Source organism: Anomaloglossus baeobatrachus, chromosome 1, assembly GCF_048569485.1.
Source record: "Anomaloglossus baeobatrachus isolate aAnoBae1 chromosome 1, aAnoBae1.hap1, whole genome shotgun sequence".
Lineage (NCBI taxonomy): Eukaryota > Metazoa > Chordata > Amphibia > Anura > Aromobatidae > Anomaloglossus > Anomaloglossus baeobatrachus.
The window spans coordinates 300,723,732-300,795,820 of NC_134353.1; positions in this window are offsets into that span (position 1 = coordinate 300,723,732).

Below are 72,089 nucleotides of genomic sequence, written 5' to 3' on the forward strand. Positions count from 1 at the left end.
GCGGACAAATCACCGCACGGCACAGACGCGCACAGCAGCCAGAGGGCGGGACACACAAATGGCTGAGGAATACAAACATGAACTAAAACCAGAATATGAGCATATAAACGTTTTGGCAGTCAATGAACATATATCACATCATAAAACATATTAAGCATAATAAAAATTGTTTCTTTTTGATGTGATCTTCTTAAAGTGGCAGTGCATCCATGTAACGGAAGATAGAGGAATTTTCTCATTCAGTTGTTCATAGCAGATCCAATATAAATTGCATCACACAATTTAAATAAGATAAAGGTCCTAAAACGGCAAAACCTTGTAACTTTAGAAACTGGGAACTGGGGAAAGAGAAAACGTATATTAAAATCAAACAATAAAAAGATAGAAATGGTGCATTTATTATAAAAGAACTAGAGAAAAGGAGCGAAATTCAATGCCTCATTAAGGCCCTTTGGTGTCACTGTATCTAATATCGTGATCCATTTCATCTCACGTTGGGCCAAATGTTTCTTAACGTTGCCCCCTCGTATGCCACAATGGATAACGTTGATCCCCTTTACCTTAAATGATTTAGGGTTACACCCATGAACCAACTTAAAGTGGCGGGGGATAGTTTTTAATTCCGCCACATTGGTCGCTGTTACTGCTGCCCCAATATTTCTCACATGCAACCTTACCCGTACCCTAAGTTCTCTTGTTGTCATGCCAATGTAAATTCTATTGCAACCACATGTAGCATGATAGATGACATTCATGGTGGTGCAAGAGATATGTTCTTTAATTGAAAAGGTTCTAATCCCATCACTGGCATGAAAAGTGGAGCAGCGAGAGACATTGGGGCAGGAGACGCAGCGACCACATGGGAAGCAACCCTTAAGGGGTCCGGAAGAGCCAAAAAGGCCAGGAGCCATAGGTAGAGCATAATGGCTCCTAACTAAGAAATCCTTGAGATGTCTGCATCGTCTTGCAGTCATAAGTGGCACGGGGGGTAAACGTGACTTTAGTGCGGGATCGGATTAGAGTATCGGCCAAAACTTGGTCTCAGAACAGTGTAAAATGTCTCAAAGGGCACTAAAGACATAGGAAAAAAAGATATAGACTATGTGCCAGGACTGAAATCATGACAACTAAATAAACTTAAAATGCTTACAATAAATATATGATACACATAGTGATGGGATGCTCACCACTGGTTTATATCATTCATTATGTGTTTCTTATGTTTTTTGTAATGGATCTCCTCTGTCTGACTACACCGTCCTCCATACATTTGGGTAGTCTCAAAATGAGCCTTACAATTTCTGTCTGTTAGTAAAGACTTTTTTTTTCTAACCACTCTTCCACATAGGCCAACTGCATGGAGCTAATTGTGGTAGTATGGACAGATACTCCAGTCTCTGCTTAGGAACTCTGCAGCTCCTTTAGGCCATGTGTGCACGTTGCGTTTTTTTCTGCGTTTTGGATGCGTTTACAACTGCACTGTGTCATTGACAAAATTCATGCGTTCTGGTTCCCCAGCAACGTCTATGAGAATCATGTAAAATCTGTGCGCACGATGCTTTTTGAAACGCAGCATTTTGATTGTCAAAAATTTGTCAAAATCTCTGCGTTTGAAGAAGCAACATGTCAATTGTTTTTGCCATTTTGGCAGCGTTCTACACCCATTGAAATCAATGAGTTGTAGAAAAACACTGCCAAAATGTTAAGCAGTGCGTTTGCATTGCATTATTGTTGCGATCCGCATGTTTTTTTTTAACATAACAAAGGCAGGTATTTCGTCTTTCTCTCTCTGTCGGTCGGTCTGTCGGTTGGTCTCTCTCTCTCTCTATGTCTCTATCTCTCTGTCCATGTCGGTCTCTCCCTCCCACCCCCTCTCTCATACTCACCGATCCACGATCACCGAAGCGACTTCTCCTCTTTTGAAAATGACGGCCGCTCATTAATCCATCACGTATTCCCTGCTTCCCCCGCCCACCGGCACCTATGATTGGTTGCAGTCAGACACGCCCCCACGCTGAGTGACAGCTGTCTCACTGCAACCAATCACAGCCACCGGTGGGCGTGTCTATATCAATCAGTAAAAAAAAAAAATAAATAATTGAAAAAAAAACGATGTGCGGTCCCCCCAATTTGGATACCAGCCAGGGTAAAGCCACACAGCTGAAGGCTGGTATTCTCAGGATTGGGAGCTGCACATTATGGGGAGCCCCCCAGCCTAACAATATCAGCCAGCAGCCGCCCGGAATTGCCGCATCCATTAGATGCGACAGTCCCGGGAATTTACCCGGCTCATCCTGAATTGCCCTGGTGCGGTGGCTAACGGGGAAATAAGGAGTTAATGGCAGCAGCCCATAGCTGCCACTAAGTCCTAGGTTAATCATGGCAGGCGTCTCCCCGAGATACCTTCCATGATTAACCTGTAAGTTAAAGAAAATAAACACACACATCCAAAAAATCCTTTATTTGGAATGAAAGACAAAATAACACCCTCTTTCACCACTTTATTAACCCCTCAAAAACAACTCCAGGTCCGACGTAATCCACGCAAGGTCCCACGACGCTTTCAGCTCTGCTACATCGGAAGCTGACAGGAGCGGCAGTAGAACACCGCCGCTCCTGTGAGCTCCATGCAGCAACTGAAGTAAGTCGCGCGATCAGCTATGCTGTCACTGAGATTACTTGCGGCCACCGCTTTCAGGCTGCAGCTGTGGCCGCGAGTAACCTGAGTGAAAGCACAGCTGATCGCGTGCAGTCACTCAGGGGATTTGCGATCACAGGCGAGTCCTTCTCGTGTGACCGCAAATCAAGCCGTGGCACATGCACAGAGCTGCGCGATCACAATGAAGTCAGGTGAAGTTCATCCGAGTTCATTCTGATTGCGCGGCTCTGTCTCGCAGCCAGCCATGCTCTTTTTGACAGTACGGTCCCACTCTGCTCTGCTGCAAGTCTATGGAGATGCTGCAGAGCCGAGTGGGACCGCACTGTGAAAAATGTGCGTTCTGGATGTTTTTCCCACTCTGTCTATGGCAGAGAAAGCATGCAGAATGCATGCATTCTCCAGGAATGTGCGCATGTTGCGCTCTGACGAATGCGTCCCAGAACGCAGCTTTTTCGGCTGCGTTCTGAGACGCACATGCAGTGACTTACACGCTGCGGAATCGTGCACATGGCTATGGGTTACCTTTGGTCTCTGTGCTGCTTTTCTTATTAATGCCCTCATAGCAAAAGTGGTAAATACATATACACATGGCAATTTTTATCTAATAAATTTAATTTTTGCCTAGATTTATCTCACTTCACTTCCCCAAACTTAGACTATTTAATGCTGATGCATCACACAAATCTGGTTACAAAATTATTTATGCACAGGTTGTAATGAAGCAAAATAGGTTAAAAGCCAAGGAAGTGAATACTTTCAAGCAAAACAACTGTAGATACTCCCCACCATCGGGGTCTTTTTATATTATTGGGGTTCCAACAGTGCTCACCCACCATTATGTCATTGTGTCTGTATGTTGGTATTTTATTTCACTGTATTTTTAACAATTTGTACTTGTTTCTACTTTATTGAATTAAGTTTATTTATCTGTCATGATTTCAGTCCTGGCACATATATATATATATATATATATACAGTATATATTTTATTTATTTATTTTAATTGAAATGACCTCACCATTCTTTAGGTGCCTCCCTTATTGCTCTTGGAGACTGCTCACTACTTTATAAAAAAAAATAATAAAAAAAACACCAGCAAAAATGATGCCAAAATCATGCACAAAAAAATGAACACCTGAAATAGATGCTTCAGCACAAAAGACACCGGATGATGTCCTATAGAAACTTCCTCTTGCAAAACTTGGCAGGGATGCCAGTATCTAAAATAAGTTGTGTGCATATACCCCAAATTCACTGTCAAAGACTTATAGGACTCAATGTGTCCACGGATACTGAATAAGCAAGAATAAAGAAGTTCCAGTTATTTGAATTAAGACTGTCAAGTGGTTATTGCTATCTCCTCCCCGTCTACGATGAGGAGTCCTGCAAAGACACATGGGGTCACTCTCAAAGGTAACGACGCATCTGCACTCATCCTCATATACAGAAGTCAGGGGAAACAAAGCCGAACATCACACGGCTCCCCTTTTCACATACTGTATACCCCAAGACAGAACTACGTGAGGCCAAAAGCAAAGTGCTAGATAGCCAGCCTGGCAGAGGGAGAGGGGACCTTGGAGCCAAGAGGCCATTGTGAAGCATCAGTGAGACAGTGACAGCCTGATATGAGAACTGTCAGAGAGCGCTGACCAGAAGAAAGACAGACAGAGCTACAAATGCTGTGGGGAAGTTTGAAAGTATAGAACTGCAGCAGTGATAGACCAAGGGAGACTTAATGCCTAAATGTTTTTCCATTTTGTCCCTTTATGAAGGCATGTTTCCACCAGTTGGAATTGAGTAGACTATTATAGATTATAATTTTAAACAGAATAGCAGACTATATTGCCCAAGGCTGGATACAATCTGCAGGAATCATCAAGAATTGATTATGTTTTGCAGAATAATAGTTGTTTGGGCTCAAGCACATGACCGATTTTCTCGTTCGAGTGATAGCCGTGGTTTTCATTGATAGTACTTGGACCTATACTTAATGGGACTGTGCACATCCAAGTGCAGTCCCATTTTAATGGACTAACATAGTAGATAATGTGTAGAAACCTTTTTTTCTCCACCTCCGAGAAGAACTAATCCCACTCTGATCAAATTCCGATCAGACTCTAATTAGCATAATAGGAATGTTTTTCTTGGATGGAGAGAAAGTGGTCGTGTGCACCTTACCCTTAAGGTACTGTCACACATAACGAGATCGCTAGCGAGATCGCAGCTGAGTCACCGTTTGGTGACGCAGTAGCGATCCCATTAGCGATCTCGTTATGTGTGACACCTACCAGCGATCAGGCCCCTGCTGTGAGATCTCTAGTCGTTGCTGAATGGTCCAGGTCATTTTCTTCAAAGGCGACGTCCTGCTGGGCAGGACACATTGCTGTGTTTGACACTGTGTGACAGGGTTACAGTGACTGCTGAGATTGTTATACAGGTCGCTACTGCGACCTGTATTGTTCCTGCATCCCTGGTAAGATCTCACTGTGTGACATCTCACCTGCGACCTCCCAGCGACTTACCTGCGATCCCTATCAGGTCGCATCATTTTCGGGATCGCTGGTAAGTCGTTGTGTGTGACTGGGCCTTTAAGCCGAGTCCATGGAAAAACAAATATCTTGGGTATCTCCCTTTTTCTTTACTTATTCCCATACCTGCATGAAATAAAACAGATGTAAGTTGGAGTTGTTCTTTTAGAGTAACTAATAAAATGGAAATCTATAACCACAAAATAAATAAGGTTCTTATCAATCACAGTAACAAATTGGTAAATTGGGAACATAAATAATAAAAAGAGATTTCTAGAGACTAAACATGTAAAAATAATAATGGCTGTAATGATTTAAATATGTCATCTAAAAATTATTTCCACGATGCAGACCAAGCATATGTTTTTTATTCTGTTACATTTTCGGAAGGAAAATCATACCATATTAACTCAATATAACAGCGCATTCCAAGTGTAAGCATTTTTACACCAATGGGCAGAGCATTGGTAAAACTATTCTACCACTTCCTCAGTTTTAGAACACCGTGCATTTTACAGATGTGGAAAAATAAGACAACACATCTAAAAAAGTATTTTCTTTATTAAACAGTGCAATAATTTATAAAAGGGTTATTATTTTAAGAATGGGTCCAAGTAGTCTTAATATAAGAAAAAAAATACTCAGCTACCAGACTCGTGTTCCTCCAGCGATCTCCTTGTTTCCTCTTTAGGCATGGGATAATATGGAACCACTGCAGCCAGACACCATATGTCATCTGAGCCACCTCTTCTTACTCAAATGGTGCATGTGTAGAGTGGCGTGGGGTTGTTATCATGGGTGAGGGATTGGCTCCAGATGCCCTGGCACGCTACATGAAGGAACTAGTCTTGGCTGGGTGTGTGGACTTGTGCTGTACATGTTGGAACACCATGCAGACCACCTACTGCCACTGACGTCAGCTAGCCAGGACCAGATAACGACTCACACAAGGAGACGATCAGTTCACTATAAATAAATCTTTACTGTATGGTTCCTTCTCTCTCACAAATTCAACTTCCAGATAGCTGGCACATATCTTCCAGCATGTTACAGTTTTGCACAGCACTATCAGATACAGTTCAAGTTTCGACTGGGTTGCTTCACAGCTAACTGGTCCTGTGAGTCCTAGTGCAACGCAGTTTATTGGTACAGTACAATCTCTGTTGGTCACCTTCCCTTCCAGCAGTCCCATGTCCAGTCTCCTTGAGGGTCCCACCAATGATTGAGGTAAAGCTTTGCACTCCCGGACGTTTAGAGGGAATCCAATAGGGTAGTTGACTATGGTCACACGCTAGTTAAGGTTCACCTGTTACCTTGACGGTTAAGGGGCCTGGCCACTAGGGTCCTGTCCTCTGGCTCTTATTGTCTGGAGCAACTCCGAGGATCAAGGTACCGTCACACATAACAAGATCGCGAGCAAGATCGCTGCTGAGTCACGGTTTCTGTTATGTGTGACACCTACCAACGATCAGGCCCCTGCTGTGAGATCACTAGTCGTTGCTGAATGGTCCAGGCTATTTTCTTCAAAGGCGGTGTCCTGCTGGGCAGGACACATCCCTGTGTTTGACACTGTGTGCCAGGGTCACAGTGACTGCTGAGATCGTTATACAGGTCGCTACTGTGACCTGTATTGTTCCTGCATCGTTGGTAAGATCTGACTGTGTGACATCTCACCAGCGACCTCCCAGTGACTTACCAGCGATCCTTATCAGGTCATATCGTTGTCGGGATCGCTGGTAAGTCGTTGTGTGTGACTGGGTTTTCAGTCTCTCTTTTCAATGCTGTTCAATCTCTGTCAACACTCAAGGTTCACGCTAGCTTATCTTCTGTCTCCTCTCCTCCTTTGTTGCCACAAACCACCCATTATATGTGACCTTCACAACCCACTGACTATACATCCATCACTTCCACTCACCAGGTCTTCACTGACTCCTCCAGAATGAACTGTCACTCTCCCTTACAATTAACCCTTCTCATGCTGGGCTAGCCCCAACAATTACTTGTTAATGACCCTACAGTCCGGCAACTTGCTAAACAAGTACTATGCAACCCATTACCACATACAGGTGCATCTCAATAGATTAGAATATCATCAAAAAGTTAATTTATTTCAGTAATTCAGTACAAAAAGGGAAATGTATATATTATATAGTCATTACAAATAGAGTGATCTATTTCAAGTGTTTATTTCTGTTAATATTGATAATTATGGCTTACAGCCAATGAAAACCCCAAAATCATTATGTCAGAAAATTAGAATATTATATAAGACCAACTGAAAAAAAATATTTTTAACTCAGGAATGTTGTCGCCTACTGAAAAATATGTACAGTAAATGCACTAAATACTTGGTCCGGGCTCTGTTTGCATGAATTACTGCATCAATGTGGTGTGGCATGGAGGCGAACAGCCTGTGGCACTGCTGAGATGTTATGAAAGCCCAGGTTGCTTTGATAGCAGCCTTCAGCTCATCTGTATTGCTGGTTCTGGTGTCTCTTATCTTCCTCTTGACAATAGCCCATAGATTCTCTATGGGCTTTAAGTCAGGCAAGTTTGCTGACTAATAAAGCACAGTGATACTGTGGTTATTAAACCAAGTATTGGTACTTTTGGCAGTGTGGACATGTGCCAAGTCATGGTGGAAAATGAAATTTCCATCTCCAAAAAGCTTGTCGGCAGAGGGAAGCATGAAGTGCTCTAAAATCTCCTGGTAGATGGCTGTGCTGATTTTCGTCTTGATAAAACACAGTGGATCTACACCAGCAGATAACATGGTTCCCCAAACCATTACGGATTGTGGAAACTTCACACTAGACCTCAAGCAGCTTGGATTGTGGCCTCTCCACTCTTCCTCCAGACTCTGGGACCTTGATTTCCAAATGAAACACAAAATTTACTTTCATCTGAAAACAACACCTTGGACAGCTGAGCAACAGTCGAGTTCTTTTTCTCCTTGGCCCCAATAAGATGCTTCTGGCATTGTCTATTAGTCATGAGTGGCTGGACGCAAGGAATGTGTAAGTTGTAGCCAATGTCCTCAATACATCTGTGTGTGGTGGCTCTTGAAGCACTGACTCCAGCAGCAATCCACTCCTTGTGAATCTCCCACAAATTTTTGAATGGCATTTTCTAAACAATCCTGTCAAGGCTGCAGTTATCCTGGTTCCTTGTGCACCTTTTTCTACCACACTTTTTCTTTCCACTCAACGTTCCATTAATATGCTTGCATACAGCACTCTGTGAACAGCCAGCTTCTTTAGCAATGACCCTTTGAGGCTTACCCTCCTTGTGGAGTGTGTCAATGACTGCCTTCTGCACATCTGTCAAGACAGCAGTCTTCCCCATAATTGTGTAGCCCACTGAACCAGAAGGAAGGGACCATTTTAAACACTTAGGAAGCCTTTGCAGGTGTTTTGTGGTAATTATTCTAATTTTCTGAGATAATGACTTTTGGATTTATTGGCTGCAAACCATAATGATCAACATTAACAGAAATAAACACTTGAAATGGATCACTCTGTGTGTAATGACTCTATATAATATGTGTTTCCCTTTTTGTATTGAATTACTGAAATAAACTAACTTTTTATGAAATTCTAATTTATTGAGATGCACCTGTACAATACTTACTATACACTATACCTTACATCACATTATATGGGAACACATTACAAAAAGTACATTACAATCCACATAACATAATATTTACAAAACATGCAAGATATCATTCTCACTTTTAATACATGACAATACAGTAACGCGATAGGTGTCTTCAGGGGGTGGAACGCGCCAGCAACTGTCCACCACTCTTACACATGATTGGCTGCAGTGGTCACCTATTAACTCCAGCTGAAAAAGATAGGAAGGACATCGGTGCAAGATACAAGCAGCAGTACTGAGGGCACAGCTAGGTGAATATACATGTATTTTATTTTAAGACCACATGGGCCAATGTTTTAAAAAAAGAAAAAAAAGTAGTGGACAACCTTTTTAACAAAAAAATAGATAGATATGACATTTAGGTCTGTGGAAAAAGTAACAAATCCCAAAGTTTGTATACATTACCAAGTATTAGCATTGTGCTATCATTTTGTAAGGTCCTGGTCACACAACCATATCTATATGATGTTGATACAGTGCCTACAAGTAGTATTCAACCCCCTGCAGATTTAGCAGGTTTACACATTCAGAATTAACTTGGCATTGTGACATTTGGACTGTAGATCAGCCTGGAAGTGTGAAATGCACTGCAGCAAAAAAGAATGTTATTTCTTTTTTTATTTTTTTTTAAATTGTGAAAAGTTTATTCAGAGGGTCATTTATTATTCAACCCCTCAAACCACCAGAATTCTGTTTGGTTCCCCTAAAGTATTAAGAAGTATTTCAGGCACAAAGAACAATGAGCTTCACATGTTTGGATTAATTATCTCTTTTTCCAGCCTTTTCTGAGTAATTAAGACCCTCCCCAAACTTGTGAACAGCACTCATACTTGGTCAACATGGGAAAGACAAAGGAGCATTCCAAGGCCATCAGAGACAAGATCGTGGAGGGTCACAAGGCTGGCAAGGGGTACAAAACCCTTTCCAAGGAGTTGGGCCTACCTGTCTCCACTGTTGGGAGCATCATCCGGAAGTGGAAAGCTTATGGAACTACTGTTAGCCTTCCACGGCCTGGACAGCCTTTGAAGGTTTCCACCCGTGCCGAGGCCAGGTTTGTCCGAAGAGTCAAGGCTAACCCAAGGACAACAAGGAAGGAGCTCCGGGAAGATCTCATGGCAGTGGGGACATTGGTTTCAGTCAATACCATAAGTAACGTACTCCACTGCAATGGTCTCCGTTCCAGACGAGCCCGTAAGGTACCTTTACTTTCAAAGCGTCATGTCAAGGCTCGTCTACAGTTTGCTCATGATCACTTGGAGGACTCTGAGACAGACTAGTTCAAGGTTCTCTGGTCTGATGAGACCAAGATCGAGATCTTTGGTGCCAACCACACACGTGACGTTTGGAGACTGGATGGCACTGCATACGACCCCAAGAATACCATCCCTACAGTCAAGCATGGTGGTGGCAGCATAATGCTGTGGGGCTGTTTCTCAGCCAAGGGGCCTGGCCATCTGGTCCGCATCCATGGGAAGATGGATAGCATGGCCTACCTGGAGATTTTGGCCAAGAACCTCCGCTCCTCCATCAAGGATCTTAAGATGGGTCGTCATTTCATTTTCCAACAAGACAACGACCCAAAGCACACAGCCAAGAAAACCAAGGCCTGGTTCAAGAGGGAAAAAATCAAGGTGTTGCAGTGGCCTAGTCAATCTCCTGACCTTAACCCAATTGAAAACTTGTGGAAGGAGCTCAAGATTAAAGTCCACATGAGACACCCAAAGAACCTAGATAACTTGGAGAAGATCTGCATGGAGGAATGGGCCAAGATAACTCCAAAGACCTGTGCCGGCCTGATCAGGTCTTATAAAAGACGATTATTAGCTGTAATTGCAAACAAGGGTTATTCCACAAAATATTAAACCTAGGGGTTGAATAATAATTGACCCACACTTTTATGTTGAAAATTTATTAAAATTTAACTGAGCAACATAACTTGTTGGTTTGTAAGATTTATGCATCTGTTAATAAATCCTGCTCTTGTTTGAAGTTTGCAGGCTCTAACTTATTTGCATGTTATCAAACCTGCTAAATCTGCAGGGGGTTGAAGACTACTTGTAGGCACTGTATATGTAATATAGCAGGGCGTGAGGAATGCTACTGTGGCAATTCCTAGATCTGCAATTTGTATTTCAATCAGCATGCACAGCACATGGTGAACTGAGTCACATAATGTTGGTGTAAAATACCATAAGCTAAGACCAGGCTCAGGCCTTCTAGTAAAGTCTAAAGTAAACTCTGGTATTCACAATAACATCTGCAGAGCAGTCACTGACTGGTGAAGCATTCTATTCCTCAGGGAAACAAAGTCCAAAAAATCATAGTCACGGATTGCTAGGTCATATTCCTGGATGTCAAAATTAGGCAAAATAAATGGACAAACAGTAGTCACGTAGTCCAAGGTCAAAACCAAATTCAGAAGAATGATGTAGGAGAAAGCTGGGTCAGAACGCTGCAATCATGACACAATGCACCAAGATAGTGTGATGCCCCTGACCCTATCAGGGTGTTACAGGGAACTGCACTTCTTTCTCTTATGGTGCAGAACTCATCCTCCATGGTTCTGGGATCCTAACTTTGGTATTGCGCCCATCAGCACTCAAATCCTAACCACACCTCAAACCACACCCTGTCAGGCACACCAGTGGGTGGTCTAGCTGGAAAAGGGCCACCCGCCTACGGGTCAGGCAGACTGGTGGGAGGGACATAGTCAGTTGAGCAGTAGCCCTCAGAGAGTGAGGAGCTGAGGAAGTTGTAGCTTCCTGGGAGACTTTGGTTAGGTCGCAGGCGGTGGTCTGGGACCGGAGGAGTCGGAGACCCGGCCTCAGGGTAGTGGAGAAGGGTGCCCAGACTAAGGGGTACTTTGCACGTTGCGACATCGCTACTGCGATATCGTTGGGGTCCAATCGAAAGTGACGCACATCCGGCGCCGGTAACAACGTCGCAACGTGTAAAGCCTAGAAGCACCAATAAACGATCGCAAAAGCGTCAAAAATCGGTGATCTGTGTAGTGTCGGTTATTTCCATAATTTTACTGCAGCGACAGGTACAATGTTGTTCCTCGTTCCTGCAGCAGCACACATCGCTGTGTATGAAGCTGCAGGAGCGAGGAATGTCTCCTTACCTGTGTCCCGCCTGCAATGAGGAAGGAAGGAGGTGGGCGGGATGTTTACGTCCCGCTCATCTCCGCCCCCCCTCTTCTATTGGCCCCCTACCGTGTGACATCGCTGTGACGCCGCACAACCCACCCCCTTAGGAAGGAGGCGGGTCACCGGCCAGAGCGACGTCGCAGGGCAGGTATGTGTGTGTGAAGCTGACGTAGCGATAATGTTCAATACGGCAGCTATCACAAGATATCGCATCTGCGATGGGGGCGGGGACTATCGCGCTTGGCATCGCTACAATCAGCTAGCGATGTCGCAGCATGCAAAGTACCCCTTAGTTTTGGAGAACAGTCAGCACCGGAAAGTCCAGTAACCGGACCGGTATCGAGTACAGTGGGGTACAGGACCCTAGATCAGGGAGTAGCTTCACGCAACCTGGTAATTCACCTGTGGAGGATAGTCTCTTTATGAACTTCCCCAAGAGCTCAGAGATTGAAGGCACCAACACAACGAGGGGGATAGGGCTTTCCAGCTTATGCAACCCACTGAAATCCCAAGTGTCAGCCATCAAGAGCACAGCTTCTCTATTTAAATATAGGGAGCAGGACCCTGACCGCTTCAGGCCGATTGCTCACTCAGAAACATATATCTACATGTGCATGGAGACAGGCTCAGGACCACTAAGCAATACCAGCGGGGACGGATTCCCGGAAGAGCTCCCCAGAGTGGCAGCGGCACCCAGAGACTTTATTTACTTCTGTGTCAGAGTCTGCTTAATGGTTGCACGAACATCCACACAGTCTGCATGAGTACACTGCTCTCCTTCTGCCTACCCACACAGCCTGCACCACGTTATCCTCCACCTATTCTCTAGAGTCCCGGAGTCTCCCCTACCTGTGGAGGGAACATCATCTGGCTGTCCCGCTCCATCTCCCCCGGGTACTCCTTTCGGCAGCGACTGTAGTCCCCTTACCGTGAACCACGGGTGGCGTCACAAACTCTCCCTTGTAAATATTCCCCCTTTACATTTCGAAGTGGCCGCAAGCCCCCGGGTCTGGAGACCCTCGAGCCACAGCGACCCCGGATCCGAGCAGTTCGACTGCTGCATGGGCAGCACAATAGCAAGGTTGCCAATTGTCTAGACATTCCAGTATAGTCCATAAAAATAGGGCACTGTAAAGAAATTGTTGAGTTCTCTGTGATTTTGTTCTATATCTGAAGAAACTTATACTGATTGTTATCACTGTAATTAATTATCATCATTTTACAGTGACTGCAGCTGATTACTGATGCTCAAGTTCTCGGTAGTTGAATCAAGAAGGTGGGAAGCCTGTACGGGGTCGACTCGAGTACAGAGTATAATGGCAGTCAATGGTAAACTCAAGCATTTTTCTGGAAGATCCTGGCAGCAGGGCTGAGGAGGGCAGGAAAATTTCAGAAATGGATGGAAACAGTGCTCAAATGGCATTTGAGCATTAGGAAATCGCCTGGACACATCTCTGATTCAAAGGTCATTGCTGGGAACGAAGTAAATAATTTAAAAAACTAACTTGGGGTCCCCCTTATTTCTGATAACCAACTAAGGTAAAGCAGATAGCTGGGGGCTGATATTATTAGACTGGAAATTGCATAGATATTAGCCACTTCCCAGCCTAAAAAAAACAGCCTGCAGCCACTCTAGAATTGTCATATCCATTAGATGTACCAATTCTGGTACTTTGCCCGGCTGTTTGCAATTGCCCTGGTGCGATGGTAATCGGGGTAATATTTTTGGGGGATTGATGTCTGCTGTGTAATATCAGCTGACATCAAGAACAGGGGTTAGTAATGAAAAGAAGTCTGTCAGACACCCTCATTACTAACTTAGTGATAAAAAAAACCAAAACACACAAACAGGAAAACCCATCTTCAAGTCTCATTGAGCGAAGTGTTGAGCCAGCAGCTCTGATGAGAGTTCTCATCACCACCTGGCACCAGTGAATAGCTGTACTTTACTGCTATTCACAGTCGATGGAGCTGCATTAAGGGAACGTAGACTACGTTGGAACTGCATGGGAACATTTTTGATAAATTGGTGAATGAGGGATAGTGTGGTGAGTCTTTATTCAAATAAAATATTTTTCCTGTGTAAATGTTTTTTTATTACTTTGGTTAGTAATGAAGGTGTCTGATAAACTCCTCTCCATTACCAACACCTGAACTTGATGCTAGCTGACATTACACAGCTGACATCAACCACAAAACATATTACCCCGATTGCCACCACAACCAGGCAATCAGGAAGAGCCATGCAAAGCACCCGAATTGGCGTATCTAATGTGATGAAATTCAGGAGTGGCTGAGAGCTGATCATTTTAGGCTGGCAAGGGCCAAATATTCATGAACCTTTCCAGCCTATCTCCTTTATATTGATTGCTTATTAAAAACAGTCAGGATCCCACTCCATATTTATATTATTTATTTACTAGGTTAAACATGACTAAATATATCCTATTGCCACATGAAAAGCACCGAAGGATGCAGTTGTACTATATACAAAGTACTGCAATAGAAATTTAACAGCATTTATATGCCTGCTCTAATCTAAGCTCTTTCTCCTAGATCCACTCTCCTTGAACTGCTTCCGGAAGGGAGTCTGCCAAGCATTTCATCACCAGGCCTTATATAGAACCGATAATGCAATGTGGCCTGTCAATCACAGGAATATCAATAGTCAACATGGCTACAGCATTACCATGTATGGTAGGCAATCCCCACATGCTTATCGTTTATGCTTTCTAACAGCCGCAAAACATCCAGTGTTTGGACTATAAAAACTTATTAATGGTTTTCCTATGTGTCCATAAAAAATATTAACCAGGAATTTTTTTAAAAGCTGTCCCGAAAACAAACAGAATCAAGTTGGCAACCATGAAACGTAATATTAAAGCAAACAATCGCTGGCACATACTTGGGGACTTTAACACCTTCCCTCAGTAAAATGTATATGTATATGTATGTTGCAGTGTAGTCTTATTTATTTCACCACTGTAGAAATATCCACAATCACAGGGATGGAGCGAGCACAAGCGCTATACCTTTGCCATTAACAGTGGGGGTTATCTTTTACTTAAAGCTAGGCTACAACTGCAACTACATGCAATCCTTGACATTTTTAGGGACCATGTCATCCCTAAAACGCCAATTAAACAGCTAGTATAGTCATATAGGAGACTTGTCTCCTATAAAAATAATAATTCTTGTGCTAGAGATCTTACTGACTTTGCTGTTCAGCAAAAAAACAAAAAACATTTTATTTGATATGCAATTCAGGGATCCTCAATTGATTCTTGATGTGGTCAAGGGCTTGGTGCACAGTTCTGCCCTTGGTGCATGGGGTCTAATGCCCCTTAGCTTGTTTGACAGCGCCAAGAGTGAGTGCTGCACACTGACACTCCTGCAACCCATCATTGTGCAGTCAGTGTATGTGCGTGCACATTCTCCTTTCTCGCTCCTGACAATAGAGGCCACTTGCTACACTGATGGGTGTCAGTTAACTTTTTTATTTTATAAGGCCATAAAGCTGTTTGACAAGTTGTGTTTTGTGGGAGTAGTCATACATATTTTAACCCCTTAAAGGATTTTTCCCATCTCTAAGATCATATCCCAATATGTAGTAGGTGTAATAATAATATTAGCAAATACTTCTAAATAGAAATGCAGAATAGTTCTCCTGATAACATTGCATGACCTTAGGTATCCATGATAATGCCCGCTAGCAATTAACTTACTGTGACTATATGCATGGTCATAGCCATGGATACCTAAGGTCCTGCAATGCCCTGAACATGAAGTAAACAACAAGTGAATCAGGAGCACTATACTAAATTTCTTATTGGAGGTATTTGCTAATATTATTATTATTATTATTATTATTATTATCATTATTATACCTACTATATATTGGGATAAGATCTTGGAGATGGGAATAAGGCTATGTGCACACTTTGCATCGAGGTAGTTGCAGTTCTAAATGCATCCTCTGGAAGAAATTGTCTTTGTCAAATTTGGTTTTAACCGCAAAAACGCTAAAAATACACTTGCGTGTTTACCGCGTTTTAGCCGCGTTTTTACCGCGATTTTCCTGCTTTTTCAGTGCTTAAAGTCAGATGCATTTTGAATACAAATACACTACTAAATAAAGTTTAAACATTCAAACACTTTGAAAAAAACTGAAAAAAATGATAACAAATATCATGATTAAAATCATAAACAAAATAACTATTTTTATTAAAATTATAAATATATTTTAATATTTATGCATAAAATAACGTTAAATTATGGATTTTCATTAATGTATTTGTCGGACTATGTGTGTGTGTAAAGGGACATATATTCCCTTATTATAAAGTAAAAAACGCATGCATTTATTTTGCCAAAAAAGCATGTTTTCTGCATTAAAAAAGCATGTAAAACACTGGAATTTTGATTTATGTTGCGTTTTGAAAGTTCTCATTGGCTCTAATGTTAGCAAAACGCTGCCAAAATGGCAAAAACAATTGACATGCTGCTTCTTTAAACGCTAAGTTTTTGCCAAATTTTCTACAACTGAAACGCTGCGTTTTTAACAGCATTGTGCGCACAAGAAATCCCAATTTCCCATTGACTTTGTTTAAAAATCAAAACGCATGCATTTTGGCATTAAAACGCTGCAGTTCAAAATGCTGCGGAAACACATGAAAAAAAGCAAAGTGCGCACATAGCCTAACCTTTTTAACGAGCAGGCGATTTTTCATTTTTGCGCTTTAGTTTTTTCCTCCCCTTATTCCAACAGTCCAACTTTTTTATTTTTCTGATGCTATAGCCATAAAAAATCTAGTTTTTTGTGGGATGAGTTGTACTTTTGAATGGCACCATCAATTTTATCATATGATATAATGGTAAGTGGGAAAAAAATTCCAACTGTGACAAAATAGCAAAAACAATTTAGCAGTTGTTTTTGGGTTTGCTTATTAACTGAGTTAAATTTATTATAAAATTGACCTGGCTGTATGATCCTCCAGGTTAATACAATTATGTAGATACCAAACTTATATACGGTAGTTTTTATTTTATTTAAGTGGTAAACAAAATTTCAAAAAGTAATGACTTTCCAAGAGCAATAATGTTTTACATTTTTATGATCTGGAGCTGTTAGAGGACTTGTTTTTTGTACCCCAAGCTGATATTTTTATTGATATTATTTTGAGGTGCATACAAGATTTTGAACGCCTGTTATTACATTTTTTTTATGTTGTTGTGGTGGCCCAAAAAACTGAAATTCTGGCGTTTTGATTTTTTTTTTTCTTAATTACTCTGTTTACCTATTGGATTAGTTTGTTTTATATTATGATAGATCGGACTGCAGCTGTTAGAGGCAGATGAAGACTGAATGATTCAGCAAAAGGTATCAAAGGGAGGAAAACGACTCATATCATGCATAGCACATCACTAGTCATTAAGGGGTTAAGCCTAAATTTTGGGTACATGAATTATTTTGAATACTAAAAACACATAAAGCACATAACATTGTGAGGATTTATCTTAATAGTTCTCAATATTTTTACTTTTATTGGGCTTACCATTTACTCTAAATGGACAGTCCACTGCTTGCACAACCCCTTCTCAATCCATATATTTCCTTCTTTTAAACTAACAACACTTATACTCACCTCCGGTACCAGCGCCGTTTCAGCTGAGTCGGAACTCACTATCTCGGCAATCGTGTAACAGACTTACGACACGCGAGTCTGTAATTTGTCCAAAGGTAGGGAGAGTGAAGTGCATGTTGATTGGCTGCAGGACTAGTGTGACATAAGACCGTTATGTGAACGGTGAAAGAGCTGACGCCAAAGGTGAGTATGTCCTGTTATTTTAAAAGAAGGAAACGTACGGATTGGGAAGAGGTTGTCCAAATAGTGGACAACCCCTTTAAAAGTTATCTTAACTCCATAGTACCATATTAGCTGTTATAAGTGTTTAGATACAAAGTATGTAAATGTTGTGTAGATTTGTATTTGTATTTAATAGTTTTTTTTTAATAAAAAAAAGACCCCATAAACCAATCTTTTAAATAAATTACTATATTTCTTATAACTGTAAGTTGTTTTGTTGTGTGTGTGTTCAACTCCAGATATTTTGTTTCTCCCAAATAGCTTTAACTATGGAAAAATAAGCAAAAGTTATTGCATAGTCCAAAGTTTGGAGACTCAAAAATTATTATTTATTTTTTTTGTTTCTAAGTAATTTTTTTGTACATTAGTGGTACAACAAAGAAATATAGATAATCGTAGCATCATTGTAACTATATGAACATTCAGAGCGACGTTAACCTGACAAATATACCAACTGGTGTAAGCCATTTTTTTACTTTTTTAAATAGTAATTGCTGTTTTTTTTTTTATTCTACTCCTAAAAGGTGTAATAAAAGTGATCAAAAGCCATTTCAATTCTTAAATGGTACAGCCTATCCTGCAAAAACGAATCCCTCACACAAATAAAAAAAACAAATTATTATTTTGAAACAGTTTTTTTTTATACTACAAAGGTAATGATTTCATTGCTAATGAATCTAATTTGGCATTGGCATAACAATGCTGACTGAGAGAATGTAGTTGACACCTTATATCTGGTGCATGGTGAATAGCTACCGCTATAGTGCAATGGCATTTTTATAGATCTAATTATTTTATACTTCTAAAATGCACAGGCATCTGTTAGGAATACCTGAGGTACAGATACAGCCCTAGACAATACTCTAATATATTTACTAGACCTGGAAGTAAATACCCCATCTGCCCATAGTGTTAGCTAAAAAAACCCCCTATTTTTCTCTACTTGAGTTAAGAGTCTCTCATGTGTCTTTTGGCAAACTAACTAATTTTTAATGTGAATTTTTTCATAATTCAATTTTAATAGTTCCTAAATCCCTGAGATTGATGAAGCCCTGGCGCCATAACTCAGCCATTTTAATGCAATAGGGTATTCCCATCTCATCATACATGCATAGTAGATATAAATCCTAACTAGGGGATCTAAACCTATTTCATGAATGGGTTTCTGAACATGTGCCACTATCAGTGAAAAAGAGGTCTGAATTCCCATTCATTTGTATGCAAATTCTTACTACTCCTCTACTAAAAGCGCATGGTGGTACTGTGTTCACTAGATAATGCAGGTCCAGTGGTGGAATCTGCTCTATTCATTTCAGGTACAGTATATTCTTTGAATATGTCATAAAAGTACACGAAGGCAGTACTCCTACAGAGTTGTAGAAAATATCTGTTGATTATTGGTGTCAACAAACTCTCCTTGCACACATGGGTTTAGAGGAGAGCCCCTTTCAACATACAAGTATGTAGCCGGAAGTGTTTTCATCGGGTCCCAAGTATTTTTGAGAGCAAGAATAGTGTGACAGACAAAAATACTAGATAATTAAATAGAACTGCCAAATGCCAATGTGAAAACTGCATAGACAACACCAAAAATGCTTGATTAGTTTAGTTTGTCAGCTGAACTGTTCTGATTGGCTTGTTGGCTGAGTAAAGTACAAATGAGTCAAAATATACTGATATACATAAAAAAAATCTAAAATAGGGGGGAACCAACACTGCTAGAGAATGGCATGCAAATAATTAAAAGTGAAAATTCACATATTATTCCAACTGTGCTAAAATGCAAAATGAGATTTTTAGCAAATAATTGATCACCACCCCTGCCACGTCATGACAAATCTCAATAGGGGGGGGTCCATATTAAAGCAACACATGTACCTGTAACATATCAGAAACCGCTTCCATCTTGGGCTCCACATTTTAAAAAGGACATTCAGAAGTTAGAGTCAGTTCAAAGGCGGGCAACTAGACTACAACAAGGAATGGAAGGCCTCACATATGATGACAGGTTAAAAAAGTTAGATTTGTTTAGCTTAGAAAAAAGACGTCTCAGAGGAGATCTCATTTATATGTATAAATACATGTGTGGTCAATATAAAGGACTGGCACATGACTTATTTCTTCCAAAGACAATACTAAGGACCAGGGGGCACTCACTGTGAGTGGAAGAAAAGCGATTCCGACACCTAAATAGGAAAGGGTTCTTTACAGTTAGAGCAGTCAGACTGTGGAATGCCCTACCACAAGAGGTAGTAATGGCAGATACTATAACAGCTTTTAAAAAAGGGCTGGATGATTTCCTCAGTACACACAACATTGTTGGTTATAAATGTCTTAGTGACCAAATGTAGAATTGGTGGAGGAAGGTTGAACTAGATGGATCTAGGTCTTTTTTCAACCTAAATAACTATGTAACTATGTAACTATGTTATCAAGGAGAGGCAGCTGCGAATAAAGGCAATCCAGGTCCCAGCATGTGCAGCAAATGCCACACACGCCGGGATAATGTCAGAACTGACCCTCACAGTGCCAGACCAGGGTCCATGAATGAAGGCAGAATAGGTCCAGGTTAAAGGTGCTTGATTAACAAAGCCTGTGGACAAGGGGGAGGTGGTTGAATGTGAACAGCCACCAATGTAAAATATTGATAGAAGCAGAAGGAATATACAAACCAAACCAGGCGTGCACAGCTTGGTGGGAGTCAGCCACGTGCTGGGACGTGGACTGCCTTTATTCGCAGTTTAGTCTGTCTTTGCAGCATGGGAGCGGTTCTGACATGTAACAGGTATGTATTGCTTTAATATGGTTCTGCTTTTAATTTAATTACTTAGCCATATGGCACAATGAAAATATAAATATAGAGTAGGACCCCCCTATAGAGATTTGCCTTGGCATTGGCATGGGTGGCTCAAATTCTTGATCAATTATTTGCTAAAAATCTCAATTTGCATTATAGTACAGTTGGAATATTTGTGAATTTACACTTTAAAATTTTTTTTTGCATTCCATTCTCAAGCAGTGCTGGCTCCTTCCCCCCCCCCTCTTTGTTATAAAAAAAATCTAGTTTTATTTTTTCACTGTTTGTGGGTCCACATTTTTACTTAATGGGTCACAGTCATCTCCCTTTGACAGGCTCAGGTTCAGTCTCTTATCATCTGAGACTCTTCAAATTAAATGTTTTTTCCCTTTGGCATGCACTGGGTTAACGTCAGTTTTCTTGCCAGCAGCAAGTTTATTACCCCTGCTCGGGTGTTTCCTCTGCTTACCACTTCCTACCTGGAAAAATACCCTTTGCTCCCAGCAGAGGGTGCCGGTTATTCAGAATTCATTCTTGAGCTTGGTCTTGGGCTGGAAGGAGGTGTTTGCTGCTGCTGCCGCCACTGCCACTGCTGCTGCTGTCATCTTCAGTTGTTTGGTGTGGATGTTTGTTGTTCCCCTGTCTGTGTTGTTTTGTGACTACTGTTTCAGCCCTACCCTTGGGTGGTGGGTGTGGAGGGTGTTACATCAGGGTCTTGAGTATACATCTGGGTTGAGGGACAGCTGAGGGTCTTATCTAGCCTGAGGGCCAGCTTAGAGGTCCCTATCCAGTCACATCATAGTCACCAGCGTGGCATAATGAGACTAAAGGCAACCCTATTTAGGTCTGACTTTAAAGTCAATATATATTTATACTTCTTTAACTTCTGATACAAAAAAAGACCTACACATATTTATATAGCTGTAAAGTTGGTGCTTAGAATAATTCCCTTTGGTGGACCCAAGAAAGCCCACTCAGACACTTGCTGCATGTGTTCAATTTCTGTACAGCTGACTATATTTGTCAAAAGAATGTTCTGTGAAAAATTACTTTATAGAAATTGAAATGAACAGTTAATACTGTTCTTCCTTTAAAAAAATACTTCTTTTTTTGCTTTATTAAAACCATACCTACAGAAAATGAAATTATTCTTGGACGACATCATCTAAACTTTGTATATAACATTCTCCTCCAGCATTCCTTTGTTAATCCTAAATATCAATCTTCTATATGTTTAGAACAGCTGTTGGGAAGTCAGCATAAGTTGTAATATAAATTATGTTACAAATTTCCATAGAAATATCCGCCAAATATTTTAGGATTTGTAAAAGGAATAGACATGGTATACATAATTTCACATGATGTATTTAATGGGAATCTAACTACCTGCAGATACAGTGGTACTCTGCAGGTAAATAGTCTTTAAATCATGTCTAGACGGCTAATGGGAGCAGCAGCTGCAGAGAGAAAATGAAGACATATTCTCACTGTAGAATGCTTCCTGTCTAGGGTGATGCATAGAGCTGTTACTATACCTGATCACTACACTGAAGCGTGGCTGTAATCACTCAACTGCATGTTGATTGACTGTTCACTTGTAGTACCCGGTTCCCCACACGCCCCCCGCTCTCATGCATTGGCGGGGGCACCTTTCTCCTCATCTGACTGGTGGGTCCATGGGTCCTGTTCCTGCTTGGGGCCAGCCGCAGCCTCCTCCTGCTTCTAGGCCACACACAGGCCTTCTGGGAGTGCCTGAAGGGTGCACGAGGCCACACCCCTTTCATAAGGGGTCAGCGTCCTATTACCCGGAAGTGACCTTTGACATCAGCTATCACCATGTAGGTATTTAAGACTCTCCTCCCTTTGGCAGCAAGGTTGCCTATACGTACTACTTTGCTAGTTTTCAGGTCCCATACCCTTTACCCGTGTCTGTTCATGTGTCTCTTGTCCTAGTACCAGTTTCCAGTACCTGCTAACCAGTGTCTCTTCCTAGACCCTGCTGCTATCCCCATATCTGTGCTGTCACATCTGAAGTTACCACCTCCATGCTGCCAAGTCCGGAATATCACGTCCTGTTGCCAAGGCTGTATTCCACGTCCATGCCGTTACATCCGCACTGGACTTCAGAGACTCAATACTCCGTTAGAGTCCGTTAGAGCTGATACCACTGGTCCTGGCAGTCGTGCATTTAGGCCCCCTGGCGCTGCGCCTGACAGTCCCTGTATAGGGATTAGCTCAAGGTTAGCTCCTCCAGGGGAGTCCGGTGTATGGCCAAGTGGGGCCATTCCCAAATGCTCGACGCTCCTCAGCGACCATAACTCCACTCTGTACACACACCCTTCAAACATATGCTGTAGAGCAGGATATCAGTCAATATGCAGGTGAGTGATTACAGCCATGCTCCCTTGTAGTCAGTGATGACTTTATCAGCCCAATGCACAGGTCCAGTGAAGTGAGCAGCTTCATGGGGAATAAAGCTTAATTTTCTCTCTGTAATCACTACCCCCAAAAAAATAGTGTTTCCTCTCCATTTTGAACTGTGCTGCTCTATTGCAAATATATTCAATTATTTCTCTTCTGGAGCACACTATTTAACGTTCCTGCTTGTAGTCCAACTGGGTGATTCTTCCTATTAGATTCTAATTTGTTGCTTTCTTATACATTATCTCATAATACTGCTAAAAGATATTCTATTAAAGGCATTGATTCTTATAAATTTCTAGAAAATGATAGTAACCCCATCATAATATTTCCCTTTGTTCATGTTATTGACCCATTATTAATGATTAATAGGATTATGTCTGGTTAGTACTGACTGATGATGACAAAGTCTTATGAACAGAGTTTGTAGGTGGCTCCTCAACAATAAACATTTTTTGATTGGATAAACTATAGGCATCATACAAGGAGCCCCTCAGCAGCCTTTAAAGCAGGGGTGGGCAATTAATTTTCCCGTGGGGCCGCATGAGAAATTGGGATGGTTTTAGAGGGCCGGACTAATATAATTAATTTGGTTGTACATCTTATATATATATATATATATATATATATATATATATTTATTTATATATATATATATATATATATATATATATATATATGTGTATATATATATATATATATATATATATATATATGTATACACACTATACCACTATATACTACATCACTACACCCCTATATACACCTGTAATATGCTACATCACTACGCCCCTATATACTACACCTGTATTATACTACACCACTACATCACTATATACACCTGTATTATGCAACACTCCTAATTGTCTCTCCAGTAAAGGAGACAAACTGTAGTTTGGAAGTAGCGATCCTAAAAGTCACAAGTGGATTTTTAACAATCCTTTGCAATATGACTCAGGATATATGCCAAATCAGAATCCCAATTTGCAGACACGGTGTTTCGGGGTGCTTCCCCTCGTCAGTGCAAAGTATGGGGTGTCTGATCTGGCTCATGAGAAAGCTATGTGGGGACCACGGGGAACACTATTCTCCTTAACCCCTTCAGCCCCGGGGCACTTTCCGTTTTTGCGTTTTTGTTTTTTGCTCCCCTTCTTCCGAGAGCCGTAACTTTTTATTTTTCCGTCAATCTTGCCATATGAGGGCTTGTTTTTTGCGGGACAAGTTGTACTTTTAAATGAAACCATAAGTTTTACCATATGGTGTACTGGAAAGCAGCAAAAAAATTCCAAGTGTGGAAAAATTGCAAAAAAAGTGTGATGGCACAATAGTTTTTGGGATCTTTTATTCACTATTCATTATTATTCCACTATATGGTAAAACTGATGTGTGGGTATGATGCCTGAGGTCGGTGCAAGTTTGTAGACACCAAACATGTATAGGTTTACTTGTATCTAAGGGGTTAAAAAAAATTCACAAGCTTGTCCAATAAAAGTGGCGTACGTTTTGCGCCATTTTCCGAAATCTATGGCTCAGTGACGGCTTATTTTTTGTGTCTCGAGCTGATGTTTCTAATGGTAGCATTTTTGCGCAGCTGCTTCGTTTTGATCGCCTGTTATTGCATTTTGCGTAAAACTTGCGGCGACCAAAAAACGTAATTTTGGCGTTTGGAATTTTTTTGCCACTACGCCGTTTACCAATCAGATTAATTGATTTTATATTTTGATCGGGCATTTCTGAACGCGGCGATACCAAATATGTGTATATTTTTTTTTTTTAACTCTTTAATTTTCAATGGGGGGAAAGGGGGGTGATTTGAACTTTTAGGTTTTTTGTTTTTTTTTTAATTTTTTAAAACTTTTTTTTTACTTTTTTTATTTTATTTTACTAGTCCCCCTAGGGGGCTATAGCGATCAGCAATCCGATCGCTGATCGCTATCTGCTGATCACAGCTATACCGCTGTAAACAGCAGAAATAGTCACTTTCTTTTTTCCTCTGCTCCGTGCCGAGGAAAAAGGAAAGTGAAACTTCTTAGCAGCAGGCGTCATCACATGACCCTGTGCTACGATGGCAACCACCAAACGTCACGTGATCACTCACGTAACGTCCGGAGGGGGCGGCGGTAAGTAGAAAACATGGCCGCGCGCATATAGATCTCGCTGCCAGACTTTGGCAGCGAGATCTAAGGAGTTAATGTTCGGGTGGAATGCGATTCCACTCGGGACATGTAGGCACACATGCCAGCTGTTGAAAACAGCTGATATGTGTGCCGATCCATGCCACCTGCCCGCGGCAGGGGGCGGGGCTTACCGGGACACGTCCATGGTCGTGAAGAGGTTAAGGAGACTTTGCAAGCCAGTCTGGCTGCCAAGTAAGGGGACTTATAGCTGCCACGCCCCTCTGGGAAATATTCAAATTGTCTCTCCAGTAAAGGAGACAAATTCTTGTGCAGCGCCACCTATTGGAAGTAGCGATCCTAAAAGTCAAATGTGGATTTTTAACAATCCTTTGCAATATGACTCAGGATATATGCCCGATCAGAATCCCAATTTGCAGACACGGTGTTTCAGGGTGCTTGCCCCTTGTCAGTGCAAAGTATGGGGTGTTTGATCTGGCTCATGTGAAAAAAAATGGCCTGGTCAGGAAGGTCAAAACCAGGCTCGGTCAAGGGATTAAGGCTATGTGCACACAGTGCGTTTTTTGCGGCGTTTGTGCGCGTTTTTCGGGTGCGTTTTTGGCCTCAAAACTGCATGACTTTGCTTCCCCAGCAAAGTCTATGAGTTTTCATTTTTGCTGTCCGCACACAACTTTTTTTTTAAGCTGCGTTTTTGAGCTTAAAAAAAAAATGGACATGTCAATTTTTTCCTGCGTTTTTCTGCGTTTTATCCCCATGCAATGCATTGGAAAAACGCAAAAAAACGCAGAGATCAAAACACAGCAATACGCAGCAAAAAATGCACTAAATCGCGGTAAAAACGTGTGCGTTTTTTGCGCGGGTGCGTTTTGTGCGTCTTTAGCGGCCAAAAACGCACAAAAACGCAGCGTCAAAAAAATGCAGCGTGTGCACATAGCCTTAGGCTGACTCTGCTCACCTATCACCAGAGTCATGACATTAACATATATATGGCTCGTTTACACAGCAATATTTGCTGTATGTGTTCCTATATATAGAATTCCTTTTTTTTTTTTTTTTTAAACCCTCAAGATTAAAAAAGTAAACTTTGACCCTGCTGGGATCCAATTCTGTTATTAGGTAAACAATAGCTGAAGAGAGTACAGACTTCAACTAAGCCATAAGTATATATGTCTGGGTAGTATATCATTGTCTTTATCACAGATAAACATGATATGTTGCCCTCTAAAGTCAAGGTTTGCATATCAGACTCCAAAAATAGATGCCATAGAAATGCGCTGCTCTGACATGGACAAAAATATATACCCTGTTAAAACACCATTTATTCAACAAAATTACAGTATATCCTTGAAAGGCTGCTTTATTTTCAGTAAATATAGATTAATTATAAATACAGTGTCTTGCGAAAGTATTCGGCCCCCTTGAATTTTTCAACCTATTTCCACATTTCAGGCTTTAAACATATAGATAAAAATTTTAATGTTATGGTGAAGAATCAACAACAAGTGGGACACAATTGTGAAGTTGAACGAAATGTATTGCTTATTTTAAAGTTTTTTTAAAAAATAAATAACTGAAAATTGTGGCGTGCAATATTATTCGGCCCCTTTACTTTCAGTGCAGCAAACTCACTCCAGAAGTTCATTGAGGATCTCTGAATGATCCAATGTTGTCCTAAATGACTGATGATGATAAATATAAACCACCTGTGTGTAATCTAGTCTCCGTGTAAATGCACCTGCTCTGTGATAGTCTCAGTGTATTGTTTAAAGCGCAGATAGCATCATGAAGACCAAGGAACACAACAGGCAGATCCGTGATACTGTTGTGGAGAAGTTTAAAGCCTGATTTGGTTACAAAAAGATTTCCAAAACCTTAAACATCCCAAGGAGCACTGTGCAAGTGATCATATTGAAATGGAAGAAGTATCATACCACTGCAAATCTACCAAGACCCGACCGTCCATCCAAACTTTCATCTCAAACAGGGAGAAGACTGATCAGAGATGCAGCCAAGAGGCCCATGATCACTCTGGATGAACTGCAGAGATCTACAGATGAGGTGGGAGAGTCTGTCCATAGGACAACAATCTGTCGTACTCTGCACAAATCTGGCCTTTATGGAAGACTGGCAAGGGGAAAGCCATTGCTCAAAGATATCCATAAAAGTGTTGTTTAAAGTTTGCAACAAGCCACCTGGGAGACACACCAAACATGTGTAAGAAGGTGCTCTGGTCAGATGAAACCAAAATCAAACTATTTGGGCACAATGCCAAACGATATATTTAGCATAAAAGCAACACAGTTCATCACCCTGAACACAATCCCCACTTTCAAACATGGTGGTGGCAGCATCATGGTTTGGGCCTGCTTTTCTTCAGCAGGGACAGGGAAGATGGTTAAAATTGATGGGAAGATGGATGGAGCCAAATACAGTACAGGACCATTCTTGAAGAAAACCTGTTGGAGTCTGCAAAAGACCTGAGACTGGGACGGAGATGTGGCCTCTAAAGAAGAGGTGAGCGCTACCACCAGTCTTGTCTCATGCCAACTGTTAAGCATCCTGAAACGATTCATGTGTGCGGTTGCTTCTCAGCCAAGGGAATCGGCTCACTCACAGTCTTGCCTAAAAATACAGCATGAATAAAGAATGGTACCAGAATGTCCTCCAAGAGCAACTTCTCCCAACTGTCCAAGAGCAGTTTGGCGCCCAACAATGCCTTTTCCAGCATAATGGAGCACCTTGCCATAAAGCAAAGGTGATTACTAAATGGCTCATGGAACAAAACATAGAGATTTTGGGTCCATGGCCTGGAAACTCCACAGATCTTAATCCCTTTGAGAACTTGTGGGCAATCATCAAGAGACGAGTGGACAAACAAAAACCAACAAATTCTGGCAAAATGCAAGCATTGCTTATGCAAGAATGGACAGCTATCAGTCAGGATTTGGTCCAGAAGTTGATTGAGAGCATGCCAGGGAGAATTGCAGAGGCCCTGAAGAAGAAGGGTCAACACTGCAAATATTGACTTGCTGTATTAACTCATTCTAACTGTCAATATAACCTTTTGATGATTGCAATTATATTTCTGTATGTGATGTAAACATCAGACAAACACAATTAAAAACCAGAGGGCAACAGATCATGTGAAAATATAATTTTGGTGTTATTCTCAATACTTTTGTCCATGACTGTATACCATAGAAGTGGTGTGAACCTGAAAGTCAGTGCTGGTTCTTGTAGTGCCAGATGTTTTGGTTATTGATTTCACAGAGCTAGATTAATGGATGGCTGGAGAGATGGGTGTGACTGGCCATCCATATACCCCACCCATGGGTGTGTGTGATGTGTCATGTGCTTTTTGGACAGATCCCAAATTTCTGCTGTGGTGCCCTCTTCTCTATTTCACACTCTGATGTGTCACGTGATACATGTAAAATGTAGTCAGTGTGTGTTTGACATGTGGAGAGTCTGCTGCCAGTATGAAAAGTGCTGGGCTGTAGGAAAGAGACTGTGGGAGAGGTTTTGTGTAGACCAGGGTTCCCCAACTCCAGTCCTCGAGGGCCACCAACAGTGCATGTTTTCAGGATTTCCTTAGCATTGCATGGGTGTTGGAATCATCAACTGTGCAGGTGATTAAATTATCACATGTTCAATACTAAGGAAATCCTGAAAACATGCACTGTTTGTGGCCCTTGAGGACTGGAATTGGGGACCCATGGTGTAGACACTTGCATGAGTCAGTGTTTGGAGGCTGCCATATCTCTGGTGCGAACGTACCACAGACTCTACAGACCAGAAATCCCGGAGTCTGAAGAGCTGCCTCTGGGAAAGGAAAAGAGGCTGCTGGACTCAGGGTAGAGGTGATGAATCCTCTCTAAAGGGACCCTCTGGGAGAGAGAGGGTTTGCTTCATCTGACCGGGGTCAGTGGGATACTGGAGGACTGTATCCAAACCTGTGCGGGAGAAATGTGAAGGTAACGGACTGAAGAGGTTCATGTTAAATTTTTAAGGAGCGGTTTATGTGTGTTTAATAAACTGCTGGACATTTTAATGAACTGTGTTACTGTGTGCTACTTCTGAGACGCAGCCAAGTGAGTGACCCCCATTAAGTGAGTAAGCAAATTCTCACATTGGGTCAAAACTCGCCGAGTGTCACGACTACCACTGATGCTGTTCACATAGCAGGGTGGGACACTCCACACAATGCTGCTTCTGAGTTGCACAGAAAGACTTGGGTGTTGACCTGTTGTGCTCTCGTAGTAAACCATTAAATTCTGCTAGCTTGTGGATCACTGCTTGAGTCACATGAAATTGAAATTGTCTGAAACCTTAAAATCACTTTGATTGGCTGTTCAGAATTGAGTGTAATTAATACTTTCTTTATTGAGATTGGTAATTCACCATAATCCTGCATCCAAGTCAACGTTTCACAAATAAAATCTTTATACTCTACATAGATCTCAAATGAAGAGTCCAAGAATCCACCTAACATGGTGGACTTATTTTGAGCCACCATTCTAAGCACCTTCTCAATTGCAGAGATCAACATATCTGCTTGTTCTTTAGCCAGCCTTGAAAGATTAATCCCATTCTTAGGCCGGGGCCACACTGGGACTACTGTGATCCTCGCATGACACTGGGCTCACGCTGGCAGCACAGCAGGAGCCGAGTGTCATGCAAGTGTCACTGCAACTGAGGTCCGACCATGCGACTCCATATTTAACTTTTTTGATAGAATGTGTAGCCAAGGAGCTCCCAACCACTAGATCAATATGTGTAAAAGATCTGTGAGTTGCTGAATAGCATGAAAACAACTGAGAGATTATATATATATATAAATATATATATATATATATATATATATATATATATATATATATATATTATATAAAGCTGAGTGTTTGTATGTATGTATGTATGTATGTATGTATGTATGTGTGTGTGTGTGTATGTCCGCTAAAGGAATCCGCACCTTCGCATGTAGAATCACACTCTCCAAAAAACATGCCTCCATTAAAGTAAATGGAGCCTGGTTTTAATAGCAGCTGTGATATGTTGCTCTAGGAACAAAAGACATTGTTAGTATAAGAAGCTTATGTGTGAGGTGATATGATGTCGGTTGGGAGATGGATAGAGAGAGAAAGAGACAGAGAGAGACCAACAGACAGAGAGAGAGACAGACATACATAGGCACAGACAGAGTAAGAGGCAGACAAGGAAAGAAACAGACAGACACAGATAGGGAAACAGACAGAAATATAGAGACAGACGTAGAAAGACAGACCTGGAAAGAGACAGACCTGGAAAGAGACAGACAGACAGGCAGACAGGGACAGAGACAGGCAGACAGGGATAGAGGAAACGGACGAAGATAGATGGGGAAAGAGACAGACCTTGATAGAGACAGACTGGGAAAGAGACAGAGAAATAAAGACAGACAAAGAAAGAAGCAGAAAGAGACAGACAGGAAAATACACAGACAGTGAGATGGACAAAGACAGACAGGGAAAAAGAGAGGAAAAGAGATGGGGAAAGAGACAGACACGGGGAAAGAGAGAGACACTGGGAAAGAGACAGACAGAGACATAGACACAGACAGACAAGGAAAGAGACAGACAGCGACACACAGACAGAGACTCGGAGAGAGATAGAGAGACAGTTACTATCCCGGGCAACGCCCGGGTACTACAGCTACTATATTTACTGTGTGAGTGTATATATATATATATATATATATATATATATATATATATATATATATATATATATTTATATTTATATATATATATATATGTATATATATAAAAAAATCTTTCAGTTGTTTTCATGTAATATAAATATGTATATATATATATATATATATATATATATATGTGTATATATATATATATATATATACATTAGCTGTAGTACCCGGGCATTGCCCGGGATAGTAACTGTCTCTGTCTCTCTCCCAGTCTCTGTCTGTGTGTTGCTGTCTGTCTCTTTCCTTGTCTGTCTGTGTCTATGTCTCTGTCTGTCTATTTCTATCTCTGTCTGTCTTTGTATCAGTCTGTCTCTATCTCTATCTCTATGTCTGTGTCTGTCTGTCTCTCTCTTGCCCTGTCTGCCTCTTTCCTCGTCTGTCTTTTTCCCCGTCTGTCTGTTTCCAGGTCTCTCTCTTTCCAGGTCTGTCTCTTTCCCGTCTGTCTCTTTTCCCGTCTGTTTTTGTCTGTCTCTTTCCCCGTCTGTCTCTTTCCCCGTCTGTTTTTGTCTGTCTCTTTCCTCGTCTGTCTCTTTCCTTGTCTGTCTCTTTCCCCGTCTGTTTTTGTCTGTCTCTTTCCTCGTCTGTTTCTTTCCATGTCTGTCTCTTTCCAGGTCTGTCTCTTTCCCCATCTGTCTCTTTCTCCGTCTGTCTCTTTCTCAGTCTGTCTCTTTCCAGGTCTGTCTCTTTCCAGGTCTGTCTCTTTCCCCATCTGTCTCTTTCCCCGTCTGTCTCTTTCCCAGGTCTCTCTCTTTCCCTGTCTGTCTTTGTCTATCTCTTTGTCTGTGTCTTTTCTTGTATGTCTCTTTCCCTGTCTGCCTGTCTCTGTCTGTCTCTTTCCTTGTCTGTCGCTATTTCTCTGTCTCTTTCCCCATCTGTCTCTATCAAGGTCTGTCTCTTTCCCCATCTGTCTTTGTCTGTCTTACTGGCTGTCTCCTCTTTCCCTGCCTGCCTGTCTCTGTCCTTGTCTGTCTGTCTCTTTCCCCATTTGTCTCTTTCCTCATCTGTCTCTTTCCTCATCTGTCTCTTTCCCCATCTGTCTCTTTCCAAGTCTGTCTCTTTCCAGGTCTGTCTCCTTCCTCGTCTGTCTCTTTCCCCATCTGTCTCATTTTGTCTTTTTCCCCATCTCTCTCTGTCTGTCTCTTTCACCGTCTGTCTCTAACGCTCTGTCTCTTTCCCTGCCTGTCTTTTTCTGGCTCTCTCTCTATCCGTCTCCCTACTTACATCATATTACCTCATAATCTTCTTATACTAACAATGTCCTTTGTTCCTATAGCAACCCATCACAGCTGCTATTAAAAGCAGTAGTTCCAGGCTCCATTTACTTTGATGGAGGCATGTTTTTTGGAGAGTAACTGTAAAGTGCGGGGTTAAATTTTCCTGTCAAAACATAGTCTATGACATTCCCTGCGTCACATGAGGTGTCTGTGCAAAATTTCGTGATTGTAAATGCGACGGTGCAGATACACTTTTCGTTTCACTTTTTCCCCATTATGTAGATAGGGGAAAAATTGATTGGTAAATTGGAACGCGCGGGGTTAAAATTTTGCCTCACAACATAGCCTATAATGCTCTCGGGGTCCTGACGGGTGAGTGTGCAAAATTTTGTGGCTGTAGCTGCGACGGTGCGGATGCCAATCCCGGACATACACACATCCATACATATACACATTCAGCTTTATATATTAGATTTCAACACCACAGATATTCCACACAGATTTAACTAATTTGGCCAAGTAATGTGCTCCATTTGTCTCTTTCCAGGTCTGTCTCTTTCCAGGTCTGTCTCTTTCCCCATCTGTCTCTTTCCCAGTCTGTCTCTTTCCCCGTCTGTCTCTTTCCCCGTCTATCTCTTTCCCCATTTGCCTTTCTCTGTCTGTCTCTTTTTTGTCTGTCTCTATTTCTCTGTTTCTTTCCCCATCTGTCTCTTTCTAGGTCTGTCTCTTTCCCAGGTCTGTCGCTTTCCCCGTCTGTGTCTCCGTCTCTTTGTCTGTGTCTTTTCTTGTCTGTCTCTTTCCCTGTCTGCCTGTCTCTGTCTGTCTCTTTCCTTGTCTGTCTCTATATCTCTGTCTCTTTCCCCATCTGTCTCTATCAAGGTCTGTCTTTCCCCATCTATCTTTGTCTGTCTCTCTGGCTGTCTCGTCCTTCCCTGTCTGCCTGTCTCAGTCCCTGTCTGCATGTCTGTCTGTCTCTTTCCCCATCTGTCTCTTTCCAGGTCTGTCTCTTTCCAGGTCTGTCTCTTTCCAGGTCTGTCTCTTTCCAGGTCTGTCTCTGTCTGTCTCTCTCCAGGTCTGTCTCTTTCCAGGTCTGTCTCTGTCTGTCTCTTTCCCCGTCTGTCTCTGTCTGTCTCTTTCACCGTCTGTCTCTGTCTGTCGCTTTCACCATCTGTCTCTGTTTGTCTCTTTCACCGTTTGTCTCTGTCTGTCATGCTCTTTCCCTGTCTGTCTCTATATCTGTCTTTTACCCTGTCTGTCTCTCTGTCTGTCTCTGTCTCTCTCTATCCGTCTCCCCACCGACATCTTATTACCTCACATATAAGCTTCTTATAGTATGAATGTCTTTTGTTCCTATAGCAACCAATCACAGCTCCTACTAATAACCTGTAGTTCCAGGCTCCATTTACTTTAATGGAGGCATGTTTTTGGCATGGAGAGTAACTGTAAAGCGCGGGGTTAGGCGGGCTTTGCACGTTGCGACATAGCAAGCCGATGCTGCGATGTTGCACGCGATAGTCCCCGCCCCCGTCGCAGGTACGATATCTTGTGATAGCTGGCGTAGCGAAAATTATCGCTACGCCAGCGTCACATGCACTCACCTGCCCTGCGACCGTCGCTCTGGCCGGCGACCCGCCTCCTTCCTAAGGGGGCGGGTTGTGCGGCGTCATAGCGACGTCACATGGCAGGCGGCCAATAGCGGCGGAGGGGCGGAGATGAGCAGGATGTAAACATCCCGCCCACTTCCTTCCTTCCACATTGTGGCCGGCGGCAGGTAGGAGATGTTCCTCGTTCCTGCGGCTTCTCACACAGCGATGTGTGCTGCCGCAGGAACGAGGAACAACATCGTACCTGTCGCAGCACCGGCATTATGGAAATGTCGGAGCCTGCACCGATGATACGATAACGACGCTTTTGCGCTCGTTCATCGTATCATCTAGGATTTACACACTACGACATCGCAAGTGACGCCGGATGTGCGTCACTTTCGATTTGACCCCACCGACATCGCACCTGCGATGTCGTAGTGTGCAAAGCCGCACTTAAATTTTCCTGTCAAAACATAGTCTACGACGTTCCCTGGGTCACATGAGGTGTCTTTGCAAAATTTCGTGATTGTAAATGCAACGGTGCGGATACACTTTTCCCCATTATGTAGATAAGGGCAAAATTGATTGGTAAATTGGAACGCGCGGGGTTAAAGTTTCGCCTCACAACAGAGCCTATGATGCTCTCAGGGTCCAGATGTGTGAGTGTGCAAAATTTTGTGGCTGTAGCTGCGACGGTGCAGATGCCAATCCCAGGATACACACATACATACACGCACACATTCAGCTTTATATAATATATATATTACTACACCCACTCAAATATAATACAGAAATTGGCTAGTTTAGTATTATTGCCTCGTATTGGGGAAGAAATTTTAGTTTTCTTCATGTGGTATCTATCAATAGTGTAAAATGGGACTAATCCAACAAGAATTCCTGTATTGAATTAAAATGAACAAAAAATACCAAAGTGCAATATATGCAATATACTATATATGTTAGCATTTTCTCATGAGAAAACAGGAATGAAATACATGACTTGCCCATTTCCTCTAATTTATGCAAACCGCCCTCTTCTTAACCATATGTGTCTCCTGGAGGCAAACAATTGCAGGAAGGTGGTGATTAATTGGATCAAACTCTATACATTTCTTGATATAAGAATCCAAACTCCTAATATTCCTTGAAAATACTTTCATGCAACAAATTATTTAGTATATCTACTAAGAAAAATAATCATAAAAGGAAAAGTATGGAAAAAAGGAGATATATGAAGAGAAAAAAAATGTTCATATAGGATGATGCTAGGATTCGTCCTTCATAGGGCTTCATAGTGCTTGTTCTGCCAGCTAATTGGATTTGGTAAGGTGCAGGGTATGTGGTATATTCCTAGCATTTATTTCCCCCAAAAAATCTTTAGGACACAGTTCACAGGCCAAGCAAGCATTTGCCTGAAGACCACCAGAATTCCAGTGGGTTTGTCCAAACAGGCGCCCATGAGACCCTCGAGCCCAGACCCACATAGTTTACTATATTTCATACCTGGACACAAAATACTCCGTTATGCTATATCGCCAAAACCATATTTCTAAAGGTAAATTCTGAATCCACTAGATATCAAGCAAAGCCTACTGAATGTATTTATCTACCTACTCTCTAGCTTCTTCTGGATTATAAAAAAGAAAGGTAAGTATATCCAAATAACTTTCAGATCTGTTGGAAAAATTATAGCACATTGTACACCATGTGATCTAAGGATCTTTTCAATCTCCCCAAATTAAGCTCTAGCCTTTTGAGTTTCAGAGCTATAATTATTAAACAATCAATATGATGGTCATACTGCTAAAAGATAATATGCTAATGTGCTCATATCTTTTGATTTCAACAGAACCATATCCCTATATTTTGCCAGAAGATGCAGATTTGGTGCAGGAATTTGGTGTATACAATTTCAGCACCAAATCTGCTTCTCTAGGCAAAAAAACCCACACAAAAACTGTTTTGACGCAGTTTCTGTGTGGTTTTCTTCCAGGAGATGTAAATTTGGTACAGAAATCTGGTACACGCATTTTAGCACCAATTTTGCATCTCCTGGCAGAAAACTGTACCGAAATGGCTTCAAAACAGTTTTTGTGCATTTTGTTTTGTAAGAGATGCAGATTTGGTGCTGGAATTAATGCATCAAATTCCTGCACTAAATCTGCATCCCAGGCAAAAAATCACATCAATATCGCATCAAAACCGCATCACATTTAGATACGGTTTTTTTTTGCCAGAATATGCAGATGCATCAAATCCATGGTTTTCTGCCAGGAGATGAAGGTCTGATTAAATCAGTTCACCTAAGGTGAGGTCACTGAGTTCAATCAGTTCACCTGAACTGAGTTGCTGTGAGAGTTCACATGAACTGAGGTGCTGTGAGAATCTCCAGCTGTGACTGCACATAAACTTAGTGACATCACCGCTCAGATTTGAGGCTCAGTCAGTGTCTTCCTGAAGCCGCAGCGGGTGGTCATGTTCTGTAATGTGCCCCTGTGCTACAGCTTCAGTATGTAGCAAAGCCAGGATCATCATGGGACCACGTGTGGATTACATTTTTGGGGTTAATAAATTGGAGATGGGGGATTGTATTATATTTCAAATAAAGGATTTTTTTGGTGTTTGTTTATTTCTTGTCACTAACAGGATTAGTAATGGGGGTCTCATAGACTCTACACATTACTAATCTAGGGCTCAGTGTTAGCTGTGAACTTTCATTAACCCCTTATATTATCCCGATTGCCACTGCACTAGGGCAGTCGGGATGAGTGGGTAAAGTGCTGGGATTGTTGCATCCAAAGGATACGACCATTCTGAGTGGCTGCATGCTGCTATTACAATAACTATGGGCCTCCCCACCCTGAGAATGTCAGCCCCCAGCTGTCGGCTTTATGTTGGCTGGGTATAAAAATTGAGGGGACAACACATTTTGGTTTTCCAATTATTAATTTAAATAAGTTTAAAACAAGGTGCATAGGGTCTCTCTTATTTTGATACACAGCCAAGATAAGCACATGGCTGGGGGATACATCCTGTAGTCACATGCTTTATCTGCATTGGGTATCACAATATATGGGGGACCCTACTTCAATTCATTTATTTATTTTTATACCACTATAAGGATACAGACAGCGTGTGTTAATTCAACTAATCGCAGACACTGTCACACAGGGTGGTGGCATGGTCTAACTGCAATGCAGGGACTGACGGTGGACAGGGAAAGCAGTGAATATGTATGAGAGTTAATGAGTGGACTAGCCATGGGAAAGGTCGGTAAGTATTTACATACTTTTTTTACATTTTTATTATCATCCAGGTGGCCAAACCCAAACTTTTACATGGATTTCCCAGAGAAGCCCTTGTTCGGGGTCCGTGCATGAACACTAGGTATCCAGTGCAGACCCCGATCGTTACAGTTTGGGTTTGCCCATCACTATTTATGACCACATATGGGGTATCTCTGTACTCAGGAGAAATTGCAAAACAAATTATGGGGTCTGTTTTCTCCTGTTACCCTCTTGATAATGTCTTGACAATGAGAAATATGGGACTAAAGTAACAGTTTTGTGGAAATAAAGCACAGCACAATATTATAAGATTCTGCAAAGCAGCTGTAAATTAAAGATGCTCATCATACCCCTAGATGAATTCCTCAAGGGGTTTAGTTTCCAAAATGAGATGTATGAGGGGGGGTTTCTGCTGTGTTGGCATATCATGGGCTCTCCTAAGGTGACATCATGGCATCTGCAATCTAGTCTAGGAAAAATTAAGCTACAAAAATAATCAAGTATCACTCCTTCCCTTCCAAGCCTTGCTATGTGCCCAAAAAGTAATTAATGACCACACATGGAATAACAGCGTTCTCTGGAGAAATTGGACATCATGTATTGCAGTCTATTTTCTTTTTTTATCCTTGTGAACATGAGAATTTGTGAGTTTAAAGCTACACCTTTCATGGAGAAAAAGCAATATTTAATTTTCACAGCCCCTTGTTATCAAATTCAGCTAATCACTTGTGCGTTCAAAATGCTCACTACACTGCTAGATGAATTCCTCCAAGGGTGCAGTTTCTAAAATGGAGTTACTTGTGGGATTATTCTGTTCTTTTGACACCTCAAGTGCTATCCAAATGCAACATTGCATACGCAAAGTATTAAAGTAAGAATTACACTCCCAAAGTTAAATGGTGCTCCTTCCCTTTCCGAGCAATGCCGTGTGCCCAAACAGTAGTTCCAACCACATATGAGATATTGGCGTACTCAGAAGAAAATTGGCCCCACAATTTATTGTACATTTTATCCTGTCACCCTTGAGAAAATAAGAAATTTGGGGCAAAAGCAACATTTTCGTGGAAAATGATCATTACACTCGTGCTTAAATTCAATGAGGGATGTTCTTACCAAAATGGAGGGGTTTTTTTATGCTGTTTTGGTACCTTGTAGGCTCTTCAAACATTATATGGTGTTTGCAATCTATGGCAGCAAAATGTGCACACAATCAAATACCACTCCTTCCCTTCCTAGCCCTGCCATGTGCTCAACCTGGTTTTTTTATGAACACATATGACAATGTACTCAGCAACTTGCACAATAAATTGTGAGTCAATTTTATCCTTCAACCCTTGTTAAAATAAGAAATATTACGGCTAAATCAACATTTTTATAAACAAAAAGTGTTTTAATTTTTTTTTCCACTGTGCAGTAATTCCTGTGTAGCACCTGAATTTAGTTTTGAATGCTCCAGGCTGTGTGCCCACAATGAGTTTTTGATATGTTTTTGACAGTATTTTTGCGGCTTCGAAAATGCAGCATCTTGCAGTTCCAGCAAAGTAGATGGAATATATAGAAATCTCATGTCCACTGTGCTTTTTTCTCAGCGCAAACTGACCTCCGGTCTGTTTCAAAACCGCATCATATCAATTTTTAATGCGAGTACCCTAAGTAATATGTACAGATTTTTGCTATAGAATTGCATAAGACATGAAAACTGCGCATGTAAAAAAGCATATAAAAAAAGTATATGCATTTTTAATGAGTTTCTGCTTTTGAAAAACACCAAAAACACATGTAATCTGAACATGGCTGTATCAATAAAGTTTGGACAAAGTTAAATACCAGGAAGTATCATAAAACAAGTAGCTTTAATTCAATGCATGAGCTACCAATCAGAGACTAAAGCAGCATCAAAACGTGATAAAAACTCATGTAAAAAAAGCACCCGAAAGCGCAATGAAAAAACGCAAATAACCTAATTTACAAAATATGTGCAGAAATGCTGCAATATCAAAACCTCACCAAAATCTCATCGTGGGAACTTGCCTTAGGCCCCCTTCACACGCACGTGTCTCTGGTACATGCTAGGTCCGTTTCCACATGTACCGGAGACACGGGCACACGTATACCCATTCAAATCAATGGGTATATGTGCCCGTGCCTCTGTGTGGAGCACACGTGAGCAGGGGCGGACTGGCCTACCAGGAGGTCAGGAGAACCCCCGGTGGTATGGATATGTGAGAGAGGCCCCCCCGGCCGGTAATTTCACTAATCATATCGGTACATTGCCGATATGATTAGTGACAATCCCATTCCCTCTGCAGTGACAAGCAGGGAGAGAGATCTCCCTGCTCTGCCTGCTGTCACTGTCAGTGCCGCGTGGCTCTGACTCATCTGCGCAGCGACACTGCAGGAGGAGGCAGTCTCAGAGCGATGACTGCTTCCTTCCTGTGCAGGTGACTGCAGTTTCGCGCTGCAGAGGACGGACCCGACGTCGCCCCAGGCCAGACTGCAGGAGCAGCAGCACGTGAGTATAGAAGGCCCAGGGGAGTGAGCGGGGACCCAGGGGAGTGAGCGGGGACCCAGGGGAGTGAACAGAGGCCCGGGGGGAGGGGGGGGCGGGGGCCCAGGGGAGCAAGCAGGGGCCCAGGGGAGTGAACAGGGGCCCGGGGGGGTGCGGGGGCCTACGGGAGCGAGCAGGGGCCCCGGGGGTGTGTGCGGGGGGCTCTTTACCTTACCAGTCACCTGCCAGAGAGTTCTCCAGCCGCCTCTACCATCCCATCTGTCCTGCTGCTGCGGGCCTGTAGTGCAGCTGCCCCCCCAGTATGGTGCCCTCAGGCAGATCCCAGGCCACAGGGCATCACAGGCCTGAGTGGGCCCCGGTACCCAGCCTTTCAATTGGAAACTTCAGTGATCGTACAAGTTCTGTACGATCACTGAAGTTTTCGTAGTTGCAGGACCTTTAGTGACATCACATGTGTCATGTGACTCACCAAAGGTCCTAGAGCTGCACTGCGGGAGTCCCCAGGCCTGCACCGACCGCGCTGGTATTCAGATGTATGCACATCTTTCAGGTGTGCATAGGGTAAGTTCACACAGTGTGTTTTTTGCGGAATTTTTGCGTGTTTTTCGGGTGCGTTATTGCTCAGAAAACTGCATGACTTTGCTTACCCAGCAAAGTCTATGAGTTTTCATTTTTGCTGTCTGCACACAAGGTTTTTTTAGCTGCGTTTTTGTGGTGCGTTTTTCACTGCGTTTTCTACCCATTGAGTTCAATGAGATGTTCAAAAACCCAATGAAAAACACAAATTGCAAATATAACTGCGTTTTAGTGCGTTTTTATGACTAAAAACGCAGCTATAAACGCAAGGGGTGGATAGTAAAGTGACATGTACAGGAAGATGATTCCTTCTGTGAGTAAACACAGAAGCGTGAATCCTCCCGGTACCGCCACCGCTGCTTCCATTTCCCGCCCAGTGTCATCTCCGCTCCCATGCAGGAGGTGGAAGCAGCTGCTAAATCAAAAGTGAACAGTAGAAAAATCTCATACTCACCTGTCTGCAGACCCCCGGTGCCATGTCCGCTCCCAGCTCCTCTGCCGGTACCGCCACCTCCGCTCCGGCTGTGTGCCGGCTCCCAGGCACGTACGATAGCTGCAGGACCTGGCGGTGATCACCTGATGCGGTCATCTGACGCATCAGCTGATCGTAAGTCTCGCGGTGAAGCCAGATTTTACCGCCCGGCCGGCTATCAGCTGATGCCGCCAGGAGGCTTCATCAGCTGATTACCTGCAGCGGTCGGATGGGAGTCAGCACGGACGTGTGTAGTTATTTTATTTTTTTTTTTGCACTGATGCATCAGCCTAGACTGTACAGCGAGCGAGCGCCGAGCGACTGATTCCCTGGCGCTTGCAGTCAGTTTATGACAGCTGCAGACAGGCCGGGGTGATCTCCGGAGTTCAGGTGAGAGCACCGGAGATTATCCCGGGATGTCTGCAGTTGTCATGAACTGAACCGCAAGTGCCGGGAATCAATCACTCGGCGCTCGCTGTAAAGTCCAGGCTGCACGCCGGAGCTCAGGTGAGAACTCCGGAGTGCAGTGCAGGTACCTGAATCCAGGCCTGGCATTACTGGAGTTTCCTCCGGTAGCCAGTCCAACGCTGCACAGAAGTGTGTAGTTTGTTTGTTGTTTTTGTTTTTGCACTGATGCATCAGCTGATTGTATAAAAGCCGTTTATACAATCAGCTGCTGTGTCATGTGATTCACGTCCTTGAACCTGACACATCATCTGATAGCTTTGCCTTCCAGCAAACCGATCAGATGATATTGGATCTGGATTGGACAGCGCGGGACCCTTGACTCAGGATTACTGCGGAGGGGGGTTCTTTATTTCAATAAAGATGGAGTCACTAATTGTGTTGTGTTTTATTTCTAATAAAAATATTTTTCTGTGTGTTGTGTATTTTTTTATCTTTGCTAGAAATTCATGGTGGCCATGTCTAATATTGGCGTGACACCATGAATTTCGGGCTTAGGGCCAGCTGATAATACACAGCTATCCCTAACCCCATTATTACCCAGCGAGCCACCCGGCATCAGGGCAGCTGGAAGAGTTGGATACAGCGCCAGAAGATGGCGCTTCTATGAAAGCGCCATTTTCTGGGGTGGCTGCGGACTGCAATTCGCAGCGGGGGTGCCCAGAAAACTTGGGCACCCTGCATTGCGGATTCCAATCCCCAGCTGCCTAGTTGTACCTGGCTGGACACAAAAATTGGGCAAAGCCCACGTCATTTTTTTTTAATTATTTCATGAAATTCATGAAATAATTTTAAAAAAAGGGCTTACCTATATTTTTGGTTCCCAGCCGGGTACAAATAGGCAGCTGGGGGTTGGAGGCAGCCCGTACCTGACTGCTGTACCTGGCTAGCATACAAAAATATGGCGAAGCCCACGTCAATTTTTGGGGGGGCAAAGAAATCCTGCATACAGTCCTGGAAGGAGGATGCTGAGCCTTGCAGTTCTGCAGCTGCTGTCTACTCTCCTGCATCCACTAGTGGATGGAGTATGCTGAGCCTTGTAGGTCTGCTCCCCCTGACTCTCCCTCCAGCACACAGTCCTGGATGGAGCATGCTGAGCCTTGTAGTTCTGCAGCTGTCTGCTCTCCTGCATACACTAGTGGAGAATGAAGAACATATTGAAGAAGGAAATGACATCAGACCTTTTTTTTTTTTCAACAATCTTTAGTGGCAATGTTCACTGATAAAAAACGCATAAAAATGCTGTGAGCAAAAAAGCCGCAAAACGCAGCAAAAAACGCACCAAAACGTGGTAAAAACGCATGTGTTTTTGCTGCGTTTTTTTGCCGCGGGTGAGTTTTTGTGCGTTTTTTGCTGCAAAAACGCAAAAAAACTCAACGTCAAAATGACGCAGCCCTACGCTGCTTTCACACTACGTTTTTTTAACATACGTCTTGAACGTTTTTTTAACGCAAAAACGGATCCAGTGCAAATGCATTTTCATTTCAATGCATTTTCAATGGACCCGCGTCAACATGCGTTCACCTGCGTTTGCGTGCGTTATAGTAAGGATCCAGCGAGTTGCAGTTTTTTAACTTTTTTCAAAAACGCTACTTGTGGCATTTTTGTGCTGCGTCCAAATACTGCAAATTGCTGGATCCTGACTAAACAGCACGCAAATGCATGTGAACGCTGGCATGCTGATAGACGGGATCCTGCTTGCTCTACTGAGTATGCCCAGAAACCAGCCTTGCATGATCAGTCTCTCTCTCCCCCTCCCTCTCTCCCCCTCCCTCTCTCTCCTCTCTTCCCCGCCTGAGAGCGGAGGACGCTCGTAACCAAGGTAAATATCGGTTAACCGCAGGCTTAGTTACCCGATGTTTACCTTGGTTACGTGTGCAGGGAGCAGGCAGCCCTGCTCTTAGCAGCTGCAGACGCTCGTAACCAAGGTAAATATCTGGTATCCAAGCAAGTTACCCGATGTTTACCTTGGTTACGAGCCTCCGCAGCTGTCAGATGTTGGCTCCCAGTCTTTCACGTTCAGTTCCCTCCACTCCCGATCACATGACTCCATTGCCCGCCCATAAACTTAAAGTGACTGGATCCTGCAAAATAACACATGCATTTGCATGCGTTTTTCCTTGCAAAAACAGGATCCGCTTTTGCAGCAAAAAAAGTTCATGACGCATGTTAAAAAAACATAGTGTGAAAGCAGCCATACATTTGTACAGTGCGGCCGGTGATAAGAGGCAGAGCAGCGCTGCTCAGCCCAGCACCGCGACGTACCATCATTGCCGGGGCTGTAGAGGAGCGCGCCTCAGTCCTGCACCGACATCATCATCACCGGGGCCGCAGCTGCAGGAATGAAGAGGAGGACGTGCAGGCACAGGTAAGCGCTCCAGAGGAGCCGAAGATGTACTTTTATATGAGGGGCTGCGGGTGGGGGAGGAGCAGTGTTATTTTACAAGGGGGAGAAGATTATCTTCAGCTCACCTGCTACCCGGGCTGCTGATCCTTGCGGGTACCCGGAATCCACCGGGTAGTCCCAGCCGATCACGAACAATGGATAAAGAAATGAAAGGATCCGGCACAACCTCTTCTTAGAATAAAATCATCATATTTTTATTTAGAAGTATTAAAAATACCATCCGTGAAAACCGAAAGAGATGTTAATCCATGGGAGCTTAACGCGTTTCGGACTTCAGCATAAAGACAAAAAAGAGTTCTTAATCATAAGTATCCCATGTATACCACAGAGCTACTAAAATAGACTGACTCGTTAGATGGACACAGGGTCCATCTGTGTCCATCTAACGAGTCAGTCTATTTTAGTAGCTCTGTGGTATACATGGGATACTTATGATTAAGGACTCTTTGTCTTTATGCTGAAGTCCGAAACGCGTTAAGCTCCCATGGATTAACATCTCTTTCAGTTTTCACGGATGGTATTTTTAATACTTCTAAATAAAAATAGGATGATTTTATTCTAAGAAGAGGTTGTGCCGGATCCTTTCCTTTCTTTATTTTACAAGGGGCATTAAGAAGCAGTGGGGGACTTTATGGAGCATATTATGGGTTAGTGGGGGACATAATAGGGCAGTGGGGGACATAATAGGGCAGTGGGGAACATAATAGGGCAGTGGGGGACATAATAGGGCAGTGGGGGACATTTTAGTGCAGAGGGGACATTATAATGCAGTGGGAACATAATCTGGCAGTGGGGAACCTGATAGGGCAGTGGGGAACAAAATAGGGCAGTGAGCAACATTATAGGGCAGTGGGAAACATTATAGGGCAGTGGAAAACATTATAGGGCAGTGGGAAACATTATAGAACAGTGGGGGACACTATAAGGCAGTGGGGAACATAATAGGGCAGTGGGGAACATAATAGGGCAGTGGGGGACATAATAGGGCAGTGGGGGACATAATAGGGCAGTGGGGGACATTATAGGGCAGTGGGGGACATTATAAGGCAGTGGGGGACATTATAAGGCAGTGGAAGTACATTATAAGGTAGTAGGGGACATTTTAAGGCAGTGGAGGACATTATAGGGCAGTGGAAGGACATTATAAGGCAGTGGGGTCATTATAGGGTAATAAGGGCCATTATGAAGCAAATTGGGACATCATAGGGCAATGGGGGACATTATGAGGCATCAAAGGTTGTGGAAGGCAGCATAGTATAATGAGGAGGGGGGAATTTATACAGGGATGTAGTTGGGGGAGATATTATAGAAATGGCAAATTTTTGGGGGACATTTTGGAAAGGGGCACTTTGTGGGGCTATTTTGGAGAGGAGCAGTGTGTGGGGGGATATTTTGTACAGGAAGCAATTAAGAACCCCTTCTCATTCCACTTGTTTCCCCAGACATTATTAAATAAAAGGGGCCAGGATGAGGGACATAATTACTATATGGGGCCAGAATGAGGGACATACATTATTAGTTTATGGTGGCACTTGGGGCATAATTACTGTAGGGGCAAATTAGGGGACATTATTACCGATGAAATAAGTTAATTTTGAGGATACTGTCTCCAATGGGGGAACAAGAGTCTGACGTGGTGTAGAAATTGGGGAAATAGTGAGGAATGTGGTCTGGGGGTGATCGGCTATAGGTGACTTATTTTCTGTAGAGTCGTGTCATGGCAGGAAGAAGTGATGGCAGTCAGCACCGGATGAAGAGGAAAAGCGAAGATGAATAACGTCAGCTAGAGACGTCACTCTAGAGACGTTGCAGAATATAATATGATAACTGACAGACAGCATGGATTCATGAAAGATAAGTCGTGTTTAACGAATCTGTTGGGGTTCTATGAGGGGGTAAGTGCAAACCTGGATATTGGTAATGCAGCTTATGTGATTTATTTGGACTTTGCAAAGGCATTTGATACTGTACCACATAATAGCCTTATCCTAAAGCTCCATATGCAAGGACTAGGGTAAACTATATGCAACTGGGTAAAGGCCCCGTCACACTAAGCAACATCGCTAGCAACATCGCTGCTAACGAACAACTTTTGTGACGTAGCAGCGATGTTGCTAGTGATGTCGCTGTGTGTGACATCCAGCAACAACCTGGCCCCTGCTGTGAGGTCGTTGGTTGTTGCTGAATGTCCTGGGCCATTTTTTAGTTGTTGCTGTCCCGCTGTGAAGCACAGATCGCTGTGTGTGACAGCGAGACAGCAACAACTAAATGTGCAGGCAGCAGGGAGCCGGCTTCTGCGGAGGCTGGTAACCACAGTAAACATCGGGTAACCAAGAAGCCCTGTCCTTGGTTACCCGATATTTACCTTTGTTACCAGCCTCCGCCGCTCTCACTGTCAGTGCCGGCTCCTGCTCTGTGCACATGTAGCTGTAGGACACATCGGGTTAATTAACCCGATTGTGTGCTGTAGCTAGGAGAGCAAGGAGCTAGCGCTAAGCATTGTGCGCTGCTCCCTGCTCTGTGCACATTTAGCTGCAGCACACATCGGGTAATTAACCCGATGTGTGCTGTAACTAGGAGAGCAGGGAGCCAGCGCTCAGTGTGCGCTGCTCCCTGCTCTCTGCACGTGTAGCTCCGTGCGCTGGTAACCAAGGTAAATATCGGATTGGTTACCCGATATTTACCTTAGTTACCAAGCGCAGCATCTTCCACGCGGCGCTGGGGGCTGGTCACTGGTTGCTGGTGAGCTCACCAGCAACTTGTGTAGCGACGCTCCAGCGATCCCTGCCAGGTCAGGTTGCCTGTGGGATCGCTGGAGCGTCGCAGTGTGACATCTCACCAGCAACCTCCTAGCAACTTACCAGCGATCCCTATCGTTGTTGGGATCGCTTGTAAGTTGCTTAGTGTGACTGGACCTTAAGGAATTGGCTAAAAGATAGGAAACAAAGAGTAATCATAAATGGTACATTGTCTAAATGGGCTATAGTCAGCAGTGGGGTGCCGCAGGGATCTGTGCTAGGACCGATTTTTTTTATCTCTTTATTAATGGCCTTGTGGATGGGATTGATAGTAAAGTGTCAGTCTTTGCTGATGACACCAAACTATGTAGGATATTAAAAACTGACCTTGATAGTACAATATTCCAAAAATTCTGAATAAGATGTCAGAATGGGCAGATACTTGGCAAATGAGATTTAATGTTGATAAATGTAAAGTAATGCACCTAGGACGAAGTAATCTTATAACTCGTATACATTCAATGGAAGTAAACTCGGGACTACAGAACAGGAGAAGGACATAGGTATTCTCATTACAAATGAGCTGAGCAACAGCACTCCATGTCAAGCAGCAGCTGCTAAAGCAAACAAGATTTTAGGGTGTATAAAAAGAGAGATTAGATTCCGTGATCCCAACGTATTGTTACTCCTCTATAAATCACTTGTAAGGCCACATCTGGAATATGGGATCCAGTCTTGGGCTCCACATTTTAAAAAGGACATTCAGAAGTTAGAGTCAGTTCAAAGGCAGGCAAATAGACTACTACAAGGAATGGAAGGCCTCCCATATGATGAGAGGTTGAAAAAGTTAGATATGTTTAGCTTAGAAAAAAGACGTCTCAGAGGACATCTCATTTATTTGTAGAAATACATGTGTGGCCAATATAAAGGACTGGCACATGACTTATTTCTTCCAAAGACAATACTAAGGACCAGGGGGCACTCACTGCGAGTGGAAGAAAAGCGATTCCGACAGCTAAATAGGAAACGGTTCTTTACAGTTAGAGCAGTCAGACTGTGGAATGCCCTACCACAAGAGGTAGTAATGGCAGATACTATAACAGCTTTTATAAAAGGGCTGGATGATTTCCTCAGTACACACAACATTGTTGGTTATAAATGTGTCAGGGCCAGGCGGTCGGGCAGACCCAGGAGGTGGATCCACTGGGCCGAACTCTAAGATGGTGGTAAGGAGTCCGGTAGCTGAAGCACTATGGGCAGCAGAACAGTCCGTGCAAGTGAGTGTAACGGAGAAGTCCCTGGGACCACGGAGTCACAGATGGTAGTCCGGGTGACGTAGCTCAGGTTCGGAAGCCGAGATGATGTCAGGCGGGGTCCGGAACCTTTGGAGCGAGATGACGGGTCACCGCAGGGATCCGAGAGGGTACGGACTGTCAGATGGCAGACGGACAGCGTGCGGGGTTCGGGATTCAGCAGGACCGGATGGCGAGGCAGGATCAGCTCTAGAAGAGAGATACGTGAGTATGGCAAGAAGACACAAGGAGACCTGACTCCTAGCTTGGAAAACACGAAGATCAGGCCCCGCCCCCTTGGACAATAACCCCCTTTATACCCTGTACCTGTTTAGCCTCATTTCCTGTTAATGGACGCTGGCCCTTTAAGAAAGGGTCAGTGACCGCGCGCGCGCCCTCATGCGCATGCGCGCAGCCCGGGTGCCAGAAGCCAGGGAAGGAAGCTGAGAGGAGGACGCAGGGGAGCCGGCCAGGGCCTGGGAAGCCGTCGGGCGCCGGGATCGGAGACCAGGGGGCCTTGGAAGGACGGGTACCGGAGGCTGGAGAGCGGGGAGCGTGGCAGGTGAGCCGGGGAGCGGGGCTGAGGACCCGGGGAGCGGAGCAGAGGACCCGGGGAGGGGAGCCGAGGACCCGGGGAGCGTGACAGTACCCCCCCCCCCACGCCCCCCTCCCCGCAACCGGGACATGAAGGCACGGATCAGAGGAGTGCCCACGTTTTCCCTGGGTTCCCAGGACCTATCCTCAGGACCATAGCCTGCCCAGTCCACCAGGAAGAACTGTCGGCCCCGTACAGTTTTCATGGCCACGATATCCCTTACCGCATAGATGTCGTCCTCAGCAATAGGAGGAGGAGCCGGACTGGCAGCAGCGGAGAAGGGACCAAGGAAAACCGGCTTGAGCAGAGAGACGTGGAAGGAGTTGGGTATCCTCATCGTGGCCGGAAGCCGCAGTTTGTAGGAGACCTCATTGATCTTGCTGAGGACCTTAAACGGCCCGATGTAGCGAGGACCCAGCTTGTAGGATGGTATCTTCAATCGGATGTACTGGGAAGCAAGCCAGACCAGGTCACCAGGAGAGAAACACGGAGGGTCCAGACGCCTCTTGTCAGCGTGTTTCTTCATCCGCTGGGAAGCGCGCCCAAGGGACGCCTTGACAGAGTCCCAAATGGTAGCGAAGTCACGGGCTAAAGTATCAGCAGCAGGGACATCCGAAGAAGGGGATATAGGCAATGGGACGGAGGGCTGAAGTCCGTAAACGACATGGAAGGGAGATTTGGAGGACGACTCACTGATGTGGTGGTTATGGGAGAATTCAGCCCAAGGCAGAAGCGTGGACCAGTCGTCGTGATGGGCGTTGACATAGTGACGTAAGAAGGAGGTCAAGATTTGATTGACCCTCTCCACTTGGCCATTAGACTGAGGATGGTAAGCAGAAGAAAAGTCCAGAGTCACTCCCAGATGTTTGCAGAGCGCCCTCCAGAAGCGGGAGGTGAACTGAGTTCCTCTGTCGGACACGATGTGGGATGGAAAGCCATGCAAGCGGAAGATGTGATGTATATAGGCTTCCGCGAGTTCCTGAGCAGAGGGCAGTCCGGCCATAGGGACGAAGTGAGCCATTTTGGAGAACCGATCCACCACGACCCATATGACTGTGTGCCCGGAGGATAATGGCAAGTCCGTAATAAAGTCCATCGCTATGTGTTGCCACGGAACTGAGGGTATCGGCAGAGGCAGAAGACGGCCATATGGCAGGTGTTTGGGCGTCTTGTTCCTGGCACAAGAGGAGCAGGCAGAGACAAAAGCAGCGACGTCCGTGCGAAGGGATGGCCACCAGTAATGGCGTACAATCGCACCCCATGTTCTCTTCTGGCCTGCATGACCGGCTGTTTTTGAGGCATGACCCCAGTGTAACACTTTTTGCCTGTCGGTCTCAGAGACATAGGTCTTCCCGGGAGGTATCTGGGCCAGGGTGACAGGAGCCACCGGAATAATCTTGCTAGGAGAGATGATAGGTTGGGTAGTCTCTTCCTCCTGCTCCATGGGCATAAAAGACCTAGACAAGGCATCAGCGCGTACATTCTTGTCCGCGGGTCGGAAATGGAGCTGGAAATCAAACCTGGCAAAGAATAAGGACCACCTGGCTTGCCGTGGGTTCAGTCGCTGAGCGGACCGCAGGTATTCCAGGTTCTTGTGGTCCGTGTAGATAATCACGGGGTACACTGCTCCTTCCAGGAGGTAGCGCCACTCCTCCAGAGCCAGTTTGACCGCCAATAGTTCTCGGTCACCGATGGTGTAATTACGTTCAGGCGCTGAGAAGCTCTTGGAGAAGAAACCGCAAGTCACCATCTTACCGGAGGAGGACTTCTGCATGAGCACTGCTCCGGCTCCCGAGGAGGAGGCATCCACCTCCAAGGTGAACTGGCGGTTTAATTCCGGTCGGTGGAGTACAGGAGAGGAGGCAAATGCTCGCTTCAGAGAGCAAAACGCGGCGTCGGCCGCAGGTGACCAGTCCTTTGGATTAGCCTCCTTTTTGGTCAAAGCGGAGAGAGGAGCAGTCAGGGCAGAGAAGTGAGGGATAAACTGGCGGTAGTAGTTGGCGAATCCCAGGAACCGTTGGATTGCCTTCAGTCCAGAAGGGGGAGGCCAGTTGAGAATGGAGGAGACCTTCTTTGGATCCATCTGCAGTCCAGTACCCGAGATGATGTATCCCAGGAAAGGAAGAGAAGACTGCTCAAAGACACACTTCTCATATTTGGCGTAGAGACGATTCTCTCTCAGTCTTTGTAGAACCAGCTGTACGTTCTCTCTGTGGGTCTGGAGGTCCGGAGAGAAGACAAGGATGTCATCCAGATAAACTACTACACAGATGTAGAGGAGGTCCCGGAAAATGTCGTTCACCAATTCTTGGAAGACTGCTGGTGCGTTACACAGGCCGAAGGGCATCACGCAGTATTCATAGTGCCCATCGCGAGTATTAAACGCGGTCTTCCATTCGTCCCCAGAGCGGATACGAACTAGGTTGTAGGCACCCTGAAGATCCAGTTTGGTGAACACACGGGCTCCTCTGAGCCGGTCGAACAATTCGGGAATGAGCGGCAGAGGGTACTTGTTTTTTACGGTGATCTGATTCAAACCCCGGTAGTCAATGCATGGGCGTAGGTCACCCTCTTTCTTCTTAACGAAGAAGAAGCCTGCTCCCGCAGGAGAGGAGGATCTCCGGATGAATCCCTTTGCCAGGCTCTCTGTGATGTAGGTAGACATGGCCCTGGTTTCGGCTGGAGACAACGGATATATCCGTCCTCGAGGTGGTGTTGTTCCTGGGAGCAGGTCGATGGCGCAATCGTAGGGACGGTGTGGCGGAAGTACCTCAGACTCCTTCTTGTCAAAAACGTCTGCGAAGGACCAATAGGCCGAGGGCAGTTCCGGTAGGTTCTCTGGAACCGGAGGTCGTCGGATGGGTTGAATGGACTTCAGACACTTCTCATGACAGGCAGAGCCCCATCGGGTGATTTCGCCAGTACCCCAGCTGACTGATGGTTCGTGTGTCCGCAACCAGGGAAGTCCCAGCAGGATTTGATGGGACATGTGTGGAAGGACGTAGAGAGCGATGTTCTCGGTGTGCAGGGCACCGATACGCAGTTCGACCGGCCTGGTGACCCAGGAGATGGTATCAGAGAGGGGTCTCCCATCCACAGAGGCAATCACTAGGGGCTTATCGAGTAGAGTAACAGGCAGCTGGTACTTGTCCACCGTGGCCTGCTGGATGAAATTGCCTGCTGCTCCAGAGTCGAGGTATGCCTCAGCCGTGAAGCGCGTCTCTCCCGTTGTCACTTGCACAGTCCACGTAACCGGGTCTGAGAGAGTCCCAGCACCTAGGGTGGCCTCTCCTACCAACCCTAGGCTTTGGAGTTTCCCGGCCTTTCCGGACAGGAGCGTAGGAGGTGTGTGCCCTCTCCGCAGTAAAAGCAGAGACCCTTGGCGAGCCGCTCTGCTCGACGTTGTTCAGACTGCCGTACTCGGTCGATCTGCATGGGCTCGTGGACGGGAATCCCAGCTGTTGATGACTGAGGTACGGAGGGCTTCTGTGGAGGAGAGGAATGCCGTACCGGACGTCTCTCACGAGACAGCTCTTTGGAGTGCTCCTGAAAACGAATGTCCACTCGAGTTGCTAGGGCAATCAGGGCATCTAGGGTGGAGGGCACGTCACGACCCGCCAACTCATCTTTGATGCGACTCGAGAGTCCTTCCCAGAAGGCGGCTGTTAGGGCCTCATTATTCCACCCGAGTTCTGAAGCCAAAGTGCGGAAACGGATGGCGTATTGGCCCACCGTCAGTGTTCCTTGACGTAAGCGGAGAAGGGATGAAGCAGACGCAGAGGCGCGTCCCGGCTCGTCAAAGGTGCTGCGAAAGGCCTGCAGGAACTCTTGAAGATCCTTGGTCATAGGGTCCTCCTTCTCCCACAAGGGGTTCATCCACGCCAGTGCCTCGCCCTCTAGGTGAGACATTATGAAGGCGACCTTGGCTTGGTCGGAGGCAAACAAATGTGGCAGCTGCGTGAAATGAAGGGAACATTGGTTTATGAAGCCCCTGCAGGTCTTGGGATCTCCGGCATAACGAGGTGGTGAAGCCAAACGGAGTCTGGAAGCATCCGAAGAGGCTGCCACGGGTGCGGGAGCCGTGGATTGACTAGTGGAGGCCCGGGATGCTGAAGGCATAACTGCCGCTTGTAACGTGTTCAGGCGGGCGTCCACGGAAGTCATAAAGTTCAGCATGCGGGTCTGGACTTCACGCTGGCGTTGGAGTTCCTCTTGCAAGGCCGCTAGTGCTGCAGCGGGATCCATGGCCTGATCTTACTGTCAGGGCCAGGCGGTCGGGCAGACCCAGGAGGTGGATCCACTGGGCCGAACTCTAAGATGGTGGTAAGGAGTCCGGTAGCTGAAGCACTATGGGCAGCAGAACAGTCCGTGCAAGTGAGTGTAACGGAGAAGTCCCTGGGACCACGGAGTCACAGATGGTAGTCCGGGTGACGTAGCTCAGGTTCGGAAGCCGAGATGATGTCAGGCGGGGTCCGGAACCTTTGGAGCGAGATGACGGGTCACCGCAGGGATCCGAGAGGGTACGGACTGTCAGATGGCAGACGGACAGCGTGCGGGGTTCGGGATTCAGCAGGACCGGATGGCGAGGCAGGATCAGCTCTAGAAGAGAGATACGTGAGTATGGCAAGAAGACACAAGGAGACCTGACTCCTAGCTTGGAAAACACGAAGATCAGGCCCCGCCCCCTTGGACAATAACCCCCTTTATACCCTGTACCTGTTTAGCCTCATTTCCTGTTAATGGACGCTGGCCCTTTAAGAAAGGGTCAGTGACCGCGCGCGCGCCCTCATGCGCATGCGCGCAGCCCGGGTGCCAGAAGCCAGGGAAGGAAGCTGAGAGGAGGACGCAGGGGAGCCGGCCAGGGCCTGGGAAGCCGTCGGGCGCCGGGATCGGAGACCAGGGGGCCTTGGAAGGACGGGCACCGGAGGCTGGAGAGCGGGGAGCGTGGCAGGTGAGCCGGGGAGCGGGGCTGAGGACCCGGGGAGCGGAGCAGAGGACCCGGGGAGGGGAGCCGAGGACCCGGGGAGCGTGACAAAATGACTAAAGGCCGCTTTACACGCTGCGATATCGGTACCGATATCGCTAGTGTGGGTACCCGCCCCCATCTGTTGTGCGACACGGGCAAATCGCTGCCCATGCCGCACAACATCGCCCAGACCTGTCAGACATACTTACCTGTCCGGCGATGTCGCTGTGACCGGCGAACCGCCTCCTTTCTAAGGGGGCGGTTTGTACAGCGTCACAGCAACATCACAGCTGTGTCACTGAACTGCCGCCCAATAGAAGCGGAGGGGCGGAGATGAGCGGGACGTAACATCCTGCCCACCTCCTTCCTTTCGCATAGCGGCTGGGAGGCAGGTAAGGAGAGCTTCCTTGTTCCTGCGGTGTCACACGGAGCGATGTGTGCTGCCGCAGGAACGAGGAACAGCTTCGTTACTGCTGCAATAACGATATTTGAGAATGGACCCCCATGTCACCGATGAGCGATTTTGCATGTTTTTGCGACGATGCAAAATCGCTCATAGGTGGCACACGCAACGGCATCGCTAATGCGGCCGGATGTGCGTCACCAATTCCGTGACCCCAACGACTTAGCATTAGCGATGTCGTAGCGTGTAAAGCCCCCTTTAGTGACCAAATGTAGAACTGGTGGAGGAAGGTTGAACTAGATGGACCTAGGTCTTTTTTCAACCTAAGTAACTATGTAAATCTTCCGGATTTTTATTGAAGACAAACAAGCAACCTTTTAAAGCATTATGGGACTAAGACTACTTTTGCTCTAAGTACATGCAAGAAAAGGTGAAAGAAAAATAAAAAAGAGCATCCTTGACTTTGCGTAAAAATCAACAACTGGCATGTGTCATTTCAAAGAATATGGTGCAAAAAAAGGCAAAAAAAACTAGAAGACAATAACAAAGTTACTTAAAAATCCCCGTAAATCATGAATGGTGGCCAAATCATTCCCCTGCTTGCCAACAGCTAAATAAAATGTTCCTTACATGTCTACCAACCAAAACAAACTCCACCAGTGTCAAACAGATTAATGTCATACGTCTGCCTACTAGCTAAATTAATCTCTTTAAGGAAAAGCACCATGTCTGCAGACTGGTACTGGAAATGGAAGGTTGAATTACACACTAGGACTTACAAAACCTTCTTTGAAAGCGTATCCTGTGCAGCATACTATTGTAATTGCAGTTATAATTCATTTATTCATGTTTTTAACATGTCATATGCAGCCTAATATTGGACCCACAGTGTTGGATATTCCAAGTTCTTTAGATTCCGAGAAGCTTGAAGAACATTCTGACCCCTATTAATATTAAATTGGCACTTGTGCGCTATTTAAAGTGTTCATGTTCCCTTGTTTAATTGTCACAGGATATGAACCTTGGCAGCTTACAGTGATTTATAGTGTCCTTTTGTCTGTAAACAACCAAAGTATTATATTATTTTATTGCCCCTTGATAGAAAATGCTCAGCTCAATAGTAGAAGATTTATGGTATTTTTATAAACTTTCATAAACCTGTTTAGAAACCACAGCTTAGTTGTTAAAGGATTTTATTTGTCCAGGTCAATAAATAAAATTTATATTTCACTCTTCACATCTGGAACAAAATAATGGAAAATAGAGAATTTTTATATTAATGTCAGTTTTCTGTGATGAGTTTTTGACCCTGCGTAATTAAACTAAACTACAATAGTACATAGCGTCCAACAATTTCAGCAAAGTGGATGGGATTTGTTAATTTTATTATACGTAAACTGACCGTGATGTTTGTTTCAAATCCGCACCATATCAATTTCCCTTGCGGGAATGCTGAGTTTCAGATGTGGGTTTACCCCATAGAGTTGCTTTTGGTGCTGAAAATACAGGTAAAAAACACAAATTTATTTTTAGTTTATTTCTACTGCTAAAATGCATGTCATCCACACGACTGTATCAATAAAGTTTTTGTAATGCCCTATACTAGGAGTTATCAAAAGCAAAGCTTGCTTTAAAACATGACATACTAAAATAAAAATAAAACTGCAGCATCAATAACGCAATGAAAACGTAGCCCCCCCCCCCCCCCCCACAAGTAATCTAATTTATGGAATAGCTGTAGAAATGCTTCAAAATCAAACTCCGCAAACTGTCATAGTGGGAATGTAACCTGACTTTTGTTTTGTAGATTCTTTCCATAGAAATATATTATAAAATCCGAAAACATCAAGTCAAAAACGCAATATCTACACATGTAAAAAAAGCACTTTAAAACACAATAAAAAAAAAACCTCAAATAACTTACTTTATATAATAAGTGGTGAAATCCTACAAAAATTCTATAACAGCAAAAACTTACCAAAACCTCATCTTATTGCATTAGATTTCTATAAATCACATCCATTTTGCTGGAACTATAAGACGCTGTATTTTTGAAGTGGTGAAAATACGTGGTGTTGAAAACTGACCAATGACTCTTTGTGGGCACACAGCCTAAAGAGATTTTCTACTTCCATGAACTCTTTTACAAATAGTTAGAATGGTATAAAATAATAAAAGGTGTTATTCTCACATAACACGTGGTCTAATTAGGCAAAATGCACTAAAATTTTGAATCAATTTGCCACAAGAAAAATGGCACAAATGCCTTCCAGTACAATGTATTAGTGTTTTTTGTACCTTATCTTGTAAAAAGATGTGACTTAAGGGTAGAGATGAGCAATGTGCGAGGTTCGAGGTTCGCCAATTTCATGTTCGAGTGATTTTGGGGGTGATCGAACTCGAATTCGAGCTTTTTGCTAAAAGCTCGACAGTTCGGGTTACGTTCGAGAACGGTTCGATCACCAAAAGCAGGGCTTTTTACAGCTACAGTGTGCAGGGAGCCAGCACTGGCAGCCTGCGGTAAGCTGGTAATCAATGTAAATATTGGGTATCCAAGCAAAGCGCTTTGTTTAGTAACCCGATATTTACCCTGGTTACGTGTGCAGGGAGTCAACACTTCCCCGCTCGGCTCCGCCCCCTCCTGCACTCGGCATGTACACACACACACTCACACTCACCTGTCCCCAGCCATGCAGTCCCCGGCACTGACGTCCTCAGCACCACATGGCCCCGCTAGGCTCCACCCACTTCGAACTCCGCCGCCTGTACACATGGCCCCACTAGGCTCCACCCACCTCGCACTCCGCACACATGGCCCCGCTAGGCTCCACCCACCTCGCACTCCGCACACATGGCCTCACTCGGCTCCACCCACTTCGAACTCCGCCGCCTGTACACATGGCCCCACTAGGCTCCACCCACCTCGCACTCCGCACACATGGCCCCGCTAGGCTCCACCCACCTCGCACTCCGCACACATGGCCTCACTCGGCTCCACCCACCTCGCACTCTGCACACATTACCCTTCTTGGCTCCACCCACCTCACACTCCGCACACATTACTATGCTTGGCTCCACCCACTTCACACTCGGCACACATTACCATGCTTGGCTCCACCCACTTCACACTCTGCACACATTACCCAGCTAGGTTCCACCCACCTCGCACTCCGCACACATTACCCCGCTAGGTTCCACCCACCTTGCACTCCGCACAAATTACCGTTCTTGGCTCCACCCACCTCGCACTCCGTACACATTACCCTGCTTGGCTCCACCCACTTCACACTCCACACACATTACCTCGCTTGGCTCCACCCACCTCGCACTCCGCACACATTACCCTGCTTGGCTCCACCCACCTCGCACTCCGCACACATTACCCCGCTTGGCTCCACCCACCTCGCACTCCGCACACATTAACCCGCTCGGCTTACCTGCGGTAATTAAGTCCCTCCCTCCCAACCTCAGCGCTGTCACTGTCCTCCATGGCCGCCGCTTGTCACATCTCCTCCTCTCACTGCAAACCCGAGACTGTGCATAGCGGTGACGTCACAGGTTCCCGCGATACTTGGCTGTGAAGGCGGCGGTCATTGAAGTCAGTGACAGCTCTGCTATCAGCAGTGCAGGAGATCGTCACCGCAGGTAATGTACCTCGCTCCTGACAGCAGCACTTGTCATGCCCTGCTTTCACCTGGGCTGACCTATTGATGTTAACTCAGGTCACTGCATTGCTCTCCCAGCCAATGGGAAACATTCTGTTCTTCATTGACTGGGACAGTGACTATGGTATGGATCGTCATGGGAACCCTTTGGATTACAGCAGACCTGGATTTGTTTTCTTTCTATTAAATTGGTGAAAGAGGGAGTGTTTTTCAAATAAAAATGTGTTTGTCGTCTATTTTTTTTTTTATTAGTGACTGGGTTGGTGATGTCGGGTATCTGATAGACGCCTGACCTCACGAACCCGAGGGCTTGATGCCAGGTGACATTACACATCTGGTATTATCTCCATATATTACCCCGTTTGCCACCGCACCAGGGCACGGGATGAGCTGGGGAGAAACACCATCTAATGGATGCGCCACTTCTGGGGCGGCTGCGGCCTGCTATTTTTAGGCTGGGGAGAGTCCAATAACCATAAACCTCCCTAGTCTGAGAATATCAGACCCCAGCTGTCCGCTTTACCTTGGCTGGTGATCCAATTTTGGGGAGACCAGCATGTTTTTCTTTTTTTAATTATTTATTTAATTTAAAATAAAAGCGTGTGGTGCCCTCAGTTTTGGATTACCAGACAAGGTGAAGCTGCCAGCTGTGGTCTGCAGGCTGCAGCCGTCTGCTTTACCCCAGCTGGCTATCAAAAATAGGGGGAACCCTACATCATTTTTTTTTTCTTTTAATTTATTTATTTTTTAGCCTAAATACAAGGCTAAGCACCTCTAAGTGCCAAATGAAAGGCACCAAAGGGTGCAAAATTACATAATACAGGAGAGTGGGACATGATGTGTCTTTCTGCCTTTATAATGACAGAAAAGACTGATATGAAGTGTACAAGCACAGGAAAATCACAGGAGCGCTCTGCGCTGTGAAAAGCAGTAGAAAATGGCACTGGAGTGCACATGTGACCGCCTCAAGTAGGTTGAAGCTATGGATCCTGGGTAAATTTATGTATTTTCCCTCCTTCAGTTTTTTTGCAGTACGCAAAAAAACCCGGAAGGCACACGGATGACAAACAGATGACATACGGACCGTATACGGAACGAAAACGGATGCCACACGGATGCACCCGTAAAAAAAAACAGACCGTTTTTTGCGGACCGTAAAAACGGATCGGTCGTGTGAATGAAGCCTTATTGTGATCTGCCGTTTACAAACAGCAGGCAGAAATAAGTGAATAGCGCCCCCCAGCGTCAGAAAATCTCCGTGGTTTCAGGGGGTAGCTGAGACCCTGGAGATCATGATTGAGGCCGTTTTATATGGTCCCCGCTCACGTGATCACCGGTATACACCGTATACCGATGATCACGTTACAGTAACTGACAGCGCTGGTAAAAAATTATTTATCTCCCATCTGGCATGAACAGACATGTCAGATGGGAGATAAATCTCCTCCCCGGTCCCCTCCGGTCCCCCGGTGTCGCCAAAGTGCCCCCCCGAACCCCTCCCGGAAATCCAAGATGGAAGCGCGCACAGCAGCGCGCCGGCCGCATTCACCCTACTCCTCTGATTTCTGTCGCATGTGCCATGAAACATTCGACAGAAAACTCCTCCCCAGGCCCTGCCAGGTCACCCCCTATAACCTCACCGGTGTTCCCCGGTGTCCCACGGTATCTGTGCAGCGTTGATCCCCCGCGGCCTCCTCCTTCACAATAGACGCTGCCGCATGCACAGAGCAGCTGTCAGCTCAGCTTCCTGTGTTCAGACACAGTGAGTGGTGGTAACCATGCACCTGTAAGCTACTGCAATGCCCTGCTAAAGCTACACTACATTTCCAAATGGAGGTATTTGATTTTATAGTTGCCCTGCTGAACGACTACCAAACATGAGAGTCCGTTATACCTCACAAGAAAACACATCTAAATAGCGAGCTCTGTTGTTTAGTATTCATTCAGCTGGATAACTGGACTTAAAGGGATATTCCATCTCCAAGATCCTATCCCCAATATATAGTAGGTGGAATAGCAATAATATCAGCAAATACCAATATTTGGAAATGTAGAATAGTTCTCCTGATTAGGCATGCCCTTACCTCATGAGCAGGGCATTGCAGCTTTGGTAGCAACACTTACGACATGAACTCTGCTGCTGTGGACCCGGGGAGAGTGGGTGCAGATTCATTGCACCCACACTCCTGACATGGAGGGTCTGCACTCCTAGAATATGGGGGATATGTTCCCTGAGCGTGTACCCCCCATATTCTAGACGGTCCAAAGTCGTCGTGGGACCCTCTTATTTTTTTTCCTTACAATAAATTGGTGAAAGAGGGAATGTTTTGGGGAGTGGTTTTTTTGTCTATTTGTTTTCTTAGTACTAACAGTTTGTGATGTTGGGTATCTGATAGACGCCATAACATCACAAACTGCTGGGTTTGATGTCAGGTGACCTTACAGCTAGTATCAACCCCATTTATTACCCCGTTTGCCACTACACCAGGGCACGGGATGAGCTGGGGTGAAGCACCAGGATTGGCGCATCTAGTGGATGCGCCACTTCTGGGGCGCCTGCGGCCTGCTATTTTTAGGCTGTGAAGGGCCAAAAACTATGGACCTTCCCACCCTGAGAATACCAGACCACAGCCGTCCGCTTTACCTTGGCTGGTTATCCAATTTGGGGGGGACCCTACTTTTTATTGTAATTATTATTATTTATAAAATAATTATAAAAAAGAGCCTGGGGTGACCTCCACATTGGATCCCCAACCACGGTAAAGCTGCCAGCTGTGGTTTTCAGGCTACAGCCGTCTGCTTTACCCTTGCTGGCTATAAAAAATGGGGGGACCCCACGTCATTTTTTTTTTAACTATTTTTTTAAATAAAAAAAATTAATGGGCTTCCCTGTATTTTGATTGCCAGCCAAGGTAATGCCAGGCAGGTGGGGGTGGCAACCCGTACCTGTCTGCTTTATCTGCCCTGAGAATCAAAACACCGCGGGGCGCTACGTCATTTTTTTTAATGATTTATTTTTACAGCACTGTCATGTCAGGCAATCAAAATACAGGGAAGCCCATTTTTTTAGTTATTTAAATAAATAATAATAAAAAAATATATGGGCTCCCACTGCATTTTTTGCATTGCTAGATAAGGCTAATCCAAGCAGCTACTGGCTGCTAACCCCCACTGCTTGGTGTTACCTTCACTGTCAATGGAAAATCCAGGGAAGCATTTTTTATTTTTTTCCCAAAAAACTAAAAAAAAAAAATGACGTGAGCTTTGCCATATTTTTGTATGCTAGCCAGGTACAGCTGGCAGCTACGGGTTGCCCCCAACCCCCAGCTGCCTATTTGTACCCGGCTGGGAACTAAAAATATAGGGAAGCCCTTTTTTTAATCATTTCATGAATTTCATGAAATGATTAAAAAAAAAACGACGTGGGCTTCGCCCCATATTTGTGTCCAGCCGGTTACAACTAGGCAGCTGGGGATTGGAATCCGCGGGACAGGTTAGCCCGAGGTTTCTGGGCGCCTCTCATGCGAATTGCAGTCCGCAGCCGCGCCAGAAAATGGCGCTTTCATAGAAGCGCCATCATCTGGCGCTGTATCCAACTCTTCCAGCTGCCCTGGTGACGGCGGCCTGCTGGGTAATTATGAGTTAACACTAGCTTTGTTTTACTAGCTAGTATTAAGCCAGAGATTTTTAATGTCAGGCAAGTTTGACCCAACCATTAAGAATCTCCAATAAAGGGTTAAAAAAAGACACCACACAGAGAAAAAATACTTTAATAGAAATAAATACACAGACACATTAGCGACTCCATGTTTATTACTCCCTGTCAGCCCTCCACGATCATGGTCTTCTGTCTTCTTTCTCCTTCAACCCATGCAGCTCTGCTACATCAGGCTTCACTGCATGGGAGAAAGACGCTGCTGCCTTGTGCAGAAATCACTCAGTGAGAGTGACCACAGGCTGCCGGCTGTTAGCGGTGATTTCACCGCTCACAGCCGGGTTGCCATAGCAACGGTGCTCCGATCACGTGATTCCCGGTGCCGCTATTCACCGGCTGTGACAGCCAGTCCTTGCATGTGGGCTGACTCTGTAAAGAGCGCCCCATGCAGGAACGGGGAGTCGTCCGTGTGCCAGAGCATGTCGCCGGTACACGGAGATACACAAACAATCACCGCGTACTGGAGAGATGCACTGACAGGCCTTAGGACAGGACATGACGTCTAGCCATGTGACCAGTCTGTAGCCAATGAGATACTAGACACGTGACTGGTCACATGGCTATTTTGACGTCACAATAGGTCCTGTCATCACTGCTGGTTATCGGGAGGACGCAGCGATTACCGATGGAAAAGCGTCGGGAGACAGAGTGCAGGACGCATCGCGGGCACCGGTAAGTGTTATGGCAATGTTTATTAATTGTATGTGTACATTTATAATGTGTTTTTATGTGTTTGTGATTGCCTCCCATTGTTTTCAATGGGGTTCGAGAGGTTCGTCTAACGGCTCGTCGAACGGGGCACCGTTCGACGAACCGAACCGAACTCGAACTTTAACAGAAAATAAAAAAAGTAGTTCAGCTCACCCTTCCTAAAGTCCAGGTCAGGATCGGTGTTGGTGCACGGAGCTGCCCTGGCCTCAGGCAGAACACAGACAAGGAAACTAGAGTATGATCTACAGCACTTCAAAGAAGGTTAAAAATATTTATTGAGGTTCTATTAAAAAAGATCCATCGATCATGAAAACAGTGAGGGGGGACACATTAAGAGAAATCCAACATGTTTCAGCTAGTAGATCCTTATTCAAGGATTGCCCAATCAATTCTTGAATAAGGCTCTACTAGCTGAAACATGTTGGATTTCTCTTAATGTGTCCCCCCTCACTGTTTTCATGATCGATGGATCTTTTTTAATAGAACCTCAATAAATATTTTTAACCTTCTTTGAAGTGCTGGAGATCATACTCTAGTTTCCTTGAACTCGAACTTTAGGGGGGTGGCTCATCTCTACTTAAGGGTGCTTTACACGCAGCGACATCGCTAACGATGTCGCTCTTGAATGCACCCGCCCCGTCGTTTGTGCATCACGGGCAAATCACTGCCCATGGCGCACAATATCACTAATACCCGTCACACATACTTACCTTTGTAGTGACGTCACTGTGGGCGGTGAACATCCTGTTATCTAAGGGTGCGGTTCATGTGGCATCACAGCGATGTCACACGGCAGGCGTCCAATCGAAGCGGAGGGGTGGAGAGCAGCCATATGAATGTCACGCCCACCTCGTTGCCGGAGGACGCAGGTACGGTGTTGTTCGTCGTTCCTGGGGTGTCACACATAGCGATGTGTGCTGCCTCAGGAACGACGAACAACCTACGTCCAGCACCAGCAACAATATTTGGGAAATGGACGAAGTGTCAACAATCAATGATTTGGTGAGTATTTTGCATCATTAGTAGTCGCTCATACGTGTCACACGCAACTACGCCGTTAACGAGGCCGGATGTGCGTCACGAATTCCGTGACCCCAACGACATCCCGTTAGCGATGTCGTTGCGTGTAACGGGGCCTTTAGGCTAGGGTAACATGATTGTGTTTTCTCTCATCTGAGAAAACTAGTCTTATTATGTTAATCACTAGAGATGAGCCACCCCCCTAGCATTCGAGTTCGGTTCAGTTCGTCGAACGGAGGCTCCGTTCAACGAACTTTCGAAGAACCGTTCGACGAACCATTCAAACCCCATTGAAAAAAATGGGAGGCAAACACAAACACATAAAAACACATTATACATGTACACATACAGTTAATAAACATTGACATTACACTTACAGGTCCCCGCGACGCGTCCTGCACTCTGTCTCCTGCCGCTTTTCCTTCCGATAATCACTGCGTTCTCCCGGTAACCAGCACTGATGATAGGACCTTCTGTGATGTCAAAATAGCCATGTGACCAGTCACGTGTCTATTATCTCATTGGCTACAGACGGGTCACATGGCCAGACATCATGTAAGGTCCTGTCAGTGCATCTCTCCGATACGCGGTGCTCATTTGTGCATCTCCGTGTACCGGCGAGATGCTCCGGCACATGGTTGGCTTCCCTGTTCCTGCATGTGGGCGCTCTTTACAGAGTCTGCCCACATGCAAGGACTAGATGCCACAGCCGGTGAATAGCGGCACCGGGAATTACGTGATCGAAGCACCGTTGCTATGGCAACCCGCCTGTCAGCGGTGACGTCACCGCTTACAGCCTGCAGCCTCTGCTCACTCACTGAGTGATTAGACTGCACGGAGCAGCAGCGTCTTCCTCCCATGCAGTGCTGTCTGATGTAGCAGAATGGCATGGGTTGAAGGAGAAAGAAGACAGAAGACCATGATCGTGGAGGGATGAGAGGGAGTATTAAACATGGAGTCTCTAATGTGTCTGTGTATTTATTTCTATTAAAGTATTTTTTCTCTGTGTGGTGTCTTTTCTAACCCTTTATTGGAGATTCCTAATGGCCGGGTCAAACTTGCCTGACATTAAGAATCTCTGGCTTAATACTAGCTAGTAAAACAAAGCTAGTATTAACTCATTATTACCCAGCAAGCCACCCGGCTTCAGGGCTGCTGGAAGAGTTGGATACAGCGCCAGATGATGGCGCTTTCATGAAAGCGCCATTTTCTGGGGCGTCTGCGGACTGCAATTCGCAGCAGAGGGGCCCAGAAACCTCGGGCTAACCTGTGCTGCAGATTCCAATCCCCAGCTGCCTAGTTGTAACCGGCTGGACACAAAAATGGGGCGAAGCCCATGTCGTTTTTTTTTAATTATTTCATAAATCATGAAATAATTAAAAAAAGGGCTTCCCTATATTTTTAGTTCCCAGCCGGGTACAAATAGGCAGCTGGGGGTTGGCGGTTGGGGGCAGCCCGTACCTGCCTGCTGTACCTGGCTAGCATACAAAAATATGGCGAAGCTCATGTTTTTTTTTTTAGTTTTTTGGGAAAAAAAATAAAAAATGCTTCCCTGGATTTTCCATTGCCAGTAAAGGTAACACCAAGCAGTGGGGGTTAGCAGCCAGTAGCTGCTTTGATTACCCTTAGCTAGCAATACAAAAAAATGCAGCGGGAGCCCATATTTTTTTTTTTAATTATTTATTTAAATAACTAAAAAAAAAAAAGGGCTTCCCTGTATTTTGATTGCCTGACATAACAGTACTGTAAAAATAAATCATTAAAAAAATGACGTAGCGCTCCGCGGTGTTTTGATTCTCAGCGCAGATAAAGCAGACAGGTACGGGTTGCCACCCCCATCTGCCTGGCGTTACCTTGGCTGACAATCAAAATACAAGGAAGCCCATTAATTTTTTTTATTTAAAAAAATAGTTAAAAAAAAAAATGACGTGGGGTCCTTCCATTTTTGATAGCCAGCTAGGGTAAAGCAGATGGCTGTAGCCTGAAAACCACAGCTGGCAGCTTTACCGTGGTTGGTGATCCAATGTGGAGGTCACCCCAGGCTCTTTTTTATAATTATTTTTTAAATAATAATAATTCCAAAAAAAATGTAGGGTCCCCCCCAAATTGGATCACCAGCCAAGGTAAAGAGGACGGCTGTAGTCTGGTATTCTCAGGGTGGGAAGGTCCATAGTTATTGGCCCTTTACAGCCTAAAAATAGCAGGTCGCAGGCGCCCCAGAAGTGGAGTCCACTAGATGCGCCAATCCAGGCGCTTCACCCCAGCTCATCCCGTGCCCTGGTGCTGTGGCAAACGGGGTAATAAATGAGGTTGATACTAGCTGTAAGGTCACCTGACATCAAATCCAGCAGTTTGTGATGTCATGGCGTCTATCAGATACCCAACATCACAAACTGTCAATACTAACAAAAAAATAGACAAAAAAAAATTTATTTGAAAAAACACTCCCCAAAACATTCCCTCTTTCACCGATTTATTGTAAGGAAAAAAATAAGGGGGTCCCACGACTACTCTGGACCGTCTAGAATATGGGGGGACACGCTCAGGGAACGTATCCCCCATTTTCTAGGAGTGCAGACCCCCCATATGAGGAATGTGGGTGCAATGAATCTGCACCCTCTCTCCCCGGGTCCACAGCAGCAGAGTCCATGTCGTAACTGTTGCTACCAAAGCTACAATGCCCTGCTCGTGAGGTAAGGGCATGCCTAATCAGGAGAACTATTCTACGTTTCCAAATATTGGTATTTGCTGATATTATTACTATTTCACCTACTATATATTGGGGATAGGATCTTGGAGATGGAATATCCCTTTAAGTCCAGTTATCCAGCTGAATGAATACTAAACAACAGAGCTCGTTATTTAGACATGTTATTTTGCGGTGTATGACGGACACTCATGTTTGGTATTCGTTCAGCAGGGCAGCAGAAATAGCAAATACCTCCATTTGGAAATGTAGTGTAGCTCTCCTGATTAACTTTGTTCCTTACCTCATGATCAGGGCAATGCAGTTGCTTACAGATGCATGGTTACAGTTACCACCATTCATAGAGACAGTGGGTTGTTCTTGGTCGTAACTGTTGCTACCAAAGCTGCAATGCCCTGCTCATGAGGTAAGGGCATGCCTAATCAGGAGAACTATACTAAATTTGCTAATAAAGCTATGTCCTAATATTATTACTATTCCACCTACTATATATTGGGGATAGGATCTTGGAGATGGAATATCCCTTTAAGTCCAGTTATCCAGCTGAATGAATACTAAACAACAGAGCTCGCTATTTAGACATGTTTTCTTGTGGTGTATAACAGACTGTCATGTTTAGTAGTCGTTCAGCAGGGCAACTATAAAATCAAATACCTCCATTTGGAAATGTAGTATAGCTCTCCTGATCAACTATGTTCCTTACCTCATGAGCAGGGCTTTGCAGCAGCTTAAAGATGCATGGTTACCACCACTCACTGTGTCTGAACACAGGAAGCTGAGCTGACAGCCGCTCTGTGCATGCAGCAGCGTCTATTGTGAAGGAGGGGGCCGCGGGGGATCAACGCTGCACAGGTACCGTGGGACATCGGGGAACACCGGTGGGGTTATAGGGGGTGACCTGGCAGGGCCTGGGGAGGAGTTTTCTGTTGCATGTGTCATGGCACATGCAACAGAAATCAGAGGAGTAGAGTGAATGCGGCCGGCGCGCTGCTGTGCTCGTGGCCATCTTGGATTTCCGGGAGGGGGTGAGGGGGGGGCACTTTGGCGATAACGGGGGACCAGAGGGGACTGGGGAGGAGATTTATCTCCCATCTGACATGTTTGTTTATGCCAGATGGGAGAAAAAGAATTTTTTACTGGCGCTTTCATTTACTGTAACGTGATCATCGGTATACGGTGTATACCGGTGATCACGTGAGCGGGGACCGGAAAAAACGTCCTGAATCATGATCTCCAGGGTCTCAGCTACCCCCTGAAACCCCAGAGATTTTCTGACGCTGGGGGGCGCTATTCACTTATTTCTGCCTGCTGTTTATAAACGGCAGATCAGAATAAGGCTACATTCACACGACCGATCCGTTTTTGCGGTCCACAAAAAATGGTCCGTTTTTTTCACAGATGCATCCGTGGGGCATCCGTTTCTGTTCCGTTCCCTATACGGTCCGTATGTCATCTGTTTATCATTTGTTTGCCTTCTGTTTTTTTTGCGTACTGCAAAAAAACTGAAGGAGGGAAAATACATAAATTTATCCAGGATCCATAGCTTTAACCTACATGAGGCGGTCACATGTTCACTCCAGTGCCATTTTCTACTGCTTTTCACAGCGTAGAGCGCTCTGGGGATTTTCTTGTGTTTGTACACTTCATATCAGTCTTTTCTGTCATTATAAAGGCAGAAAGACACATAATGTCCCACTCTCCTGTATTTTGTAATTTTGAACACTTTGGTGCCTTTCATGTGGCACTAAGGCCCGTTTCACACGTCAGTGAAAAACACAGACGTTTTTCACTGGCGTGTAAAACACGCACATGTCCCTGCGTGTGCCGAAAATCACGGCACACGTGGGTTGTCTAAGTGCAATCCGGGCTCCGTTCTCCGTGGCCCGTGATTGCACTTAGAGATTCACTCACCTGCGCCCGCTCCCGCTGTCCGTGGTGCTGAATCCTCCCGCGACGCAGCATCCGGCCGGCGGTGACCCCCGCAGCAGCTGCTTCCGGGTCGGCTGTGTCGCGCATAATGAATATGCGCGACAGCAATCAGCCGGCACAGAAGGAGCAGGGAGAACGGGCTGCAGAGAATGCTTTTTATTTTAAAAGTACGTTTTTTTCTGGCACGTGTTTCACGGACCACACCACTGCGTGGTCCGTGGAACATCAGTGATGCCAGAAAAAAATGGACATGTCTCCGTGCAGCAATCATGCACACGCGGGTACGCTGCACGGAGACACGTGCAGTGACAAATCACTGACGTGTGAGCAGACCCATTCATTATAATGGGTCTGCGTATGTCCGTGATTCTGGTACGTTTAAAAAAAAGCACAAATGTACCAGAATCACTGACGTATGAAAGGGGCCTAAGGGGTGTTTAGCCTTGTAATTAGCCAAAAAAATAAATAAATTAAAAAAAAAAATGACGTGGGGTTCCCCCTATTTTTGATAGCCAGCTAGGGTAAAGCAGACGGCTGCAGCCTGCAGACCACAGCTGGCAGCTTCACCTTGTCTGGTAATCCAAAACTGAGGGCACCCCACACTGTTATTTTAAATTAAATAAATAATTAAAAAAAAAACATGTGGGGTCTCCTCAAAATTGGATCACCAGCCAAGGTGAAGCGGACAGCTGGGGTCTGATATTCTCAGACTAGGGAGGTCCATGATTATTGGGCCGCAGCCGCCCCAGATGTGGCGCATCCATTAGATCCTGGTGCTTCGTTCCAGCTCATATCGTTGCCCTGGTGCGGTGGCAAATGGGGTAATATATGGGGTTAATACCAGATGTGTAAAACAAGTCCAGGTCTAGTGTAATCCAAGGGGGTCCCACGACGATCCATACTATAGTCAATGTCCCAGCCAATGAAGAACAAAATGTTCCATATTGGCTGGGAGAGCAGTGCAGTGACCTGAGCTAACATCAATAGGTCAGCCCAGGTCACTGCAGGGCATGACGAGTGCTGCTGTCAGGAGGTTAGGTTAGATCATTACCTGCTGTGATGATCTCCTGCACTCCTGACGTCAGCGCTGTCACTGCAGGGCATGATAAGCGCTCCTGTCAGGAGGTTAGCAAGTTACATTACCTGCGGTGATTGCTGCACTCCTGACATCAGCTCTGTCACTAAGTTCAATGACCGCCTACTTCACAAACCAAGTATCGCGGGAGCCTGTGACATCACCGCTAGTGACAGTCACGGGTCGGCAGCAACAGGAGATGTGATAAGCGGCGGCCATGGAAGACAGTGACAGCACTGACGTCAGGAGGGCAGGACTTCATCACCGCAGGTAAGAAATTTTACTAATCTCCTGACGGCAGCGCTTGTCATCCCCGCAGCTGCTGACACTGCCGTGCGGGCAGCTGCGGACACATTACAGTGTGGGCAGCTGCGGAAACACTACAGTGCAGGCAGCTGCGGACACTCCTGAGCGGGCAGCTGCGAACACACTACAGTGCGGGCATATGCTGACACTGCAGTGTGGGCAGCTGTGGACACTGCTGAGCGGGCAGCCGCGGGGCTGGAGCTGAAGCGGGACACAGACAGCAGCGGCATCCGACTGTGAGGGTTTCTGACTTTTTGCCTTGTTTTGTCATTTTGCTTTAATCTGTTTTTTCTTTATTGGCCATCTTGCTTCCTGTTCTGTTGCCCTCACCTTTGCCCTCAGTCAATATGGATTCCTCAGCTTCTAAGTTCCTGCCCTGTTCCCTGCCAATTACCTGCTTAAGCCATCTCAGCTGATGGACCAGTGCTTCTCAATCCTGTTTGCAGTCTGCCTGTAACCTGGTCTCTTGAAGTCTTTGGAAGAACTACTTTTCTGCCATCCTCTGTTTTGGATCCCTGGAACTCGTGTCCACACACGACCCTTTCTGCTCTGCCATGGACATTTACAAGTACAGTAAGAGAGACTGAATTATGCTTTGACACTTCTACTGAATTTTGAGGATCCATTCCTGCTTAATTTGTTTTCAACCTCTGCACCCTGCAACTGTTTAACCCTTCATGTTTTGTGCACTTACTTGTATGAAGAAATACAAGAATTGTTTAGCAAACCTGTGTTTCCCTTGTACCCTTGCACTAGACTCTATACAAACAGTATTTAACACCTTACACCGACGGAAGTCACATGGAAGTGCTTCTGTGTGGCTTTCTGGGATTTTTGCACTCATAGCCAGGGTACACATTGGGTTACTAAGCAAAGCGCTTTGCTTGGATACCTGATATTTACCCTGGCTACCAGCTTACCGCAGGCTGCCAGTGATGGCTCCCTGCACACGTAGCTGTGAAAAGCCATGTTTTTGGTGATCGAACCGTTCTCGAACGTAACTCGAACACCCCCCGAAATCACTCGAACATGAAATTGGCGAACCTCGAACCTCGCTCATCTCTATTAATCACACTTTGATCAGAGTGTGATCCAATTTTCTTGTATGTGAAAAAGGTGGAAAAATCTAATTCTCTATCTCCTTCATTCTGTCAACCCATGAAATTCTGAGTGTGGTCAGATTTTTTTTCTTTCAATGACCCATTAACTTGTATAGCTGAATACGATCCAATTTACGGATGCAAATTGTGCATGCTGTGATATTTTTCTCTGGACATTGTGGGTCAGAGGGAAAAAAAAATCGGACATGTGCAAGAACGCAAGAATAACATTAGTCTGAGTGCGATCTGATGTTTTGTTGGATCACAATCGGACTGGAAATACAGTCGTGTGACCATGGCCTTAGAAAAAACAGGGAATGATTTAGTGTGAAGGGGTGTGGTTTAAAATACCCCAATGCATTAGTGGCATCCTGATGAAGAAAAATAAGCTGCAATTACTCAATGTGTGCACATACCCTCATACATTTACAAACATACATAATAGCAGAAAAGCAAGTTACAATACCTACTAGCTTTAATTGTATTTAATACACCATTTTTGTGGGTGCAATAAGCACCCAGGACCACAAGCAGTTCTGGGTGCATATTACTAATCCCTGCCTAACGTTCTCTGTATCTAGTAACATAGATACAGGGATCTTCGGAAAAAGTAATTCTAAAGATCCTTTATGATATACTAATGATCGCAGGGACTAGTCGCAAGGGTATTAGTTTCTGCGCTCATTCCGCCCTCTAAGCATGCTAGCTCACCCACAGGAGTATGCTAATGTGACGACCCTGGACTATCAGGTCGCCACAGGGTGCTGTATGCTCTTTCTCTTAAGTGCAGTATCCAAATCCCTCATGGTTCTGGGTCGCTATCATGCAGTGTTACCTCCAACAGCAAATCAAATCCTAGATACACCCTGTACCACACCCACCAGGCACACCAGTGGGCAGCTTGAGCGGAATAGAGTCGCCCACCTAGGGGTCAGGAAGGGGGGTGAAGAGTGTTGAGTAGTGAGGAGAAGTCAAGTGCGGAGAAGTGAAGTGGAGGAGTAAGGCAAAGGAGGTTGGGAGTAGTGGCTCCAAGGAGAAGCTTACAAGGTTGCAGAGGGTGGTCTGGACCCAGAGGAGTCGGACCCCCGGTCACAGGGGATTGAGGCTAAGTGCCTGGGACCTGTCAAAGAGGACGGTCAGCAGCCTGGTCCTATCACTGGTCTGGGACCGAAGGTACGGCGGGGTACACAGACCCTAGGTCGGGGAGAAGCTTCAGGCAATCCGGCAATTAGCCTGTGGAGAATATAGTTTTTATGGACTGTTCCCACCAGGTCCAAAATCGGGGCACTAGCGCAACGAGGGGGATAGGGCCTTCCATACAAGCGGCCCACTAAAATCCAAAGCATGAGCCTTGAGAGCAAGCTCCTACACTTAGCCATAGCGGGGCCCAGCAAGTTCCAGACTACTGGGCCACTACGGTGAATTTACACTTTGTGCCAGGAGGCAGGTCACGGGACCCGGACGAGCTCCCCTTGAATGGCAGGGACACCCAGAAACTTGGTTTACCCGGTTGTCAGCGTCTGCTTATTGACTGAATGAGTACCTGAGTGATTTCCCCTTCACGTCAACCACTAGCACCATCCAAAGTCCCGGGGCCAACCCCTACACGTGGAAGAGTGTGGCCCCTAAGCCCCCGGGTACGGAGACCCTCGAGCCACAAACGGACACTATCCCCGGATCCAAGCGGTTTAATCCGCTGCTGGGGCAGCACACCCTCTAAAAACTTGGCGTCATGAACAGGATTCGACTAGGACCCACTAACCTGGGTGACGTGTGCCTTAAGATCCGAAAACTGCGTGTCAAAAGTCCCGTTCCCACCATTTCCCGCCATTTACCGCCATGTTTGGCACCAAAACGCCGTCTTCTTGACCAAAAGCGCACAAAGCCGAAGGCCTGCCCTTCGTCCTGAGAGTCTGCCTGGAACCGGAAGTTCCTAGAGGACCCCAGCGCAGAGGTGAGTGGCTGGCTAAAACCAAGGGGGCGCCACGGCATGTAGCAGCAGAAGTGGAGCAGGGACACCAGGACTCTGCCATAACATTCCTGGGCCCCGCAGAGGCAAGATGGCGGCTGCACGATACTGGTCACCGGAGCATGCTGCTCCTGGGACTGCAACCTGGATTGAGCAGGAGACGGAACAACTTTGCAAGAGGATGCGGACGCAGTTCCTCTTTATTCTGGACCACTGGAGAGAAGAGATGAGGAGCCTAGCAATGGCGGTGCAAGCCCGTGAGATTGAAGTCCCACAAGAGGAGAGGGTAAGCAGCTATCCAGCCCCGGTTGATCCGGCCTATATGGCTGCGGGGTCCGACCTGCCCCCCTCCAATGCAAGTGCTCCGCCACCGTCACCCTCGTCCTCGGTGGATGCCGATCTACCTATCCCCACACCGCCA